Below are 71387 nucleotides of genomic sequence, written 5' to 3'. Positions count from 1 at the left end.
AGAGGCAAATGAAATTAAGCACCCAGTGGTGATCTCTGTATACTCAAAGCATATATGTCAGTATATGCTCTGTATATGTCAAAGCATTATTGGCAGTAACCGAGATACAACTTAAGAGTCCACTGATGGGTGGTATGTTACTTTGTTTTCCTGTTGCTGTGATTAAAAACGATGACAAAGCAGTTGACAGTAGGGAAGCGTTTGTTTGGCTTACATGTCCAGATCAGTCTGTCACTGAGGTAAGTCAGGGCAGGAACCTGGAGTCATAAGCTGGGGTACAGACAATTGAGGGGTTCTGCTTCCTGGCTTGCTCCCATGGCTTGCTCAGCTTGCCTTCTTATATTACCCAGAATCCCCTGCCTAGCAGTGGCGCTGCCGACAGAGGCTGAAACTTCCCACTCAATTATTAATCAGGAAAATGCCCCACAGACTTGCCTGGAGGTGATCCTGTGGAGTCGATCCCTCAGCTAAGGTCCTTTTCCCCTGATGACTCTGCGTGTGTTAAATTGACAATAAGACAAAACAAACAAAAACCTAACCAGCAAGTGTGTGTGTGTGTGTGTGTGTGTGTGTGTGTGTGTGTGTGTGTGTAGCGTCAGGGTTGGGGGGAACACTGGTATATATACAACATGCAGTATTACTTAGCACTAGGTGAGGAGATATTGCCATGTGCAGCAACCGGTGTGAAGCTGGACACGGAGCTAAATGCACACAAAAAGACAAATGCTTTATAACATTACTTACATACAGATTTTTTTTTTGTTGTTCCAAAAGTCAAACAGAAATACTGAGAAGGGCAGTAGCTGGCAAGAGCAGGGGAGAGGGAAGAGATGGAAAGATAGGGGTCAAAGGGCACAGATCGACAGTTGGGTAAAATGAATAAGTCTATAGAGTTAACGCAGAGCATGAAGTCTAGAGGTGTATGCATTAGACGCAATATAGGAAAGTTTCTAAGAAGGCAGAATGTAGGTGCTTTCTGTTCTTGCTGTTCTGATCATTAAACCAAGGGAGTCGTCCACACTAAGCAAGTGCTATAACTGCAGCCTTCTTTTTTATTCTGTTGATTGAGACAGTGTCTCACTACAGGGTTCAGGCTGCCTTTGAACTCACTTTGTATCTCAAGACCTTGAACTTGTGAACTCCCTGCCTTAGCTTCCTGAGTAGCTGGGATGACAGCTTAGCTTCTTGTGCGATTAGGTGCTCTTGTTATACAGCAAAAGGGAGAGGGTAGCTATGAAACAAGTTATGTGAGTTTTTGTTTTGTTTCATTAAAAAAAAAAGTGGAAAATCTAGGTATGATGGTATATGCCCTTACTACCAGCACTCAAGAGGCTGGAGTAGGATTGTAGGTTTTAAGCCAGCCTGGGTTATACAAAGCACACCACCACCACCAGGGACAAACACCAGCAATAACAACAACAGCAACAACAAGCCAGCCAAAAACAGTGGAGAGGAAAGTGTGGAAAAAGTAATTGACTAAACTGCAAACTGTAGGGACTTTTTGCAACATTGAATCTTTCAAAATATAGAAGCCCTCAGAACAAAGAGAAATACCAAAAGTGCCCATGGCAAAGGACTGGAGTCAACCAGTGGTCGCACTTTACAGCTAATTGGAAACCAGGACAATACGACATGTCTGGGCCATGGGGCAGACTAGCCGCAGTCGTGGGTAGAGGTAGGCGGAAGGGGTGGACAGAGGAACCTCGGCTTCCTAGACCATTGCTCCCTGGACTTTACACGGTAGTATTCTCAGTGCCCCCACCTCCACCCCCGAAGCTGTTTGAGTTTCTGATCTTCCCAACATCATTAGATGGTACAGAGAAAAACAAGACAGAAGGAGGGGCCCTGAGGCTGCCCAGTAACAGGAGAAACTGGAGGCCTGTGGCATCCACCACTCAAACAGCAATCACATCAAGTTCCAGGCAAAGCACCTCCAGCCAGACCATCCTCCACAGAGGGGCATCAGAAGGTCAGCAGCCTCTGTTGCCGCCTTTAGATCCCTGTCCCTTAACTGGGCTGCCTTGCCTAGCTGCATAGGAGAAGATGAGCCTAGTCCTACTGCTACTTGATATGCATGGGAAGCCTCCCTTTTTCTGAGCCTTTTCTGAGGAGAAAAGGAGGACAGGAGGATGTTGGGGAGGGGAGGGGAGGAAAGGGGAGGGGAGGGGAGGGGAGGAAAGAGGAGGGGAGGGGAGGGGAGGGGAGGAAAGAGGAGGGGAGGGGAGGGGAGGGGAGGAAAGAGGAGGGGAGGGGAGGGGAGAGGGACTGTGAGGAAAGGCGGGAGGGGAAACTAAGATCAAAGAAAGACCAAAGGACAGCAGCTCCTCAGGCTTAGGGTAGCAGATTACCCCTCCCCTTCGAGCACAAGGAAACTTGCAGTTTGGTAGAAAGTTGGAGAAACAAAGGGAAATGGAGCAGAAAGATTGCTCACACACTGAGGGCCACACTTGCCCTTGAGATTATCCTGTCCTCTGTAATGCAGATGCCTGTCTCCATAACTGCAGGGTTAGGATAAACACACACCGTTTTTTCTGTCCTGGATGAACCTGTGAGTAGAGTTACCACAGGAGGATTACCAAGAGGGGCAGCCCCAAACTTTCTTAAAACTGGCTCAGTTGGGATCTCAAAGGAAGACTGAATGCGGGGTGAGGGAGGAGTCCAAAGCATTCATCCAGGGGCCATCTTGCAGAAGGGCTGCAGAGCATTCCGAAAAGCGTGCTGATGAGAGGCAGCCACAGCCGAGGAATCTGGACCTGGAGCAGGTAAGATTAGGCCTTAGATTTGGTGCAAGGTCAGGGCTGGTTTCTTTGAAATGCATTTATCAATGCCTGGGAATGTTCCAAGTATGGGACAAAAACACAGTGCTAGGTCACAGCGCTGTCATGATGCTCTCTACAGGGAAAAAATCAGCAGGAACTGAGGGATCCTAGTGTTTATTCCAGTTCTGGAATTGCACACACACACACACAGACACAGACACACACACACACACAGACACACACTCCTCATAACTCTCTAAGCAGATACTATTATTTTCTCATTGTATAGGTGGAGAAATGGAACAGAAAGAGGTAAGCAACCTCAGGTCCCGTCTAGCCCACCGGCTCTCAACCTTCCTAGGGCTGCAACCCTTTCATACAGGTCCTCGTGCTGTAGTGACCCCCAACCATGAGATTATTTTCATTGCTACTTTATACTGTAAATTTGGTGCTGTTATGAATCATAATGTAAATATCTGATATGCAGGACCTTTGTGAAAGGGTCATTCAATCCATAAAGGGGTCTTGGCTCATAGCTTGAGAACTACTGGTCTAGCCTATGCCATTGGGTGCTCTTAACCACCATGGTAAGCAATGAACATCCTCTACTGAAATGTATCATTTTCCTGGCCATCTCTGTATATTCTTAAAAGTCACGATGTGTGCTGTCTACTCTCCTCTGCTTTGCTGGGTGTCTGTGTCAGTGTCTATGTATCTGTGTGTGTGTCCATGTGTATCTCTGTGTGTCTGTGTCAGTGTCTATGTATCTGTGTGTGTGTGTCCATGTGTATCTCTGTGTGTCTGTGTCTGTGTCAGTGTCTATGTATGTGTGTGTGTGTTCTGAATGAGAATGAGCTTGTTTTAGATCAGATCTATCAGGAAGTTACTCACTCCAGCAAAGCAGACTAAATAGATTGGGTCGGAACAAAGCCAGGCTGCCAACTGCTCAGAGAACTGCAGAGGGCTGCTGAAGCTGCATCTCCTTATAATTGAAGAGGGGAGATGCCTCAGAATAATAATCAGGCCATGCAGACAGAGCGTTGCATAGCTTTCTAGTCAATTATTCATTAGCTAAATATTTGAGTTCTTGCTACACGCCAGACACCTTGCTAGACACTAAAGATAGAACACTCGGGAAGGCAGATCAAGGTCACTGTCCTTGAGCAGTTTGGTGTGGGGATCCTGCAAGTACAGATTTTAAATGTGGAAGTCATATGGGATGCCAGGTGTAGGATACTATGTTCGCTGGAAGATCTAATCTCTTTTCCCACCACACCATACAGGCTGCCCATGTGACCAACATGACCTGAAGCTTCTGCTGGTTTCAGATTGCTCACCCAGAGGGAAGATAGCTATTCCATGTATATTCAACTTTCCAGGGAGAGCCCCACAGAGGGAGGAATGGAGGGTTCTTGCCAACAACAGCCACACCAATAATCTGTCTTGTGAGCAGATCCTCGGGCACCAGTCAAGCCATCAGCACCCACCCAGCACTGACTGACTCAACTGTAACTGAGGAGGAAATCCCAAGCCAGGGCCACCCTAGGTAAAGCCCTCCCTAAACCACACTTACTATGGAGGAACAAAGTGTCATGTAAAGAAACTAAGCTAGGGGCAACTTGTCACACAGCCATAGTGAACTCATGCATGCCGAAGGGGACCTAGAAGTGACAGCAAAGTTGAGTGTGGCTGCTTTTTAAGTACACTGGTTGGGACAGGTCTTGCTTGCAAAGGAGACACTGAGCAGAGACTAAAGAGTTCTGGGGGTGGGGGCAGGTGTGGTGGGCACTCCTTTAATCCCAGCACTCAGGAGGTAGAGTCATGTGCATCTCTGAGTGTGAGGCCAGGATGGTCTACAGAGTGAGTTCCAGGACAGCCAGGAACTCACAGAGAAACCTTGTCTTGAGAGAGAAAATAAATGGGGGATGGGGGAGTCCTGGGAGCCAAGAAAGCACACATCTAGGGCAAGTACGCCATTCTGAGGCTAGGGCTAAGGTCTGAGGAAAGGGTGTACTGAGAAGTCTGATGGACAGCAGAGGCAGTGTGGCTGGATAGTGAGGGTGGAGAGCAGGGAAAGGTGACTGCAGGGGATGGGGGGGAGGGAGAGGGAACAGTGGGTAGTAACTGCAAGGGAGAAGTGTGCTCGCGCACTCCAAGAATCACCACGGTCTTCCATGGTCCTCCATCGGGCAGTTTCAGTTTGGGTGCCCTGCAGGGGTTGATGGGAGAAAGGGAGTGGAGAAAAACACCATAGCTTTGTCACAGCGAGTAAGAGAAACTACCCACAGAAAGCAACTAGCACCAAGAAGTGGTGTGCAGTTTGGAGGGGACACACCTGCACGTGGGCAAACTGGCGAACCTTTTCTGGGACAGTGGAGATGAAGGTTGGAGAAGTTGCTGAAGTCGGTATTGAAGCGGGGGTGGGGGGGGTGAGGGTGGGGTCAAAGATAAAGTGAAGAGCTGGTCTTCAGAAGGGCTGGGGGTTCAACTGTGATAAAAGGGACGGGTAGCAGTGACCCACATGTAGATGTGGGGTCCCTGGCAGCCTCTGCTGTTCATCTCACCATTTTCAGTGGAAGAAGGGAAAGGTTTGCTTGTAATGCACTGCTGGAAGTGAAGAACACCAAATGAAGCCACCATCAGTATGTAAGGAAGACAGAGGCAGAAAGCCACAGAAGAAGACACACCTCACACAGCTTGTTTAGAAAGGAAACTGGCAGAACGCCTAGAAGAGAGTCCTAAAGCCCAAAATAAACAGGATTGTGAATTGTACCCGATTCCTGATGCTGGGTGTGTTTTCTAGGGGAGATGTGAAAGCAGGTGTATTAACCCCAGGTAAGACACTGATGGCAGACCAAAGAAATGCTCCACTCAAGTCCAGGGATCCTGAGTTTATTTGCATTACTTACACAAGCCTGGGTGGGAATGTCCTTACCGATGCAGCCACTCAAAGGCAGCTGCACCACTGAAAATCCCAGCCCCAGCCTGGGGGCTGCATCCCTGAAGCTCCCTGCCCTACCAGCAGGCAGCTTCCTAGGAAGAGACTTCTCTGCCAGCATTAGCTACTGGATTTTTATAACCTTAGGGAGAGGGCTTGCGAGTCCTGTAACTTTGAGACACTTGAGTCTAATAAGTTCCAGTAACTTCCTGAGCCTTGGAAGTTTCTTTGGTTTCCTTATGAAGTTTTATGGAGTCTTATGAGCATGCCCTACACCCTTTCAGGAGAGAATGTACTAATTTGGAAGAAAGAGCTGCATAGCAGGTGACTGTCAGTTGATCTTTGTCAACTGTGGCTCTGTGTATATTCATGCATGAGTGAGCAATGTGGTAAGAATATTCCAGAATATGGGCTCATTCTGACTTAACCAAATTCTACCATCTTCACGTGTTCAAGGCTTAAAAAAAAAAAATCCTTGTTTTAGAGAGGTATCTGGATTGGGTGGACCTCACTCAAATTTTGAAGAGAATGTGAAGGTATGTAAAGGGGCTAGAACCAAGTAGAATCCTCTGCCGTCTTACCAGGCAGGGCACATAGCCTACCGTCATCAGTAGATACCGAAAATTCCCCCTCTACTTACACCCAAGCAATGTTCCTGTGCTCAGCTGGCACACTCTCCTGCCCCTTTCCTCCAGGAGAAATGTTTCAGGGTGGGACTCTACGGGGTATCCCCCATTACTAGCTGTGAGTATTAAAGTGGGTAATCATTAGCTCTACCTGGCATGGGCTCCCCCGAGACTCATTAAGTCCACACTCACAGAGAACCAGTGCCTGCCGCCCTGAGTGTTCTGTTATGCTTTGAGCTGGCATGCTTGAGTTCCCTAATGACAGGCTGACTTCTCTCTCAACCTTGGGGACCCTTTTGTCCCTTTATTTCTCAAACTGAAGAGAGAGACATTATCTTATTAAGGTCCATATTGGTAAAGTTAAATAGTGTACTGAATTTTCATAAATACCATAACTAATAAGTCTGGGGTGCAATGGGTTGGGGGCAAAAAACCAACGAAACAAACAAAAAGCATGTTTGACTCTTGTGATAATTGCTCTACAATCAAGATAAATAATATATAGATGATAGATAGATAGGTAGATAGATACATGATAGACGAATTGATAGATGGATAGATTGGTTCCTTCAGTGTCTGCCTTTCATCAATACACTAAACTTCTCTTTAAGGAAAGAAATCTTTACTGTACTAGCAGTGTTACCAAAAAAAGTCTCAAGTTAAATTTTAAGAGAATGAACGAAGGCGGGGGGGGGGGGGGGACGACTCTTAAAGTACTTATTTACTAAAGTTCAGTAAATAGAGAATAAAAGGGTGTTGCTTCTACTTCCTAGGGTCTACTTGATTTTTTTTTCCCCCGTTTCTCTGGAATAAGCTAACAGAGAAACAGGCTTTAAAGACTGCTCTATAGTGTCCTTGGAAACACAGTCTTACCCATGGCTTTACCTGATTGCCACATGGACCTCAGAAGGGCTGCAGCGTTCATTGGCCACCTTGTTGTGCTCTACTGCCCAAGCATCCAGAGCTCCTGTTGTGCCCAACCCAGAAGAATCTGCTCTTGGGAAAGAGGGCACCCTTAAAGAATTGAAAGACATAGTTTCTTCAGAATGAAAATCCATATGTGACATAAGTACAGCACCTGATTTAACAGGTCTAGAAACCATGACATATGTGCAGCCCCTTTTAGAACTAAGGACAGTGAGGCTTAGGAAGGCCCAGAAACTCCCTCCAATCATACCATGGTAATGAAGGAGAGTGGAGGAATAGGATAAAATTCTAAGGATTGATCAAGGAGGGGCCGAACCTGAAATCACAGGACTCTGACCGCCATCAGCAACAGGAAACCTGGCAGCCAGGCCTCAGGCAATGAAGTCAGAAGTAACCTACCATTGTGAGGGGGAGTCCTTTGGTTACTAGGAAACCAGAATAACTCACTACTTCTAAACTTCAGGGCAGCACAGCATCGGGAACTGCCCACAAGGGAACTGTCTCTATTGACCTTCCACAAGTGATGTAGTAGGCTCTAGGGTGAAGGTCAACAGATGTAGAAAGATTTTGGTTTCAAAGAATATAAATCTTTTCTGGTTTTAGAAGACTTGGTTGTTACGCTTGTTTTTACCACATGACCTCCGTGACTTGGGTAGTCAATGGGTTCTTGTGTTTCACTGAGCCCAGCAAGGTAACCAAGAGCTAGAATACTGTAGTACCTAATTTTACATTTATTCCCCATCCGTTTTCTTTTTAACATTTATTTATCTATTTGTAATTTAATCTTGACTAATAATATCTTTATAAGTACCTTAAAAAGAAAAAAAGGAGGGCTGAAGAGATGCCTCAGCATTAGGAGCACTGACTGCTCTTCCAGAGGTCCTGAGTTCAATTCCCAGTGAATCACAGTCATCTGTAATGGGATATGATGCCCTCTTCTGGCTTGTAGAGGTACATGCAAATAGAGTACTCATTTACATAAGATAAATAAACAAATCTTTAAAAGAAAAAAAGGAAGAAAGAGAAAGTTAGGAAGAACAGAAAGCCAGAGAGTGCCAGAAGTTTGAGGGAACCTTGAGATCCTAATGAATATTGGATGGGCAGTTCTTCATAATCAAAGGGCAATGGACAAGTCAGGCATAGAAACTGAAACAGAGCAGTTCATCAGGGCTGGTGAGCTACAGGAGCCATGAAGCAAGGAGTGCTGAGAGAGGACTTGGGGGCTCCAGAGAGCAGAGTCCTGTATGAATGATGGCCAAGGGTGTTTGACATCACTCAGATTCTCAGATTCCTTGAGGGAAGACCAGGTGGAGGATGGAGAGCACACACCCTTCCTGTGTGGCTGTTCATTGCCAAGGTTTGGAAATCCCAGGATCCTAGTGCTATACTAGGACTGGGCTTCTGATCTTGATACTTGAAGTGAGTTTTTAGGTTTGTGTTATTAACATGTATAGATTTATATAGCACAGAAGTGATGGTTTAAATAAGAATAGCCCCATAGGCTCATATATTTTAATGCTTAGTTCCCATTTGGTAAAGCTGTTTGGAAAGGATGAGGAGGCGTGGCCTTGTTGGAAGAGGTGTGTCATTGAGGGTGGGTTTTGAGGTCTCAATTGATACTCACCCACCCCCTCTTGTTGCTGTCTCAATATATAAGCTACTGCGCCAGCACTGCTTGATTGCCTGCTGCTGCCATGCTTCCCACCATGATGGTTATGGACTCTATTACCCTCTGGAATAATGATCCCCAATTAAATGCTTTTTTCAATAAGTTGTCTTGACCGTGGTGTCTTGCCAGGGAGCCAGCCCTGGAGATTCTTCTTTCTTGTTGGTTCTTCTTTAGGCAGTGGAGGGGGAGGATCTCTCTCTTTTTTTTTTTTTTAAGGTATTCAAATTTTATTATTAGCTTCAATTACTAAAACATTTAAACAAAGCATTTACTCAAAGTGTGCAAATAAATAGAACTTCAAAATATAAATTTGACGCAGTGACCTCAAATAGCACTTTACTCAGATTTTTTTTTTGAGCATTAGAAATAGACCAATTTATTTACATAGCACTTTATAATTTCTTTTTTTTTTTGCATAGGGATATTCAGTTTTTATAGTAGTGTTTACTGAAGGGTCATCATTTCTCCAGTGCTATTTTTTTTAATTTTTAATATTTTTATTACATATTTTCCTCAATTACATTTCCAATGCTATCCCAAAAGTCCCCCATAGCGCCCCCCACTTCCCTACCCACCCATTCCCATTCTTTTGGCCCTGGCATTCCCCTATATTGGGGCATATAAAGTTTGCAAGTCCAATGGGCCTCTCTTTCCAGTGATGGCCGACTAGGTCATCTTTCGATACATATGCAGCTAGAGACAAGAGCTCCGGGGTTCTGGTTAGTACATCCTGTTGTTCCAACAATAGGGTTGCAGATCCCTTTAGCTCCTTGGGTACTTTCTCTAGCTTCTCCATTGGGGGGAGGATCTCTCTTATGAGATATTAGGGTTACTGTATAATAATAAAATGTTTATTTACCTTAAATCTAAGTCTCTTTGCTACTGCAGCTGAACTGCCTGAGTTTCCTTGAGGCTAGTAACTGTTTTACTTAAAACAGCTGGGATTAAGTAAAGTAGCCTTTGTTCTATCTCTAGAGTAACTGCAGCTCTAAATCCCAGCCTGCTAGTTGAGGTCTCAGGCAGGAAAGGGGACATGTTGAAAAGTGATTTTAGCCTTTATTTCTAAGTTCTTCAGTTCTCCAAGAAATTTCTATAAAAGTTCTCCTCCAAAATGTTCTCTTTAAAAAATTCTCTCTACTCTCTTCTAATCTTGCTTTTTCCTCCTGCTCTGATGTCACAGTAATGCTCTTACTCTCCATGCCTTTATTCCCATGCTTTCTCTCCCAATGCCTTCACTTATAAGTTCTTCTTCAGTTCAGTTCTGTCTTTAAAAGTTTCTTCCCTCTCTCTCTTTTATCCTCAGCACCTATAGATCTTTTCAGAATATATGGTCATGTGGTAAAAAGTTCACCACAAGTTTACACATAAATTCAAAACATAAATCAAGTAAGAAATTTACAACAGAGAATGTTAACATGCACATCCACTAGGAGTAATTACCTGGCTAAACACTCATCATCTGCTACCAGCTCTACAGGTTCATGGAGAGTTAAAAACCATAACTTTTGTGAATAAGTATTAGTGAAGTTTTGTATAGATAAACCCAGTCAATATTTTATCTTCTCTCCTTACACCTGTAGGAAATTGTTAGTTCCCATTTTACGATCTTTGGCTAATGGTTTTACAACTTCTTGGAATGTACTTTAAGTTGTAGATGCCTGCTTGCTATCTCAGAAGCAATTAACCCATGACACTTGAAGACTGACGGAGTTCTCATTGCAGTTTTGATTATCAGAGAGGACTTAATAGCAGTCCTATTATAAAAGAGCTTAGTAATTACTAATATAATTTTAGGAATTCTTATAGGATGATCATTAAGAATTAAGAAGTCATTTATCTGTCTATATAACATCATTACAAGTCAGTACATCTTTGTTGTTCTGTAGAAATCTGCTCAAAAAGGTGGGCTAATACCTCGTGATTGTTATATATATATTTAATAATAACAGGAAAAGCATATTAATAGCAGGAATCTTTCCTAAAATTAAATTCTCTTAGGTCTTGCCTAAAGGATCAAATCTGTTGCAGATTTTAATCCATTGTGGACCCATCTCAAGAAGATCATCTGCTGGTTTTTAGCTTCTCCTAGATGGCTCCTGGCAGTGTCTCTCACAACAGTAAAAAAGTAACTCAGACAAGAGCTCAGATTTTCTGACCTTTTAATTCTGAAAAATAAAAGATGAAGCCTCCAGTTGACCTCTATGGCTGCATGAAGTCTAGCCTTTTACTGGAATTCACATCTCAGTTTCCCCTAGTAGCCCATGAGAAAGCCCACTTGATCCAAAAATCCTCTTTTTGTCACATGTTATCTTGTTTAGAATTCTTGACCAGAATGTCTTAGTTAGAATTTCTATTGCTGTGAAGAGACACCATGACCAAGGTAACTCATAAAAGTAAACATTTAATTGAGATGGCTTATAGTTTCAGAAGTCCATTATCATCATGGCAGAAAACATGGCAGCATGCAGGGAGACATGGTACTAGAGAAGTAACCGAGAGTTCTACATCTTGATCTACAGTCAGCAGAAGGAGTCTTTGCATAGGAGACTTCAAAGCCTGCCCCCACTGTGATACACTTCCTCTAACAAAGCCACACCTTCTGGAATAACAAAAAACCTAGGATAGCAAAAAACGATTCTCAAGGATAAAAGAACCTCTGATGGAATCACCATGCCTGACCTAAAGCAGTACTACAGAGCAATAGTGATAAAAACTGCATGGTACTGGTATAGCGACAGACAAGTAGACCAATGGAATAGAACTGAAGACCCAGAAATGAACCCACACACCTATGGTCACTTGATCTTTGACAAGGGAGCTAAAACCATTCAGTGGAAAAAAAGACAGCATTTCCAACAAATGGTGCTGGCACAACTGGCGGTTAACATGTAGAAGAATGCGAATTGATCCATTCCTCCTCTCATCCTCTCTCCTCTCAAGGCCTCTCATCCTAATAATGCCACTCCCTATTTGCCAAGCAATCAAACGCGTGGGTCTATGGGGGCCATTCCTATTCAAACCACCACACAGAATATCAAAGTTCAACCTCTTATTGTCATCCTTTGTCCTCTTCTAATTCAATTCCCCATGTAGCATCTCTCTCCATACACTTCCTTAAATATGCAGATGACCATACTGCCAAGCATGACCAACACCAGTCAGAAGGAGCAATAAATGGCCCTGCAGCAAAGGAGCATAGTGGTGGTTGTGGTAGCGTAATGTAACCCAGCCCTGTGAAAGAATAGCTAAGGAAGCTCATTGGGAGAAGGAAGACGTATTTGGAATCCTCACTTCAGACATTTCAGTCCATGGTTATTTGACTTCGTTTGGGGGCGAGTCTGATGAGGGAGAGCACCTTTATAGAGAATGATGGAGTATGGCTGCTGTGCTTAGTTCATGGTGACTGGGCAGGGGAAGGAGAGGGAGAGAAAGAGAGAATATTAATGAGAATGTGTTGGAAGCCACAAGGTCCAGTCCTTTAGGGCCCTCTCCATTCACTAAAGCCCCACTTTTTCAGTTTCTATCACCTTCCAAAATAGCCCATCAGATTATGAGCCCATCAATGGATGAGTCCTTTGGGGACCATTTCAGATTCAAATCCTAACACTGACAAGTGACTCAGGTATGTCTGGCCCTACTTCCAGCAGACATTGAATGCTTCTCTCCATGCCAGAGACACCTTGTTTCTCTGGTTCTAGAGATGAGCACACCTATATATTGACTTCCTTTCTCTGACTGGGTACATTGTGGCCCTGATTTTGTAATTAGAATGATGTGTTTATTCTGTACTGGGTAAAGCCACGTGGTACATCAAATCCACCCAGACTGCATTCTCTGCAGTCTGTTCTCTGGTGTTTAGTGAAGGACAGTCAAGATGATGACACCTGTCATAACCTTGCCTCCTTTTCTCAGTAAACAAAAGCTTGAACAACAGCTGTGTGCCTTTGTAATGTTTCAGGTAGTCAGTCATATTCACTCCAGAGAAGTGATCTGAATGAAACCTTACTGCCAGGGGCAGGCCTCCCTGAGGACAAAGAATGAACACATGTTGCTTTTGCCCAACCCAAAGACCACCAAGAAGACTGGCTCCACACAAAATGCAGGTCCTACCTCCCACATCTCCTCTTCCCCGGTAGAGTTGTTTAAAGGTCCTCACGGGGCAGTTTTCCGCTCTAGGCCTATTGATAACCCACGAAATGGCAATCTACTAACTACCTCTCCATGACTCCTTCACAGCATCTATTTCTGATTCTAATCCTCACACTCTGCCAAGCAGCAAAAAGTCTCACACAGAAAAAGCAAATATATGAAAATGCCTAACTGGCAAGTTATCAAGTTATTGTCAGCGTATTACAGGTATGTCTGCATTTTCCTCAATGAGAATTTGATGGGTTATAGCTGAAGGTTGCTGTCTCTATATGTAGTTGTATTGAGAATGATGATGAATAATCATTTTATAACCGTCATGTCAGGCAATGGAGTGAGTACTAGGCTGATTCCAGACAAAGCTAGTCATCCCATTTATTGTAAGGACTGAATTAACCATGGGAGCTATGTTGACTAAGTCAGCTTTCTGAAGTTTGGGAAGACAAGTTCCCAAACACAGTACTCAAGAACCTTCCTGAGCCTCTCTCTCTCTCTCTCTCTCTGCTCTTGCTGTTGTTTCTGGCTTACTAAGTCACTGCTAATCTCTGTGCTATTCTCACCTCTATTTGTGTGTATTGCCTCCAATCTTTAAGAAAATTCTGTGTGGTAGACATGATTTTCATATTGTATAGATAATGTTCAAGTTTAGAAAGGTCGTGCCTAAGCCCACAAAGAAGTGACAGAGCTGAGATCCAAATGGACATCATCTTATTTAAAGCTTTCTCCTTTTTAATTCTGTCCTAGCTATTTCCCAAGAAAAGGAATATTAGTCACTCCTATATAAATCATAATCAAATTGAGATAATGCAGCAATTTGGACAGGGAAAGTTTGTTTAAGGTGTTATTATCTGCAACAGGTGTGATGGTTGCTACTGATGTCAGCCTGACAGGATCTAGAAAGCAGGGAGTGAATCACGACCATGTCTAAGACAGAGTTTCTCAACTGGGTCAGCCAGTGTGGGAAGACTCACCCTAGATGTGCGTGGCACTAGCTGGGGGGTTTGAACAGAGGGAATAGAGGAAGGCAAGCAGAGCACAGGCGTTCCTCTCTCTCTCAGCTTCCTGCCTGCGAGTACAACGGGCCAGCAGCCACATCTCCCATTGCAGTGCCTTCCCCACCATGCTGGACAGAACCCCAAATGGTAGGCCAAAATTAGCCCTCCTTTCTGTTTGTTTGTTTTTGTTTTGTTTTGTTTTTATGTTTTGCCTGTCATAGAAACAAGGTAACTAAGGCATCTGTGGACAGAGACATAAAGAAATGTGAAAACAAACAAGCTAAGACCATTTATGGCCACTAATTCAGAGCTAGAGAAGATATTGAGAGGAAACAGGAGGAAAGAATTCTTGATAATGAGAGCACAGGAATAAATTTAAGGAGCGATTCGACAAGCAAAGGCGAAGCGGAGGCAGGAAGTAACCCGTCATGTCCAGTGTGGTAAGCCGAGAACTCAGGACTAATATGGGAGACAGGAAGGAACGTACGTAATTCAAGCCAGAATAACAACTATTGAAACTATATGGAGTAGTAACATCTCTCAATAATAACTCTAACTGTAAGTTACTTCAATTCACCAATAACTATAGATACAGGCTAACTGCATTAAAAAGTAACAACAAAAACCAAAACAAACAAATAAATAAAACAAAGCAAAAAACAACTATCTTCTATCTCCAAGAAACACATCTTACAGGCAAAGACTCCCACAGACTTAGAATCTAAGGATGGAAGTCAATCTATCAAGTGCGCAAACATAAAACACAAGCTGGCACTGCTACTATGATATGTGATAAGCTAGATTTTAAACAAAAATTTATCAGAAGTGATAACGGAAGACTACAGCTGGCTGGAGAGATGGTTCAGTGGTTAAGAGCACTGCCTGCTCTTCCAGGGGTCCTGAGTTCAATTCCTAGAAACCACATGGTGGTTCACAACCATCTGTAATAGAATTGTATGTCCTCTCCTGGTGTGTCTGAAGACAGCTACAGTATATTCACATACAGAAAATAAGTAAATAAATATTTTTTTAAAAAGAAGACCACAGCATATTAATAAGTAAAACAATTAATCAGGACATATAATACTTTAAATACATGCACAAAATATTGGGCACATAATTTCATAACCATGGACATGAAGGTCAGATAGATCCTGAATAATAACAATGAATGGTATCAATATCCAATTCTCATCTTTGCATGGGTCATCCAAACTAAAAATCAGTGAAGAAACTTCAACTACACCATAGACCGGGGCCTTAACAGGCATATGTCGGTTATTCCATCCAATAGGTATGGTACACACACTCTTATCAGCCACCCATGAAACCACCTCTAGAGAACACAAAGCAAACCTTAACAAATACAAAAGAAGCAAAGACAAGCCCTTGGGTCTTCACAGATTGTACAGTATACCTAAACAGCATATCAAGACTTAAACCACGGGAGATAAACAAAATCCAAGAACTCTCGAGTAAAGAGTGGGTGGGTGACTGAAGAAATCAGCGTGAGCTGAAAAGGTCCCAGAATTCAGTGCAAGCGAAAGCACAACTCCTGAGAAGCTTTGGGATGAAGCGTGGGGAGCCCTAAGAGGGAAGCTCACAGCTGAGATTGCTCACATGAAACAACCAGAAAACTCTCACAAGAGAGCTCAGGTGCTAGGAAAGCAAGGCAGAGCTGAATGAAAAGGTGGATGCAAGAATCAAGAAAGGCTGGTGCAGAAACCCTTGAAGGAGCCCCAAGAAACAACACGCAGAGACAATCAAACAGAAAGGTAATTCTCTGAAAGAGAAACAAGACTGACAAACCCTTAGCCAGATTAGCAAAAAAGAGAGAGAGAGAGCAAAAACCCAAATTAACAGAATTGGGATGAAAGGGGGTTGTTTCAACATATTCCAATAAAACCAAGAGGATTGTTACAGAATAGTTTTTAACAGATCTATCAAAGAGATGAAAAAATAAATGAATAAAATTACTAAGTTCATATGATCCTTATTTTATTTTATTTTATTTTATGGGGGGGGGTGTCTTTTTATAGCCCTGGAACTTATCCCGTAGACAAGGCTGGCCTTGAACTCACAGATCTGCCTGCCTCTACCTCCTAGTGCTAGGATTACCACCACACACCTAGCTCAAGATCCACCAATTTTCTTTTTTTTTTTTTTTTTTTTTTTTTTTTTGGTTTTTCGAGACAGGGTTTCTCTGTATAGCCCTGGCTGTCCTGGAACTCACTTTGTAGACCAGAAATCTGCCTGCCTCTGCCTCCTGAGTGCTGGGATTAAAGGCGTGTGCCACCACACCCGGCTAAGATCTACCAATTTTAAATTGAGAAGATATAAATAACTTAAGCAGACACAAAACATTCAACAAAACTGAAGCAGTAATTGAAACCCCCCAAACCCTCCCTGTCAAAAAAGAAAAACCTAAGAGTGGACAAATTTGCTGCTGAATTCTACCAAACCTTCAAGTCTGGCCTAACATGAGTCACACAGTCAGTAAAGTAGAAAGAGAAAACAAACAACCAAACTCAGTCTATGAAGCCAGCATTGCCCTGATACCAACCTGGGTGAGGCCATGGCAAAGAAAGAAACTAGATCATTGCCCTAGATGTAAAAATTCTCAGCAAAGACAGTATTCAAGAATATATTAAGGGGCTCAAACATCATGACCACGTTGGTTTCATTCCAGGTTGAAAATGGACAAATCAGGCTGAGTGTGGTGGGACAAGTCTTTAATCCCAGCACTCAGAGGCAAAGGCAGGCAGGTTTCTGAGTTTGAGACCAGCATGGTCTACACAGCACAGTTCAAGACAGCCAGGACTGCAAAGAGAATCCTTATCTTGAAAAAACAAGTGCAAATCTATAAATGTCATACGCTAGATAAACAGACTTGAGGACTTAAGAAAACCACATGATATTTACAGACAACAGGATCTTATACTTCAAAAGACCCCAAAGAGACTACCAGAAAGCTTTTTAGACCTGATACACATTTCAACAAAGTAGTAAGATACTGTCTCAGTCAGGGTTTCTAGTCCCACAAAACATCATGACCAAGATGCAAGTTGGGGAAGAAAGGGTTTATTCAGCTTACACTTCCACATTGCTGTTCATCACCAAAGGAAGTCAGGACTGGAACTCAAGCAGGTCAGGAAGCAGGAGCTGATGAAGAGGCCATGGAGGGTTGTTTCTTACTGGCTTGCTTCCCCTGGCTTGCTCAGCCTGCTCTCTTATAGAACCTAAGACTACCAGCCCAGGGATGGCACCAACCACAATGGGCCCTCGTCCCCTTGATCACTAATGGAGAAAATGCCTTACAGATGGATCTCATGGAGGTATTTCCTCACCTAAAGCTCCTTTCTCTGTGATAACTCCAGCTTGTGTCAAGTTGACACACAAAACCAGCCAGTACAGATAAATTAATATACAAAAATTCTACAATTATAAACTTGCCAAGATAGAAATCAGAAAAAAAAAAAAACCCACTCACAAGAGCATCAGAAAAAATACCAGAACAAACCCTAAGAAAGGAGATGAAACTCATAAGATTCCAGAAAAAGAAACTAGAAGTTGGAGAGATCTCCCACACTCAGAGATTGGCAGAATAAATATTGTAAAAATACTGTATTACTAAAAGTGATCTACAGGTTCAACGTAATCTCCATCAACTTCTCAATGATATCCTTTACAGAAATAGAAAAGACAGTCCTAAGGTTTATAGGAATCACAGCCCCTGAATAGCCCCAGCATCCTGAGCAGCAAGAGCAGTGGGAGAGACATCACAACACTTGATCTTAAACTCTCTCTCTTTCTCTCTCTCTCTCTCTCTTTCTCTCTCTCTCTCTCTCTCTCTCTCTCTCTCTCTCTCTCTCTCTCTCTCTCTCTCTCTCTCTCTCTCTCTCTCTCTCGGTTTTCAAGTCAGGGTTTTTTACAGCCCTGGCTGTCCTGGAACTCACTCTGTAGACCAGGCTTACCTCGAACTCAGAGGTCTGCCTGGCTCTGCCACCCAAGTGCTGGGATCACCTAGTGATCTCAAATTTTATTACAGAGCCAGAGTTGGAAAACTAAAAGGTAATGATTTAAAAAAAAAAAAAAAAAGAAATCAGACATATAGAGCAGTAGAATAGACCGCAAACTCGCATGGCTATAGTATGACAACCATGTCAAAAATGTGTCAGGAAGAAAAAGTCAGCTTCTTCAACAAACAGTGCTGGGAAGAGAAAATATGTAGACACTAGATCCATATCTCTCACCCTGCATGAAAGTCAGTTTAAAAATGTATCAGAAGAGTCAGTTCAAGACTGGAAACTTTGAAAGCTCTAGGGAGAAACAGGTTAGAACACTTAAAGATACAGGCACAGGCAGGGACTTTGTAAAACGGACTTTAATGGCTCAAGGGTTAACCCCAACTGTCAGATGGGACCACATCACACATAACAGCTTCTGCACAGCTAAGGAAGCAATCTCCAGTGCAGAGAAGCAGCCCACACAATGGGCAAAAACTGTTGCCAGCTATACACAAGCAGAGGGTTAATGTGTAGAATGTATAAAGAACTGCAAAAGCTCTAAGAAAGCATCCAGTCAACATACAGGGCTAATGATCTGAGTGGACTGCTCTCAAGAGAAGACATACAAATGGCCAGTATTTGAGGAAGTGTTCAACATCCTTATCGGTCAGGGAAATGCAAGTTAAACTGTTCAGGATTCCATCTCAGAAGTCCATGTCAGCCAAAATTCCAACCACCAAGGAAATAAAAAACAACCAATGTTGGATAAGGATGTAAGGGATGAAGCCCGCAATGGTGCTCACGGGACTGTAACTGATGCTACCACTAACCATGGGAGTTAGTGTGGACGTCCCTTGGAAAGCTAAGACATAAAACTACTGTAAAAGCCTGGCCACATCCACTCCTTGTTGTGTAGCTAAAGTACTCTAAGAACAGCAGACACTGGAGCCTGCTGCTTTTTTGGGGCCAGCCTCTAAGCAACCTGGCCATCCTCCTGGAGAGAGACAGGGAATGAGACAAGAGAGGAGCATTTGCAAAGCACCCCCATGAACACGTTTGCAGAGACTTCTCCAGCCAGAGCCATGAAGACTTGATTGCTAGACGCAGTGTGCTCTTGTTGTATTTTAAGTATTCCACTTGTTTGGTTTCCAATTTCCTTCTCTTACATGAGCCCTTCTCCTCACAAATCTTCGTGTCTCGGCTTTCTGCTCTTTTCTCTGTGTATGGGGGACTTCTCACAAGTCCTCCAGGGCGAGTATGAGAACCACCACAGGCTTCAAGCCTCACTGTGCACAGCCCCTGCTCACGAAGGCAGGTACCACCCTTGACCTTCACCTTCTGGACGATGGGCTACTTGGAAGGATCAGTCAAGGGATAGCAGAGCGAAGAAATGAGTCCAGGGAGAATAAAGAGAGCTGGGGCACAGATGTCTCCTAATCCTCGCCTCCTCTCCCAGCTGCCAGAAGAAACATGCTTCTGGCTGGTTTTGGGTTTCCTGGAACAAACTAACCAAGCTTCGGAAGAGTTTTCGTTCTGTGTTCTGTTTTGTATGTGTGTGATAATTTAGTTACAACCAGTTTCCCCACCCGCCGCCACACACACACCCCAACCCCACTCCCGTCTCCCTTCTCCGAAGCGGACCTAATGCAGATCGGGAGCAAGCGCCCTCTATTGGAGGTCAGAGGCACCGGGTAATTCCTCAAGTCCTTAGCGGATACCAAAGGGGGTAGGGGGAGGGCGGGGAGTGGCGCCTTCATCACTAACACCTAGAAGAAAAGGCTTCCTCAGGTGCACAGAGGAATGTGTGCAGTCCCCTCCATGGGTAGCTTTGGCCAAGTGCGCTGCAGACCAGAACGGCCCGCCCACATTGCGCACAATGGCCTGACCTCTCCGGATCATGAAGTGAGAGCTTCACGCCTTGCTGAAATGGCTTTCTGTGCCGATTATTCTCCTCAGCAAAGAAGAGTCGTGGTATGTTTCTATATCTGCCACTTCCCTCTTAGGTCCAGTACTTATTCTCAGCAAACATGTTAAAAATATTACAGCCGGGCGGTGGCGCACGCCTTTAATCCCAGCACTCGGGAGGCAGAGGCAGGCGGATTTCTGAGTTCGAGGCCAGCCTGGTCTATAAAGTGAGTTTCTGGACAGCTAGGGCTATACAGAGAAATCCTGTCTCGAAAAACAAAAAACAAACAAACAAATAAACAAGCTTTATGTAGCTTTTATAACACATTGTCATATAGTACTGCATGCCCTCCTCATTTATAATGCTGAACCAGAAGACAGGAGTATTTTCTAAAATATACCACAGAGCCTTTCCATGGCTGGGGATATCACCATGCTCCCATGAGACCGGTCCACCTATTCAATGGTAATTGAAATTGTGACGTCAGTGACATGTGTGCTTCTCCTTGGACATCATCCGTCCCTCCACTTCCTTATGAAATGGACATGGCTCAAATGTTGGTAAAAGTCCTTTTGCTCTTTGTAGCAGCCTCCCCCAGACTCCTTCAGGTACCCTCCCCCTCGCTCTTTTTTCTATATTTAGGCTTCAACTAGATAAAGACAGAATGACCAATACATATGTAGTCTGTGAATGGCCAATACATATGTAGTCTGTGAATGGCCAATACATATGTAGTCTGTGGCTAACAAGATATTATTTGCCCAAATACACCCTTTGCATTTCAAAAGCAATTTCTAGATGTAACACCAAAAAGATATACAACAAAAAGAAAAAGTGGACGTGTTGAATTTTATACAGATTAAATTTTTTTAAGTTAAAGGGCACTATTCAATGTACTGAAATGGCAATGATCGTGATAGCAAAATTCTTTGAAAATTATATATTTGATAAAGAATTGATTGATATCAAACATATGTAAAGAACACCCACAATTCAACAATACAAACAGCAAACAGTCCCAATTTAAAAATGGTGAAGGACTCACACACATATTTATCCAAAGAAGAAACACAACCCACACCAAAAGCACATGATAAAAAGATGTTCAATACCACTAACCACTAATGAAACTGAGTAGACCGCTAATGAGATGTCACAATGCTCCCACAAGGATGGGTGCTGTAAAACAAACAAGTACAGACACAGATGTTGAATAAATGGAGTCCAGCGGCTCTTCAGAAAGTGGAACAGAATAACCAATTCACTAACCCTGTGTACGGGCACAAACCCAGAGCACTGAACACCAAGACTGAGGAGGGATTTGCTCATCTGTGTTCACAGCAATGCTATTCACGGTACTAGGAGGTGAAAACAACCCAAGAGACAGCGGGTCATGGTGCTTGTCTCAGGGTTTCTGGTGCTGTGAAGAGACACCGACCATGGCAACTCTTATAAAGAGAACATTTAATGGTAGCTGGTGTATAGTTCAGAGATTTAGACCCTTACCATCATGTGGGAAACATGGTGGTATGCAGACAGCCATGAAGTAGCTGAGAGCTGTAGACTGAATTGGAACTGCATCCAGATCAGCAGGCAGCAGGAACAGAGAGTAACCCTGGGCCTGGCTTGAGCATCTGAAACCTCAACGCCCACCCTCACAGTGACACACCTCCTTCCTCTAAAGCCACACCTACTCCAACAAGGTCACACCTCCTAATAGTACCACTCCCTATGGGCCCATGAGGGCCATTTTTATTCAAACCACCACAATGTGCTAATCCATATGACAAAACATCACTTGACTTTTTTTTTTAAATTAGGTAATTTCCTCAATTACATTTCCAATGCTATCCAAAAAGTCCCCAATACACTCCCCCCCCCCATCACTTGACTTTTAAAGCAAGGAACATTTTACTACCTGCTATGATGAACTTTTAGGACATTATGCTTAAGTAAGACAGACATGAAAGATCAAATATTGTTATCCCATTTTTATGAAGTCTCTAGAAGAGTCAACCTTAGAGAGCTGGACAGTCGGCCTTCCCAGGCCCTGCTGGAGGAGGAGGCCTTGAGGATTATTTTAACAGCTATGGATTTCAGTTTGGGATGGTGAACATTTTCTAGAGATGGATAGTGATGGCATTGTGAATGTCACTGAGCTGCAGCTGGTTAAGATGCTAATGTCTGTGTACTGCTATTTTACAGTACACAGTAAAACGAAATGATCCTTTCTGGCTGGCCAAGTGTTAAGGCTGTGACCGATGAAGTGCAAGCTCTGTAAGAGTGTGGCGTCCCTGACACCCCTAGAATTAGAGATCAGATATGTGTGAGGCCTAGTCTTTGCTCACAGGGCCTTGAAAAATACAAGCTAACTTTTGAGCTAGAATTTCATTGTCTCTAAATGGGAGTTCAAGATATCTATTGTAATTTCTCCTTCACGTAGGAAGATATCAAGTTTCCTTAGTCCCTAAAGTTTTGCTGAGTCCACTCCCTGGATACTGGAGGTGGGGGTGGGGCATGGTTCATGTCTGAGCACTCAGTTTTTCTTCTTCCTCTGAGCAAATGGATTTAAGATACAAGAAAGTTCAAGATAATTAATAGAAAAAAATCTTACTAGAACTAAATAATTTCTTCTTTTGAGTGGGCTGCCAACTGGATAGAATGTGAGAGTTGCTGACAGCCATTTGTGACTGAGGAGAAAGCTTACCAGAGAATAGAGAAGACATGGAAAAAATTGCTCTGAGGAATGGAAAGTATGAAATTACATCAAGATAATGTGATCTAGGGGCTGCGGGGATGGCTTCGTGGGTGAATGTGCCTGATACCCAGCTTCAGAGTCTGGGTTCAGATTTGCAGCACCTGTGTGAAAGCAGGCAGGGCTGTGCGCTTCTGTAGTCCAAGTACTGGAGCAGGTTGGAGGAGGCCGATGCAGGTAGATTCCTGGAACTCAGTGAGCACCCAGGCCAGATGAATTGATATGTTCTAGGTCCAGTGAGAGAGCCTGCCTCAAAACCACAAGGTGGAGCACCAACAGGGAAGACAGACAAAGTTGACCTCTGACCTCTACACCATACATACATACATACATACATACACATGCACACACACATGCACATATACACACACATGCACATACACACCACACACAAACACACACACAAACACACATGCAATCATTCCATCTAATTCCTGGGCTCAGAAGTACCTGAGGGCCATATCCCCATGAATCTTTTGGTTACATGAGCCATTGTTTTATTTCTGTTGTTTAAAACATTGAATAACCTTATTTTTTTTCTTATAACTAAAAAAAATCTTGACACAGGCATTTGCCTTAGTGTGTTATGGGAGGAAGTAAATGCAATGATTACCTAAGGCCTACAGTTTGTACTCTGTCATATCCTTTAATCCCACCCAGAAAATGTAAGTGTAACAACCTTATTATATGTATGCATAGTCACAGAAGCGCAAAACTGGGAATTCTGGGTATGACCCATATTGTACAGGCTCGGAATATAAACTCAGAAGCTTTAAGTTGCCCTGGGTGAGTCCTCTCCCTCATGAAGCTGGGTCAGGTATGGTGTAGGAGCGGAGACTCCATCAGTTAGATGTTGTCATTCAGGCTAATTAAGAAGTTGAAGCTTGACACTGTCATTTGGATGGAGATGGCATTTGACTTGTGTATTTAAACGAGGACTGCCTGTGAACATAGGTGAACCGTCCCGTTCAGGACAGAAGGCAACATAAAGTATCCTGTCTCATCTCAGACAGCAGCCTTTACGTCGTTTCTCTAGATAACTTAGTCCGTGGGAAAGTGCGCTGTATGTATGTGTGATTCTTTCCGGTTGGGGTTTTGTTTGTTGTTTGTATTGTCAACTCTGCCTGCCCCATAGCCTTCGTCTTCTTCTGGGGCAAACAGCATATTCTTAGTTCAAAAACCATCAAGTCAAAATACAACACTTGTGATTATCTGAGCAATGATTAATCAGTTAAGCTCAGAAGCTGGAGGAGGAAGTGAAATCAGGAACAGACCTCTGATAATACAGCTGTCTCTAAGCCAGGATCCCACTGTTTTGTTATGTCCAAAGTTGTTCTGGGCTTGTCCATAGAGCAGTGCCTATGTGTGGATGCGGAACAATGCTGACGCTTACAGTCACTGTTGCTTACCACAAATGGGCCAAGGCTGATGGCGAGCATCTCATCAAGGAAGGAGCCATAACTCCTACCCAAGGGGAAGGGACCCTCAAGGACTTAAAAATCCTAAGATCCTAGAATGATACCACAGGTAAGAAGAGCTCCTGAAATGAGTGGCTACCGTGTCTGAGAGTCAGGATGAAATAATGATCTAGAATATTCTTTTTTATTAGCCTAGTTCCTATCAAACTATGAACTCTTAAAAAAAAAAAAAAAGTCGGGCATGGTGGCACACGCCTTTAATCCCAGCACTTGGGAGGCAGAGGCAGGTGGATTTCTGAGTTCGAGGCCAGCCTGGTCTACAAAGTGAGTTCCAGGACTGCCAGGGCTACACAGAGAAACCCTGTCTCGAAAAAATAAAAACTAAAAAAATAAAAGAGATTCAGTACAAGACCTAGTAATTCCACTAGGTACAGACTCAAGAAAATGCAAATATATTCCCACAAAAGTTTGTAGATGACTGCTCACAACAGCATTATGCACAGCAGGGAAGGTGCAAGAACAATCTAAATGTCTATCAACTGATAAATGGATAAACACAATGCATATAATAGTCACTTCAGAGTGTGAGCAGACCTCAGCTGATGTAGGCAGCCGGCACCTAAAAGATGGCGCAACCGCTGCCATTAACAACACTTCTGCACAGGTGCTAGCCTGAATCTGGCGCCAACCCCTCCTGAGCGGGTGCATGTAAATTAAAGTGCCAGCAGACTGACCAATCCCAGGAGGACACATAGCCCTCCCCAGTGCTGGAGTGTATATAAGCAGTCCTCCCTGGGTTCCCAGGGTTCCCGTAGCATGGAGGCATTCCAGGAATAAAGCTGATGAGAAGAATCCGACCGACCGTGTTGCATTTTTCCTTGCCGGACGAGGTGAGCACAACAAATTGGTGGCCTGCACGGGGACCCGAGGATCTCGTGGATTCAGAACTCTTCAGCTGAGGAACGGCAGTACCAGTAAGTCTCCTAAATTGATCTCCGGTTAAAAGGAGGGATATGTTTTTCTCGCCCATGGACCCAGTGTGGGTAGCTCTTAGCGTTTTTGTTTCATTTTTTGTAATTTCTGGCCTCTGCTTTTGTTTGATAGAAGCAGTTAAGGCAGGTCAGAAAATTCTCACAGAACAACAAGAAAGTATATCAGAGGAAGATAGGAAATGCATAAGCAAAAGAAAGAAAAGGGGCGAAAAAGAGAGAGAAAAGGAAAAGGGAGAAAAGGCAAATTCAAAAGGAAAAGGAAATAGCGAGAAAGAAAAAGGAAAAGAAAAGGGAGGAAAAATAAAAGTAATTAGTGATAAAGAAAAGGAAATAGTGAAGATATATCCCTGTCTAGAGGATTTAAATTTATCAAGCTCTGCTTCCAGTGACTCGGAGCTTAGTAAAGATGATGAAGCTGACCTAGAAGAAGAGGCAGCTCAATATGAGAGGGATAGGTATGATCTGGATTGGCCATATAGAGCCAACCCGATGAAAAAGGGAGTATCGGTCAACAAAAGGACAAAAAAAAAAAAAAAAGAAAGAAAGAAAGAAAAGAAAAGAAAAGAAAAGAAAAGAAAAGAAAAGAAAAGAAAAGAAAAAAATTAGAAAAGAAACGATTGTTTGTAGCACCTGACAAAGTTGAGATGGGAAATTTAGGAGAGTTTTTGGGTACCCTAGTTACTTCACATTATGTAACACCTTAAAAGATAGAATTACATAAAGATCATTTGAAAACATTAAATTATTTCCAGAAATTGCTAGGTAATATAAATTGGATTCGTCCATATATGAGGCTATCAAATTTTGAATTAATCCCTCTTTTTGATATATTGAAGGGCGATCCACAGCTTTCGTCACCTCATGCTCTCACCCCTGAGGCCCGAGTAGCATTAGAAAAGGTAGAAAGGTGTTTAGAAAAGGCCAAGCTGTATAGATGGAAGGAAGGAGAGGACATCCTCCTATGTGTCTTGAAGACATTCCATCAACGAACAGGAGTGTTGTGGCAGTCAGGTCCCCTATTGTGGATTTATCCTCATGTGTCTCCCAATAAAACCCTTGAATATTATCCCATTGCTGTAGCTCAATTAGCAATTTTGGGCATTAAATCGTGTATTCAACATTTTGGAGCACCCCCTCAGAAAATCATTACACCTTATAATGCTAATCAAATACAGATCCTAAGTTCTTTGATAGATGATTGGGCCCTATTGCGCTGTAGTTTTGATGGGGAATTAGATAATCATTATCCCAAAGATCCTTTGCTACAATTTTTTAGTGAACATCCAGTGATTTTCCCCAAAGTCACAGCATCTAAACCCATATCGGGTGCATTGGATATTTATACAGATGGTTCTAAAACAGGTGTTGGTGCCTATGTAGTTAATTCTCAAAAACCCATTCTTTTTCAATACAATCCTGGCACCCCACAACTTACTGAATGTAAAATTGTGTTGGAAGTATTCAAAGCTTTTAAGGAATCTTTTAATCTAGTCTCTGATTTGGCTTATGTAGTAAATGCAGTGCGTGCATTAGAAATTACAGGACTCATTAGACTTACCAGCCCTGTGTGTACCATCTTATTAGAGTTACAAAAATTGATTTGGAAAAGAACACATAAATTCTTTATTCAACATATTCGAGCTCACTCTACCTTGCCAAGCCCTATGGCTGAAAGAAATGCCTTACTGGACGCTAGCACTCACATGGAATTTATTTTTCACGCCACCCCACTGGAGCTTGCAAAAGATTTTCATCAATTGTATCATGTTCCTGCTGCCACACTTCAGCAGAAATTTGATATCTCTCGAGCCTCAGCACGAGATGTGGTGTTACAATGCCCACAGTGTGTACAATTTCACCACCCTCCTCATGTTGGTATTAACCCTCGTGGATTGCTTCCTTTAAAACTGTGGCAAATGGATGTTACTCATGTCTCAGCATTTGGAAGATTAAAATATGTTAATGTTTCAACTGTTCAGGTGTCATTTTTGCCTCCCCCATGTCCGGTGAGAAATCCTGCAACATGGTTGGCCATTGCCTAGAAGCCTGGGCAGCTTGGGGAAGGCCAGATAGTTTAAAAACTGATAATGGCCCCCCGCATATACATCAAAATCATTCCAAACCTTTTGCAAAATAATGCAGGTTAGTCACTCTACTGGCCTTCCCTACAATCCACAGGGCCAAGGTATTGTGGAAAGAGCACATCGAATCTTAAAAGAACTCTTACAAAAACAAAAAGGGGGAATCGCCGATGGCCGACCACCCAAAGAACAATTATCTTTAGCCCTCTTTACTTTAAATTTTTTAATTCTGGACGAACATGGTCGTTCGGCTGCCAGATAGGCATGCCATGACCTCACCTATCCTTAAAGAGGATGTCAAATGGAAAGATGTCCTAACTGGAAAATGGTATGGCCCAGATCCCGTTATTTCGAGATCCAGGGGAGCTGTTTCTGTTTTTCCACAGGGTCAAGAACACCCAATTTGGGTACCAGAGAGGCTGATGCGAAAATTGCTCCCCCTGACAGAGATATAGATTGTAATAGTTCCGGAAGGACATGTTTTTTAGCAGAATGTTGGCAGGGTATACTGCTGTAGTTGTGAAACTTCTCACCTTTGTGCCTATAGTAGATTTTAAAATGTTTGCCACCTATGCCCATTGATGCCCCTTGTATAAAGTTGTACAAGCTAATTTCTCTCAGTCTCTTGAACAGAGTCGCCTCTTATCTGAGTAGGAAATTGGTCGGCTAAAGCGGAGCAGTTGTCCAGAAAGCTGCTCCTCCAGATTGCCAAAATCAACAGCACTCGACTGGACCCTGTCACCTTGGGGACTTCACCTCCTGGATCACCAATGCCCTCTCATTTTTTAAGGAATAGGCGGGAATGTTAGCCTGGGGGGCAGTGGTCCTCCTGGGTTGTGTCTTTTGTATCTGGCTATTGTGTCGACTCAAACGAGAGCACACTCAGTATAAGGCAGTGGTGTACCAAGCATTGATGGTGATTAAAGATGGCGCATCTCCCAATGTTTGGCTGGCCTCTTTAAAAAATTAAGAGTTTGCCCTAGGTCGTCTGGCAGTTGTAGTCACACAGATCCACAGTATCCAGTGACAGGCAACTTTCCTTATGCACTGACCAACCTAAGACATGGGGCCTGACAGCCGGGCGTGGTGGCGCACGCCTTTAATCCCAGCACTCGGGAGGCAGAGGCAGGCGGATTTCTGAGTTCGAGGCCAGCCCGGTCTACAAAGTGAGTGCCAGGACAGCCAGGGCTACACAGAGAAACCCTGTCTCGAAAAACCAAAAAAAAAAAAAAAAAAAAGACATGGGGCCTGGAGGCAATAGGGTAACCCTAGGACGGGTAAGGCTGTGACATGAAAGGATCGACCTAAGACAGGAGCCGTGGCCGATGGACAGACTTGCCCAGACCTAGTCCAGCATCATATTATTAAACAAAAAAGGGGGAGATGTAGGCAGCCGGTGCCTACTTCTGTGCAGGTGCTAGCCCGAATCTGGCGCCAACCCCTCCCGAGCAGGTGCATGTAAATTAAAGTGCCAGCAGACTGACCAATCCCAGGAGGACACATAGCCCTCCCCAGTGCTGGGGTGTATATAAGCAGTCCTCCCTGGGTTCCCGGGGTTTCCGTAGCATCGAGGCATTCCAGGAATAAAGCTGTTGAGAAGAATCCGACCGTGTTGCATTTTTTCCTTGCTGGAAGAGGCAAGCGCAACAAGCTGACAGAATGGTACCACCAGGTTGGCCTGTGGGAAAGCCTGTGTCACGTTTTCCTGATTACGGTTGATGTAGGAGGGCCCAGTTGCTGTAGGTGATCCTACCCTCAGGAATAATAGTCTCGGGAGCTATAAAGAAGCAGACCCAACAAGCCAGGAGGGGCAAGCCAGACAGCATCGCCCCTCCATGGCTTCTACTTCACTTCCTGCCTGCAGGTTCCTCCCCAACTTGATTTCCTGCCCTGACTTCCTTCCATAATGGGTGGTGATGTGGAACTCTAAGCTGAAATAAACCCCTTCCTCCCCAAGTAGCTTTTGGTCTTGGTATTTTATAACAGTCATAGAAAGCTAAGACAATTTCTTAACAATGAATTCAAATTTTAGATTCAAATGAAGTTTTAATTCATACTCGATGGGTAATTCATAGCATATAGGTATTTCTTATAAACACAGTGACAGATGAAGGAAGCCAGATTCAGAAGGTCACGCATTATGATTTCGTTTATCTGAAATGTGAATTGGCAAATCCACAGACGCAGAAGGTAGGTTACTAAATGCCAAGGGCTCCAGGGAGGAAGAGGGACGATGAGTGGCTGTGGGTGAGTTTGGGTTTCTTTGGGGGATAATGGCTATTTTATGGAATTGGATAATGGAGACTGCAAAATTTTTTTGCTACTATAAAAAATATCAATGAATCTTTCATATAGACAGGTTGATTTTATAGTATATGAATTAATAAAAGAAAACTCTTTAGTTAGCTCCAACTCTGTGAAGACTCCCACAGCTTCTTGGTTAGAATCAACCTGTCCTTCTATGTACAAACTTCAGAGCACACTTTACTGTGAATGGATAACTTTTTATAATGCGCCAGTCTCCTCTGGTGATTATGAGATCTCCTAGGGAAGGACGATGTTATGTCTGTCCTAGTATCCTCAAATACACATGAAACTCATTTCCTACATATTCAGGAGATAGATCAAGTGAAGGGATTATTCACATCCCGAGCCTTAGTAAACCATAATATTGAGCAACATATATTAAATATAGCAAATGTTCTGAATATTCTGTATGCAAGACGTTGGTGATGTAAAAGTGGAAAAGGCAATCTCTAGCTCCAAAGGAGTATTTCCACACAGTAGTTACAGCACTTCCATGCTTACAATACACAGCTGTGACACCCACAGCTAATAGTTAAGGGATGTATAGATTACCACCTGAGGGCGATGACAGGAAAAATCTGCACAGGCAGCAAGGCAGAAGTGAGCCCTAGGGTTGTTAGGGCCATGGCTGAGGTGCATTCCAAAGCCAACAGGAAGCCCTACTGCTTTGCACAGTGCAGGGGACCGAGTCCCTGAAGAGAAATCAGCCCAGAAGATCAAGTGCAAGCATGATCTTCGACACAGTGCTAATCAACCCCAAGTTTTTCACTTCTGAAGATACTTCTGATTCCTCTGGGGTTGGGAGAAAGCAAAGGAGAGGGGGGGGAGGGGGAGGGGGAGGGGGAGGGGGAGGGGAAGGGGGAGGGGGAGGGGGAGGGAGAGGGAGAGGGAGAGGGGGAGGGGGAGGGGGAGGGAGAGGGAGAGGGAGAGGGAGAGGGAGAGGGAGAGGGAGAGGGAGAGGGAGAGGGAGAGGGAGAGGGAGAGGGAGAGGGAGAGGGAGAGGGAGAGGGAGAGGGAGAGGGAGAGGGAGAGGGAGAGGGAGAGGGAGAGGGAGAGGGAGAGGGAGAGAGACTGAGATTTCAGGCTTCAAGCCAGTGGCCAAAACAAGCTGGAGGAGAGGACAGGCATCAGCTTTAAACTGAGGTTGGAGTTAGAATTCTTACCTAGGCCTGACAGTTTATTCTCAGTTACCAGTTTGTTTTATGACTAAAAGCAACAAAGCTGGCCCGGGAGACTGAGCAGGAGGTAAGGGAGGGAGCATGAGGCCAGGCGTGTGTGGCCAGGCATGAGGACCTAACCAGATGCCTTCCCTGAGATGTAGAGAGAATCTGCTCTTGAAAGCTGTCCTCCGTGCTGAAGAGTAAGGGCTGCTCTTCCGGAGGACTCAGGCTCCATTTCCAGTGCCCGCCTAGTGTCTCACAACCATATATATATATATATATATATATATATATATATATATATATGTGTGTGTGTGTGTGTGTGTGTGTGTGTGTGTGTGTGTGTGTATAACATGATGCTCTGATCTGTGTATACATAGCAAAATAGCTAGGTCAAGTTATTAACAAGTGCCTTTGTGAAGTGGTAAGGAAACTTACTCAGCAGCAGACACAGCACAGGTCAGCTACGCTGTAAGGGATCAGTGGCTCCTTGAGTACTCTAGAGCCATGCTTACCTCTATGACAAGGACACTCAAAGTCTATTATCATTTTCCAATCTATATTATCATTCACTATAGGAACTACTGTGTACAACAGATTTCTTGGTAGACTATTCTCTTGCGCGTGCCTGACTTGTCAGCAAGAATAACACTGCAACAGGATCCTTCTGCACACCTTTATTGGGAGAGCTTGATTGCACAGGCAAAGAGACCCCAAGCCCAGAACTGGTGCTGCTTATATAGGCCTAGGAGAGGCGTGTCTCACACCCGGATTGGTTGTGCTTGGGTTATGCTTACCACCTCATTTGCATGCCTACATCTGATTGGTTAACTTGTCTCTCATCTGATTGGTTAACTTGTCTCTCATCTGATTGGTTAATTTTGGTTAATTTTCAAAACCTCATCTTGGCAAAAAAAAAAAAAAAAAAAAAAAACAACTTTACTGCCTATGTATGCGATGTGGCCAGTGGTAGCCAACGCCACCCTGCAACGGCACATGTGGCTTCCCACACTATTCCTCCTATGCAACTGAAGTCTTGAGTCCTTTGGCCATCAGTCTTCCTAATTCCTTCACACACACACCCCAGTTTATGACCACGGTTTTACTCTCTATGAGTCCAATGGTTTGGGGATTTTTGGTTTTGTTTTTGCTTGTCTTGAAGACAACATAAAAGTGGCACTGTGTAGTATTTGTCTATGTGTCTGGCTTGTTTTATTTAACATAGTCTCTCCAGTTCCATCCATGTTGTCACTAGTGACAGTGTACCCTCGTTTTTAAAAAGACTGAATAGTACTCTATTGTGCATACCCACAGTTTCTTCATTCAGATAGTCAGTAATAAACACAGGCTTATTTCTTAAATCTTGAACATTATGAACTATGTACCATGGTGTGGGATATGTCTCTGACATACTGCCCTGCTTCCCTTTGGATGCTGACCCAACAGCAGGGTGACTAAATCACATGCAATTCTTTTCAAATTTTGAAGCTTTTCATTTGGATATTTTAAAATGTACATTCCAATCATTATAATCATTTGGACAAAACAATGGCATTATGGCTAATGTGCGTTACAGCCTGCAGGATGCCTTGAATCATTTTGAATTTTACTCTAGATTTCACTGTCTCCACCCAGCTTTTCCCCTCACTAGACTAAAGGTTCTTTCCCTTCCCTGCCAGCCAGAGTAGCTGGCACGGCCTTTCTGGACAGTAGTTCTGATTCTTTGATGGGAAAGGGCAGAACAGCCATTTAAACCTTATCCAACCTCTTCACATCCTATAAAGTTAAACAGCTAGAGGAAGTAAATAAGAAGGCAGTGCTCGTGGGCTGTAGAGCGCGTGCTGGTACTCATTACGATACACCTGCTTGCTTTTCCTGGTCAATCGTTTCTTGGAAGGAAGATTTTTCTCTTGCCTTTCTGGCTTTTTAAATTTTGACTTACTATATTTCTTGATCTCAGCCATATCAGATTTGTCAGGCGTGGTTGTCCAAGGAGTGGAGCAAGGTGAGTGAATGAGAAGAATTGGATTTCAGTAGCCACCAAAGTTCCATTTTCAGATTTTTGAAGCTTCTTTATACTGTTTTCTGCACACAGTCATTTATATTCCCACTAACAATGGGCAAAAGAATTCTCTTCTCTCCCTCCTGGTCAGGACTTGGTGTCATTAATCTTTTTGGTAACAGCCATTCTCACATGTATGAAATGACCTCTCATGGCAATTTTGATTTGTGTTTCCCTGATAATTAAAAGTCCTGAACAGTTTTTATTCTTACTAGCTACTAATGTCTTCTTTTGAGAAATGTCTATGCAAGATAGAGAGATGCCTCTTAGAGAAAAGCACTAGCTCTGAAAATATGAGGACCTAAGTTCTGATCCCTAGCACCCAGAGAAAAAGCTGAACATGGCTACTCATATCTAGAAGCCCAGCATCGGAGGTTGCAGACAGATCAATCAGCAGAGCTGACTGGCCAGTCACCAGCCAGGGGAAACAGAAAGCTTCCAGCTCATTGAGAGAGCCTGTCTCTGGACAAGAAGACAGAGGGTGACATACGATCTGAGGCACCTCACATATACACACATAGGTGTCAGCATCCTTATGCCTCACAGGTATGCCTTAGAGGTAGGTGTCCCTGCCCCCATACAGAGCTTTTAGACAGCCTGCTGACAGTCAGAATTCCTGTCTCCTGCATGTGGGTGGCCGGTTTTCTCACTGCTGTTCAACGAAGACACTACCTTTGCCCCACTTTCTGTTCTCAGCATCTTTGTTGAAAAATCTGCCAACCCTGAGTAAACTTATTTCTAGGTTCTCCTGTTATGATTCATTGGTCTGCATACTGTTCTATGGCATTACCATGTGGGGTTTCTGTTGTTGCTCTGGTACAGTATCCAATCAGGTAATACACTGTCTCTAGCTTTACTCTTCTTGCTCAAGACTTCTTTGATATTTGGGGCCTTCTGTGACTCCATGCAAATTTTAGGATTCCTGTTCCACTTCTGTGAAGACTTCCATTGAAATTTCAGCAGGGATAATATCGAATTTGTAGATTTCTTTGAGCATTTTGGACATTTTTAACTCCAATTTTCCAATCCATGAACACAGAACATCTTCCTATTCATCTATATCTGTTCTGTTTCTTTCATTAATGCTTCAGTCTCCTCTGTAAATACTTTACACCCTTCTTTAAATGTATTCCTCTTTCACTGCTGTAGATGTGACTGTTTCCTTGAATCACTATCATTAGGGTATAGAAGTACACTGGTTTGGGGGTATTGGCCTTGTATATACTCTACTGGGTTCAGCTATTAGCTCAGGTGGTTTTTGGAGTCTTAAGAATTTTCTCTGTGCTTTCTCACTGTCTGTAAACAGACACTTCATCTTCTTCCTCTCCAAGTTAGATACCTTTTATTCTCTTCTCTTACCATATTGCTCTGGATTTCCAGTAGTGAATTTAATTGAAATGGCAACAGTGGACATTCATGCTTCATCTCTGATCTCAGTGGGAAAGCTCTTAACTTCTCACCACTGAGAATGGTGTTGGCTAGGGCTTGCTACGACTGTCTTTTACTGAATTGAGATATATTGCTTCTAAAGATAACTTGTTGAGAATTTTATCACGAAAGTCTGTTGACTTTGTTGTAAACCTTCTTTGAATATACTGAGTTGACTTCCTTCTGTGAGTCACATATCATGCTTATAGATTCATATATATGGAGTTATCCTTTTTGTCTTTCAGTGACAGACCCCACTTGATTGACGGATGAGCCTTGTAGAGACTATTGAAGCCAAGTTGCTAGCAGATTTGTATTTATGTCCGTCAGAGATACTGGCCAGAGATTTTCTTTCCTTCTGGTGGCTTTGTTGGACTCTGATGTTAGGCTAATGTTTGCTTTGTCAAATGATTTTGGAAGTTTTCCCTCGGTATCAGTCTATTATGGATGCTGCAGTAATTTCTGAATAATACGATCTCATTGCTCATAGTTCTCAGAGCGATGCACCTTCTTGCTGCGTCCTTACATGTGGGAAAGGCGGAAACACTCCTTTTAACTTGGATCAGTATTCCCATTCTGACGTTTTTTAAGATTCATTTGTTTTTATTTATATGAGTACACTGTCTTTAGACACACACCAGAAGAGTGCACCAGATCCCATTACAGATGGTTGTGAGCCACCATGTGGTTGCTGGGAATTGAACTAAGGACCTCTGAAAGAGCAGTCAATGCTCTTAACTGCTAATCCATCTCTCCAGCCCGCCCCCCCCACCCCCTGCCCCCCTAATTCTTACTTCTGGTGATCTTCTTACATAGGGACTAAATTCTAACATAATACCTTCCATCTTAGGGAGAGGGTTGGGAAGGTTTAACATTAGTTCTGATGTCAATATTTGGTAGGATTTAGAATAAAGCAAGCAAGCTCTGGGACTTCTTTGATGGAAGGCTTTTTATTACTAATTCAGTCTCCTCGTATTCATATTTTCTATTGTTTTATGGTTCAGTCTTGTTAGGAATATTTGAAATTTATCTTCTTTTCTAAGTTATCCTATTCATTAGCATGCAACTGTCCACAGACATCTTATTAACAGTTTATTTCTGAACCAAGGCTTCAATGTCCTTTCTTTCATTTCCAATTCTGAGTCTCTGGCCATCCCTGCATTTTCTTAGATAACAGAGTCTTGATGATTTTATCTTTTTTTTTTTCATTTTATTGGCCATTTTTAGTGTCTACTTTTATTTTTTACATTATTTTCTTCTGCCGGACGTGGTGGCACACGCCTTTAATCCCAGCACTCGGGAGGCAGAGGTAGGCGGATTTCTGAGTTCGTGGCCAGCCTGGTCTACAGAGTGAGTTCCAGGACAGCCAGGGCTATACAGAGAAACCCTGTCTGGGGGGGGGGGGGAAGAAAACAAACAAACATTATTTTCTTCTTTCTGCTAACTTTGGGCTTAGTTTGTTTCTCTTTTTCTGGTTTCACATTACCTTGTTTGATTGTCATTGCTTTGAGGAAGGCCTTAGTTCAAATACTTTGAATGAGTATTTCCTTCAGAACTGCCTCTGCTGTGTTTTGTAAGTCATGGCTTTTTCCACAGTGATTTCCAGCCTTGTGTTTTACTTCTTCTTTGACCTGTTGGTGGTGTCATTTAACATCCACACATCTGTGAATCTTCTGAAATTGCTTCTACTACTGATTTCTATCTTCACACGACTGTGGTCAGAAAAGATATATTACATAATTTCAACCCCTTTAAATATTTTAAGACTTGTTTTATGGCCTAACCTTTGACTCACTGTAACCTTCCCCCCCCCTCCCCCCCAGCCTGAAGCAGGCAGAGCCAGACCTTGACTTTGTTGTCACTAGGGAGATTACTTAGGGTGGAGCCTGCCTTCCTGGATCACTCTATTGTTCTGCCACTGCCACTGCTGCTATCTGCAGAGGGAGTCGGCCTAGGTGTTCCGGAGACTACACATGGTCACCTGCAGCTGGGCTCCAAGGATGATTTGGCGGGAATGGGCTTCCCCTCTCCTTTATAAAGCGTGTCCGCCATTAAAAATTTGAGCCTTGAGCAGACTAGTTGTCTTGGTTCCATTATTTCTCTCCCCGCCTAGATTCCCTCTTCTCTTCCAGTTCCAAGATGCCTTCCAGGCTCGAACCCGGACATGAGAGCCGCAAGCCGGCCTCATCAACTCACCCCAGAGAATGTCCCATGTACACTTTAGTAGAATATACTCAAAGTGTAGTCTAAGCCAATGTTTCTTTATTGACTATATGTCTGGGTTATTTATCCATTATTAAAAGAGGGTATTGAAGACTGATACTATTACTGTACTCTGTCTCTTTGTCTGTCTGTCTATCTGCCTCTGTCTGTCTCTTTGTCTCTGTCTGCCCACCCCCCTAAATTTCTAGATATCTTAGTACTTTCTTGACCTAGACCAGCAAGTTGTTCTTCAGTGACAATCTCCTAAAGGCAAGGACTAAGAAAATAAAGAAAATAGGAAAGCTGGAACCAGGAGGTCTTGCAGAGATTGATAGCTAATACCAAGCATATTTATTAAGAAGTGCAGCTAGGTTTGCAATGGGGAAATGGAATAGTTAGCAGGAAGTTAATTTAGCAATGTTAGCATTAAGGGAACACAGGATATCTTAAATGTACCAAAGACTGAGCACAAAGTGGCTTTGGGACTTACAACTCCAGTCTCAGGGGCAGGGGTTATTCAGGCTTGGGTTTGGGACTTATAACTCCAGTCTCAGGGGCAGGGGTTATTCAGGCTTCCACTAACTAAAACCTTAACATCTTACAGGCTCTGGCCCCAGCCTCAGGCCAGCCCTTGCCAGGTCTACCCCTAGGCAGAGACATAGAATTATTGTTCTCTTTGTTCTTTCATCAGGACCTCTAAGAAAGCCTTGGATCTACCTGGCTCCCTACATTTGCTTATCTGTTTAGGTACTTCAATGTGATGTGCACATATTTTTATAATGCTTTATTCTTAATGAATCAATTCTAATATCATTATATAGTGTGGGCCCCCACTTCCTCCCTCCCTTCCAGTTTTTGACTCAGAGACTTTTTTCCTGCTCTCTCAGTTTTCGGTTGCTTGGGTATCTTCCATCCTTTCATTTTCAGTTGGTGAGTTTCTGGTAGGCAGCATATTGTTGAGTGTTGCACTCTTACCCATTCAGTCACTCTACTTCTTCTGGCTGGAGAGTTAATCCATTTACGTTCAAGATAATTACTGACAGCTAAGGACTTCCTTTGTCTCTTTGTTAATTGTTTTCAGGTTATTTGTAAATCCTTTTTCCTTTCCTCTGTTGCTGTTCTCCATGATGACTTGATGCTTTTTCTATTGTGAATGCTTTGCTTTGATTCCTTACTGACTCTTATGTATCTCATTATAGCCTGGTTATCATAACATTTACATAAAGTAGGCTATTTTAAGATGGTAATATCAATTATAAAAGATAATAAACAGTTTAACCTCATAACACCCATTCTGATCTTGATTTGGGTGTGCAGATTTTCATGTTTTGTTTTATATCATTAACAAATTATTTTGGCTACTATCATGATAGTTTTATTTTTAAACTTCATACTAACAATGTATGTAATTTACTTAGATGCAGAGAATTTCCTACTTTCTCATCTTTTTTGTTTTGTTTTGGTTTGGTTTGGTTTTTGAGACAGAGTTTCTCTGTGTAGCCCTGGCTGTTCTGGAACTCAATTTATAGTCTAGGCTGGCCTTTGAACTCATAGAGATGTGCCCGCCTCTGTCTCATGAGTGCAGTGATTAAAGGCTTAAATCACCACAGCCCAGCTTTTTCTGATGTTTTCATGTTACCAATCCCTTTCTTTATCTTTCTGCTTGGAGAACTTCCCTTTAGCATTCCTGTAGAAACCCACGTGGTGATAAACTTCCTTGGCTTTTGTTGTTCTACTTTTAAGAGAGCAGCCAGCACTCTTAACTGCTGAACCATCTCTCCAGAATCCTCTTCTTCATTTTTAAAAATAGTTTATTCTCTTTATTTGCCTTACATCCCAATCACAGTCATTTCCCCCCTCCCAGTCCTACTCTTATAAATCTCTCCTCCTATTGTCCCCTCCCCTTCTTAGAGAAAGGGGGATGCCCTTGGTACTACCTGACCCTGGAACATCTAGTCCCAGCAGGCTAGGCACATATTCTCCCCGAGGTTCAACCAGCAGTCCAAGTATACAAAGGGGGCCTGAATTTGTTTCTTAGCACCCATAAAGGGCAGTTTACAACCACACGAGTGAGTAACTCCAACTCCAGGGAATCTATCATCTTTTAGCTTCTGGGAGCACCTGTTCTCATATGCATATACCCCAACATATAACATATGTAGCTAATAATCTTTTTTAAATCAGAAAACCCTGAAAATCCCAATAAGTCAACAGGTATATTGACCATAAAGAGACAGAAGACATTCCCTCTGGCTTTTCTTTTCAGAAATTATCATGGCACCTTGCCAAGTTCAAGAAGAGACCAGAACAAAGGTTCTCAAATATCAGTGGACCTAAATATCAGTCAGTCTTAGAAAGTGGCCACGACTGGATGGCTTAAATTCTCACTACTGGATATAAGGAACTTGCACACTTAATGAGGTCCTTATCAATATAACCTGAGTTATATGGTGCAGTTCAAGCTCACCACTACTGGTGAAAAGCAGACTTGTGGCAGCTGTAAGTCCATTGGACTGAGGCTCTCTTTGGGGGTCTCAAGTTCCATAGGGCTACAATGGACACCACATGTGGTAGAAATAGCTTCAACAAGGAATTGAATCTTCAGGGAATGATTCTGCAAGTCACTGGGGTTTTGTTGTTCACTGCCCCCTAAAAACTCTGCTTGTGTGGGATCAGTTTCTGGGATGTCTCTGCTGTTAGGGACTTTTCTCATGTAACAGGGTCTCTTCTTCTTAAACTCCAATTATACAAACATTTTCTCTTTGGATGCTGTTGGTCCCACAAATCTCATGAAGTTTTATTCATTTTTCCCCTTTCATCTTCTCTGACTATATTTTAAGTGATTTGTCTTCTAGCTCATGACCTTTTTCTTTTTTTACATGATAACTTTTGTTGATGTTTTCAGTTGCATTTTCTTCACTTAACTTATTGCCTTTCAGCTCTAGAATTTGAGTTTTTCTTTTTTAATAATTTCAATCTGCCCATGGGAACGACATTAACTGAAATACCACACAAAGGGGAGGGAGAACCTGTTGAGACTATATCCAGAGGTTAGGTATGCCCCAGTTGAGGGATGGGGCTACCCACCCATCTCCAAAATTTTAACCCAGAATTGCTCCTGTTTAAAGGGAATACAGGGACAAAGAGTGGAACAGACTGAAGGAACGGCTATTCAGAAACTGCCCAACTTGGAATCCATCACACATGCAGACACCAAACCCAGACAACTATTGCTGATGCCAAGAAGTGCTTGCTGTCAGGAGCCTGATACAGCTGTCACTTGAGAGGCTCTGCCATATCCTGATGAATACAGATGTGGATACTCACAGCCAACCATCCAACTAAGCACAGGGACCCCAATGGAGGAGTTAGGGGAAGGACTGAAGGAGCTGAAGGAGCCTTATCTGGCATCAATAGGAGGGGAGGCCCTTGGTCCAGTGAAGGCTTGATGCCCCAGTGTAGAGGAATGCTAGGGCGGTGAGGCAGGAGTGGGTGGGTGGGTTAGGGAACACCCTCATAGAAGCAGGGTAAGGGGTGGGATGGAATAGGGGATTAACAGAGGGGAACTGGGAAAGGGGATAACATTTGAAATGTAAACAAATAAAATATCCAATTAAAAATGATAATTTCTGTAACCTCCCCCCCCCCCCAGCCTGAAGCAGGCTGAGCCAGGCTTTGTCACTAGGAGATCACCTGGGGTGGAGCCTGACTCCCTGGATCACCCTATTGTTCTGCCACTGCTGCTACCTGCTGCCTAGCTGTTCTGGAGCCTACACGTAGTCACCTGCAGCTGGACTCCAAGGATGATTCGGTGGGAATGGGCACCCCCCTTCTTTTTAAGGAGTGTTCCCTAATATTAAAATTGAGCTTTGATCAGAAGGTCTACTTAGCTCCATCCTTCTCTCATCGCCTAGATTCCCTCTTTTCTTCCAGATTCCAAGGTGCCTTCCAGGCTTGAACCCGGACATGTGAGTCGCTGGGCAGCCTCAACAAATTTCAATCTGTTAAGACATCCTGTTTGGGCCATTGTTTTCTTGATTTGGGTGAGCTTTTTCTCTGTGATTTCTTGAGGTTCATTGAGCTTCCTTATATTATTTAAAATATTTGTCAGGCATACTGGGCGTGGTGGCGCATGCCTTTAATCCCAGCACTCAGGAGGCAGAGGCAGGCAGATTTCTGAGTTCGAAGCCAGCCTGGTCTACAAAATGAGTCCCAGGACAGTCAGGGCTATACAGAGAAACCCTGTCTTGAACCCCCCCCCCCCAAAAAAAAAGAAACCAAAAAAACCACAAATTTGTCAGGCAATTTGTATATATTTAGTTGGGGAGTTTATTGCTGGTACTGTGTTTTGTTCTCTCAATAGTGATGTATTTCTCTGGTCATTATTTGCAGTCATGAATTGTTCCGGTTTTTTTTGTTTTTTTTTTGTTTTTTTTTTTTTAACCAAGGACCAAACCCAGAACCTTGGGCTGGCTAGGCAAGTACTCTACACCAAGCTTAACCCCAAAGCCTAGGCATTTTTTCTTAAGTAGCATATGTAGTAATAGACAACATTCTAGTGTTCATACATCCCTGGGTTTGCTGTTCTTGCTCTCCCATTTCCTTCCTCAGGCTCCCCGCCCCTCCCTTTCCTTCCTTAGTAGCTCCCCTTATGTTACCAAGTGACACACATCTCTATTACTGTCTTCTTAACTGAGAGGCACAGCATGCTGCATGAAGTCCCGTGTCATCCTTGCACGGGGGCCATGCTGACCTTCTCTGTCGCATTCCAGGTTTAGTATCTGCACTGTGGATGTGAGCAGTGTCAGGTGGGAATGTGTTCCAATCTGCAGACTGACTTTACTTGGGAAACTCCATCATCAGGTAGCCTGTCCAGACAGCTCATTGCTAATGAAGCAAGTATAGTTTAAAGATAATTATAACCCTGCATTCTTTTGTTTATGGTAACCCTGGAGGTTGAACCCAGGATCCAGCACCCGGCAGACAAGTGTTCTACCACTGACAGATATCTCTAGTACTTTCATTTCCTTTTTTTTTTTTTTCATTTTCAACTTGAATTAAACTCTACAGTGTATTTAAGTAATATTTCATTTTTTATTAATACACACACATACATCTCCTTATGTTTACAGAATTTCATGTTTGAGTAGTGTCTTAATTAGGGTTTCTATTGCTGTGACTAGATACCATGACCATGGCAACTTTTATAAAGGAAAACATTTAATCGTTTCAGAGGTTTAGTCCATTATCATCATGGTGGACAGCATACAGACAGACGTGGTTCTGGATAACGAGCAGACAGTTCTACATCTTGACCCACAGGCAGCGGAAGAAGACTGTCCCACTAGGCCTAGCTTGAGCATCTGAGACTTCAAAGCCTGCCTCCACAATGACAGACTTCCTCCAACAAGGTCACACCCCCTCCAACAAGGCCACACCTCCTCCAACAAGGCCACACCCCTCCAACAAGGCCACACCTCCTCCAACAAGGCCACACCTCCTCCAACAAGGCCACACCTCCTCCAACAAGGCCACACCTCCTCCAACAAGGCCACACCTCCTCCAACAAGGTCACACCCCCTCCAACAAGGCCACACCTCCTAATAGTGCCACTCCCTATGAGTCAGCATTCAATGCTGTGAGTCTATGGGGAGGCCCCTGTCAAACCACCACAAGTAATATTAAATGTCTTCCTCAGCAGGAAGACAGTATAGAGCTTCTCAAGGTGCATTTCCTCACAGAAATAATAATTCAAACTATCTACGTGGGGAAATACCTCCTCAAGAACCAAGGAAAGTAGATGGGAGGTCACATCTGAGCACAGCACAGACCAAGAAACACCAGGCAGGATAGGAGTTACAGGTTTATACACTTTCTCCCACCCCAGCCCCAGAGAGCACAGCTGGGAGAAATTCCTTCCACTAGGAAAGGGTCACACTGTCAGCAGAGAAAGTCTTTTGCATGTGGACACTGAGCCTGTCTCAGTAAATGCTGGTCTGGTCCCCACATCCTGAGCCTCCTAGCTCACCTTATTACCAGGCTGATTCTATTGCAAACTCTGGGCCCCTCCAGGGCCAGACCAGCCTCTGCAGACTCAGTCTCCAAGCTCAGGCTGGCAGATTATGCCCAGGTTTTCTATGTCCCTACCACTGCACCAGGTTGAACTCCATGGCCCCTGACTTCAGAACTAGATTAACCCATGCATTAGCCAGGTCCAGCCTCAAGCTGATGAACTGTGTATTGCTGAAGACTTTTCTGAGTCTCTGCTAAGGAAAATAAAAGGAAATAGTTTCACATATTTTCTCTACTCCATTGCTTTGGTTTGAAAGGATCACAATGTCGACAGAGAACTAGGACTTTCCCCCAAAAGCTTATGCGTCTAAAATTCAGCTCCAAGGGCTGGAGAGAAGGCTCAGTGGTTAAGAGAACTGGCAGTTCTACAGAGAATCCAGGTTTGGTTCCCAGCTGCCACATGGTGGCTCACAACCATCTGTAACTCCAGTCTCAGGGAATCCATTACCTTCTCCTGGCCTCCGTGGGCACCAGGCATGTGTAGGGTGCATGAACAGACATTCAGGCAAAATACGCAAACACACAGAAATAAAACTAAGGACGTTTCCAAAAAATATTTAGTTTCTAATCAACACTGTTAAGAGGGGGACCTTGAAGAGGAAACTAAGCCTTCTAATGGATGGAGTACAGGAGTAGAGACTTATGGAAGAGTAGTTTGGCCTCATTCCCACCCCCCACCCCCCCAGTGTTGTGATAAGAGAGCTCTTACTGGATGTTACACCTTCTTGGATTTCTTGGCCTCTGGACCACAATATACTTCTCTTCACTGTGTTACAAAGTTTCAGCTATTTTGTTGCACAGAACAAACTTAGAGTGTCTCTTATCCCTGAATCACCCTGTCCCCTGTCTTCCAGCTGTTAGCTTTGACAGGTGGGGAAGGGCACTACTTCCTTGAGACAGCAGTGCTCTTACTGACAACTGAAATGAATACTCCTGCTTATCTAAAATTCATGCTGAATTTAACCCACAAGGCAACAATTTTAAGTTTTAAGAAAACGGGCCTGTAAGGGGGTAATCAGGACATGAGTTCTCCGGGGTACAGTATGCCCTTACCCCACCCCACCCCACCCACACCCCATGACTTTTGGGAAGGAGCCAGCCGTGAATCAGAAAGAGAGGTCCCTCAGTGTGACATCTGTTGGTGACTTGAGGTTGAGCTCTCCAACATCTAGAACTACCAGAAACGAGTTTATAATATTTTTTAGTTTTTTATTTTTTAATTTTTAAAAGATTTATTTTATATATGTGAGTACACTGTCACTGTCTTCAGACACACCAAAAGAGGACATCGGATCCCACTACAGATGGTTGTGAGCTACCATGTGGTTGCTGGGAATTGAACTCAGGACCTCTGGAAGAGCAGTCAGTGCTCTTAACCACTGAGCCCTCTCTCCAGCCCCAGGTTTATAATATTTTTAAGGTAATCAGTCCTAGATATTTTGTTATAGCACCTAAACAGGCTGATAGCAGCAAACTGCCATTTTTCTCTGTCTCAAAGAAATGATTTCTGATTGCCTTCATTTTCCTTCATCTTGTATGAACAAAAAGTCTAAGGAGAACACCACATTACCTGGGTGTGGCCGCTCAAGCCTTTAATCCTAGCACTCCACTCAGGAGGCAGAGGCAGACAAGGCCAGCCTGATCTACATAGCAAGTTCTAGGATAGCCAGGGCTACATAGAAAGACCTTGTCTCAAACAACAACAAAAACATCCCATTGTCACCAGACACCATCATCATCATCAACAACTACAAAAAAGTGTGTTCACAGTCTGTTAGAGAAGTGGTTTGGATAAGGAGAATTTTTTTTTTTATGAGAGTTTGTTTCGTTAGCTATTATTCTTTTCCTTGAAGATAAGGGGAATATAGAAGATGGCTTTTGTTGTATGTTTTAATTTTCATGATGTTAGAGACTGGATCCAGGGCTCAAGTGTGATAGGCAAGAACTCTATCCCTGGGCTATCCCCTTTGCTCAAAGATGGCTTTTAAACAGGTCCATGTATATTAAGTGCAAGGTTACAGTCATTTTTGCTTTATTTGTTTTCTGATTGCAGGATCTCACTATGCTGCCTGGAATGATTTCAAAACCCTGGCCTCTAGTGACCCACCCAATATCTTGATTCCAAATTTTAATGAGGTATACTCTGTAGGCTTAGATTTTTTTTAAACCTACTTTTAAGAAGGGTTCTCAACTTCTTCAAACCTCCTTCTAGCCCACCATCTAAAGGGAGGGGAGAAAAGATGGGAAATAGGACAAGGGATGGGGACCTGTTTAGAAGTAGTTCCTTGAATCGATCCCAATCTCTGTCATCAGGATACCGGCAATCCTGGTCAGTAGTGTCAAGACAGCAAACACAAATCAGCAGCAGTAGCTGCGTGATCCAGCAGAAACAGCCAGGCCTCCGCTGAATCTGCACTAGTTAGCTCCAGTAACCAGGACCAGCCAGGATGCCAGCAGTTCTCTGGCACGCCTCCTTCAATGAAGCAAAGATCAGGTAAGATGAAGACTCGAGACCAATGAAGCTTTGCAAAGCTAGCTATCTATACAAGAGCATTGTGACTGTCCCTTGAGTCCTATTTATACTCTCTCCAAACATCACAAGTCCTCCCACAGGTCTTGCCTCAGCAAAATACCACGTGAGTGTCCCTGACATATCCCAAAACTTCCACTTCAACACTCCTTGTATGTCTCAAGACATAGATGGTTCAAATTCTAGATTGTTCAAAATCATAAAATAACAGAATCATACCTACAGAAATATAAATATTTCTTGCCTCCCTCACCCACCGTGTGTGTGTGTGTGTGTGTGTGTGTGTGTGTGTGTGTGTGCGCGCGCGCACATTTGCATACTTGCATGCAGAGGCCAGAGCAGGCTATGAGGTGTCTTCTTCTAACACTCTCTACACTATTGCCTTTAGATAAGGCCTCTCACTAAATCTGAGAGCCTTCTGGACAGACTGAGTGGCCAGGGAACGCTTGGGATCTACCTGTGTCTGCTCCTAGTGCTGGGGCTACAGCCATGCACAGCCATGCTTGACTTTTGCATGGGTGCTGGGGATTCAAACACAGGTCCTCAGGATTGCAGAGCAAGCTCTTTTACTTTCTGAGCCATCTCCCAGTCCAGTACTCCAGTAATTTCAAACAGCATGATATACCCAAGAGGTGAAGCACTAGAAGCATTGTGTCTCACTCTTTTGTGAATAATGAGGAGTCAATAAGGGTGATTAAACAAGGAAATGGCAAAGATCTATATAGAGACATAGACATGCCCTGCTGTAACTGTGAGAGTTATGCAAACGGCTAAGCTCTCTTCCCTTTGTTTAAAGGTCAGCACTTCAGCGTGAGCCACCAACAAGGCACACGGGAAGCTGACTAATGCAGGGGTGGAGTGAGGTAGGGAAGATGGCAGAAAAACACTGAGACATCTGTTGTTTTCTCCTGTGCTCCTGATTTGTACTAAAGAATGGCCTGACTCCATTATTTGTGATGTGGCCAGATTCAACTTCCCCTCCCGCTCCAGAGATGATTGGCAGTGGGTCTGGACTTCATCTGGCAAGCGACTTTGAAGCCCAGGGTTTCTGCTGTACGGAGGGGAATGCTCCTCCTATCTAGCTAGATGGAGGTCAAGAAAGCAAAACTGCTTGGAGCCATTGTGTGACACACAGAGGGTGGGGGTGAGGGGAGTCAATGGTTACTACACAGCTTGAGAATAAAAGGAGCAGGGCAGAGCTGAATCTAGAAATCACCAAAGAAATCAGAACCCAGATTCACCCAGGCCTGTATCCAGCTAAGCACGGGGGCAGTTCTCCTGAAGCCTCCAGGATGCAGGCTAATCACGGCTCTCTTTGCTTGGTGAGTTCGTTTGAGTGAATCTGGTTTTCGGTGACTTGTAGCAGAAAGTCCCAAGTGATTTTCAGTGGCAACAATAATCAGTGAGGAATGTGTCTGGGGGGATGGAAGTGGAGGTAGGCAGGAAGAGGCTCCTGAGGTAAGGGCATGAGAGAGAAATCTCACATATAAGACAGACTGTTCCTGTCCGAGAGTGTATGTGCTGGAACTCTGACCCCAGGGTGGCCATATTTGAGAGGTCATAAAGGTGAAATCCATTCACGGATTAAGCTGATTCTGTGGGAACGGCTTAGCTCCAGCAGGAGTGGCTTTGTTTTAAAAGTGCCATCTCTAGCTACATTTCTGTATCTTTCTCTGTTAACTCTCTATTGCTGTCTTACCTTCTGACCTGTGTGATCACTCTGCCGTACTGCAATGCGGCAAGGAGGGCTTCACCAGATGCCAAGAGGATGCCTGTGTCACGCTCCTGAACTTAGCCTCCAGAACCATAAGTCAAATATATCTCTATTCTTTTTATATATTATCTGGCCTCAGGTGTTTTTCCATAGCAACAGAAAAGGCAAAGGTATTAACCATGGTAACTTTCATTTAACCTACCAGCCCTTCCTAAGTTCATTAGTAAAATGTATACAACTGGTAGTGTAAACTCCACAGGGCTGAAATTTGGATTACTTAAGTCAGTATCACATCTGTGCATCCTTGGGCAAGCTATTTGTCTATTGTCTAAGCTCAGGCTCTTTATGCAATGGCGGTAGGATAGATCTGCCACCTGAGCTGCAATAAGAGATAATTAAGTAACACACTGAACGTCACACAGATGGTAATATCATTCAGTTATTATTACTGCTTTTCAACACTTTTCCAAGTTGGTTAGACACATTTTTGCGAGGGAAAAATTAAATTACCAATGCCACCAGCTTTCCTATATATCCCTCTCTCCTTTCTATCCTGCGAGGAGTGACCTTTAATGAAAGACATAATCCTCCTACTGTCCAAAGCTTTCCTTTCCTCCTTTCTTTCTTTACCAGACTTTGTTCCAGACCCTTGATCTAAGTCTTCAGCGTTCTGTCAGTCACTCCTTGTGTCTTTATCGTTGCCTCTTGACTGACAATCACTCCCATTTTGTTAAAAGTCTCCAAACTGAAACCCTGTCCCAGCTCTGGATTCATGGATTGCACTGTAGCTGTCAGTTTTCTGTCACTATTACAAAATGCCTGAGGTAATTAGCTTATAAAGAGGAAAGGTTTACTTTGGCTCACAGTCCTGGAAGGCTGCAGACCACGGTCAGGTAGCTCTGTGAGTTTGGGCCTCTGGCAGGTGAACATGACAGAGGAAAACATTCACCTCACATCCTAAGGAACAAGAACAAGGGGAAAGCAGTCAATCCCATGTTCCTCTGCAAGGGGATGTCTCGAGTCACCTAAAGACTCACCGCCAACGATGTCATACTTCTCAAGGTCTTTACTACTTCCCACTTTTAATACATGGATCTCTGGAGAGCAGTCATCCAAAATAGCTTGTGCCTAATGATTCAATCAACTATGGATCAAAATACTCTGAAAAAAAAAAAAAAAAACCAAGCAAATAAACAAAGAAGACTAAACCCAAAACCAGAATAAAACAAAACAAAAATAACAACAAAATCTACAGTCAGATATTCTGACCTTTTCTTGTCATTGTTTCTTAAGGAGTCCGGTGTAACATCTACCTTCAGTACATTCTCACTGTAGTTGGTGTTATCATTAAGCTAGAGATGTTCTCAAATGAGGAGAGGACATACATCCATTGTTTGCAAATACCACCTGTAACCTCTTGGTTTTCCTCCTGGCCCCAAGCTCCAGAAATAATGACTTAAATATATCTACAAATGCCTAGGCCAACGTTTTACATGTTCTTCAACTGACTCATAACTTAATATCTGGTTTACTGCCACGTGACTGGATATCTCTGCCCTACTTTCATGCCTCTGTCTCCATCAGCGTTCCCGGGCCAAATCCCCCATGCCTCATTAGTTACCCGAATTCTCTGTCTACAGGATGTCCCATCTTCTAATCCTGCCTCAGCTCACTGGCCAAAGGGTTGTTTTTTATCAACAGGTGAATGTTTTTACAAAACGCACAAGAGATTATCTCTACAACTACCCCATTGTATGGAAGGGGCTTCAAAGTCTGAGGATTGTGGCATCAATGGAAGGATCCTTGTCTCCCCATCAGTAGCTCTCAGAGTGAGATCTGAAGAACTACCCTACCTTAAACAACTGGGTGCCCTTGGCTTCGTAAGATCTAGAGTAGCACTGACACGCTTGAACCCCAAATATCCTTAGGCATACTGTGTGCGTGTAGTATGTAGTCAACAGTTCTGGCTACATACTTCACATCATTAATAACACCAATGACCCTCCCACCAATCCACTATGGATTTGCAGAGTAAAGAAATTCCCAGTCTCATTAAGTCTCATTATCAATGTACCCTGTGGTGCCTGTTCTTTCTCTTTTCTGTGTAGAGGACTTGCAATCTCTCTGTTTGATGCTTATGATGTGGCCTAAAGTCATTTCTCATCTTGTTCTACCTTAAGAGCTTTCTAGGTCCTTTATCCCCTCTCGTCTTCAGCCTTTCCCTCACTGTCCATTGATCAGCATTTAAACACAAACTTCTCTTCAAAAGACAAGAAGTCTCCCCTTAGTGTCAGGGACCAAGGACTCCCAGTGCCATTTTGGGCTGAACTCTTCACCCAATGTGCTCACCTCCCTGATGGTGTCGACACTCACTCCCCACGCACTCCCACTTGCATTGAACCTCTGCCCACTGCTTGCCCAGGCTGTTCCTCTCCATCGGCCACAGACGACCAGTGTTCGCTCCCAGGGCCTTCCATCCCAGGGGTCTCCCACTATTATCACTGTATTCTCGGTTCCCTCTGACACTACTGCTCCATCCTTCTTTTATGTTTTGATTGCTTTTGTTCTAGAAAGGGTCTTACCTTCCAGGCATTCTCCATTTAGTCCAGGCTGGCCTCAAACTCAGAGATCCATCTGCTTCTGACTCTGAGTGCTGGGACTACACATGTCAGGCATTCATTCCTTCTTAACTTTTCTTGGTTCCCTTCATACTTAGGTCTTGGAGAGCTCCTCAGAGACATATCTCAGGCCTCATTATGTCTCCTTATCCTCCTGCAACAAGACTGTATCCATACAAACTCTTGCAGCAATGAGCCTTGAACAGAAAAGCCCTCTGTATACACTCCTAGGCTGCTCTTACTCTGATATCCAGCCTATGTTATCAGCCCTACAGAGGGCATTTCTACACGGATGCCTCACAAGTACAAGTACCTACCTCATCTGACCACGTACTCAAGGGCTATCCTTGACCCTTCCCTTCTCTCCCTCCTCCCTTGAATTTCCATTGTTAACAGCTTGCCATGTTCCCTGCCTGGACTGCAGCCACAGCTACCGGACTTTGCTCTGTTTCTGCTCCCTTTCAATCCACAGTGTCTCACACTATGGAGGAAAAACACCACATCTACATTATATTTAGATTGCAAATTATGTTCCTGGCTTCCAGACCATCAAGGTTAAAAAAAAAGTCAAAGGAAAGTAATCCTCACATCTCTTGATATTTGTTCTACTATTAATACCATGCTCAAAATTAAACTTCTCGGGAGATTTTTGTAGGAAGCAACGGTGAAGTAAGAGTCACCGACCTCTCCACTTCTCCTATGCCATGGTCTATTATCTTTTAAACCAGTCCTTACCAAGTACTCACAATGAATCAGACACCATGCTCACCACTGGAAATAAAACAGTGAATGTGTGTGTATGTGTGTTTGTGTTTGTATGTGTTAATCTCATGGCTAACACTGAGTTTCAAACAATATTAAGTGAAATTCTCATGAAAATTTACTGGAGGGAAATTTACTTGTTTCTCAAACTAGCCCTATTTTATAGTAAAACCATGGTCAAAATAAGCTTGTCTCAGAGTCCCCTCCTTGGCTGTCCCCAGAGCATGATTTCAAGACTTCTTCTTCTTCTTCTTTTTTTTTTTTTTTTCAAGACAGGGTTTCTCTGTGTAGCCCTGGCTGTCCTGGAACTCACTCTGTAGACCAGACTGGCCTGGAACTCAGAAATCCGCCTGCCTCTGCCTCCCAAGTGCTGGGATTAAAGGTGTGCGCCACCACGCCGGGCTGATTTCAAGACTTCTTACTTTTTTTTTTCTCTTTCAGCTTACTACCACCACTGTACATATTGTCAGGACTCACGGGTGCTAACAGGTAGTGCTTTCCTTTGCCAGCCTCACCAGCTGTGGCGCCCCCTCCCCCACTCCCCGATGGCACTGCTATTGCTCTCTTGGGTCAAAGGTACTCATGAGGTTCACCTGGTGAGTGCCAACGATGCCAGAGAGGAGCAGGGTGTGGACCAGCCTTGCTTTGTCCACCACGGCAGGAAGTAGGGCAGCCAGATATATCAACCTTCCATTGCCTTGAAGGCTCTCCAGCGTCCTAAGAATGCCAAAGAGGCTGAAGCTGCTGCAGTTCTAGGATCTGTTTATACTGAAACTGTACTATGCTTTCCCTCACCTGTCCGAGGGCCATGCTCCCCAGCTGGAGGAGTTCCAAGGCACTACTCAGGTTCCAATGTCGTATTTCCCGGGGCTCCTGAAGGTCTCAGTTTGTCTTGTGTTTTATTTTGGATCTTAAGTGTTTACCCAAAAGCTCATGTACTGAAGGTTCAGTCTCAAATGCAGCAGTGTCCACAGTGGGTCTCTCGTGGGGAGGCAGTGACTCTATCACAAAGGTTCTCTCTCACCTACTACCTTGACTGTATCTTAAAGAGGTAAGACCTAGTTGAAGGAGTGGGTCTGAGCTAGGTTAGAAGGGCAAGGAAAACTATTGGGACACAAGAAGACAAGGGGGCTGTAAATCCACAATCTAAGACTCTCACTAGAAACCGCAGGGGCTCCTGGTTTTACCTTAACAGACTCTAATCTACCCGAGGTTCCCTGAAGTTGTCCTGTAGTTGCACCAAAAACCAGAAAGGGGGGGGGGGCAGGGTGAGGTGTAGCAACCCTTCCAGATGTGAAGGGGGTGGGTGGGGTGTGCCTCTCTCTCTCTCTCTCTCTCTCTCTCTCTCTCTCTCTCTCTCTCTCTCTCTCTCTCTTTTCCCCCCAGACATGGCTTCTTTGTGTAGCCTTGGATATCCTGGAACTCAACTGTAGAGCAGGTTAGCCTTGAACTCACAAAGATCTGCCTGCTTCCTGAATGCTGAGATTAAAGGCCTGCACCACCACGCAGGGCCAAGATGTATCTTGAGATTCACTCAAAGAATGTATCTGGTGACTGCTAAGACATTTTGCTGTGAATCTCTATGGGAAGCCCAGAGCCATCCGCAGGTGTCTTGTTCTCTCACTAAGCATCTCTCTGTCATAGCTCTTTTGCCTAAAATCTGTTACAAATGGCTTCTAATAAACTGAGACTATTCTGTGAGAAGCCCATAGCCATGTAAGGTGTGTTATGTTCTTTCCCCGCCCCCCCCCCCCCTTGTTGCTTTTCTTTCCATTCCAAACAGACTTCAAGTCTATTTCTTACTGGTTTGCTTCCCGCAGTTAAAAGATTAGGAGAATGCCTCCGGATGTTAGCAACATTGCCGCCATTCCTCCAAGCCTCCCCTGACACGCTTTGGTGGCTCCAATCCAGTCTACTACTTTCCCTCTCAAGACTCTGTCTCTCGACTTCCCTGGTGGTCTAGTGGTTAGGATTCGGCGCTCTCACCGCCGCGGCCCGGGTTCGATTCCCGGTCAGGGAAATACAGTTTTTTTTTCCTCTCAATTTTCTAAAAAAGTACTTAATAATCACTTGAGAAAAAAAAACAAAAAACAAAAAAGAAAACGCTGGCTCTAATGCTTTGCGCATGCCCCGAGAGTGCTCTACCGCTGAACTACATCCCTAGCTCAATTTTCTTAAACAAAATGGGGAAAGGGAATTTCACAAATAGTAAGCACTCAGCTGATAGATGTTTCAGGTCTTGACTTTAGTAATCTTGCTTTGGGGACTTCAGGGAATTCTTCCACATTCAAACTACTCCCCTCTGGCCCCCAATCCTAACACTGCCTCCCCTTACCCTCATTTCCTCCCTACTCACCCCAGGCAAAGCCTCAAGGAAAAAAAAAAAAAAAAAAAACAGACGAAATCCCTTAATTACCCGGAGCTTCTCGGCAGCCTTAAATTGAAGACTGGCGGGACGGGGAGTGGAACTTGGGAGGCATGGGGGGGCGGGACCTTAAGCGTGGCGGGGGGCCGACGGAACTGCCCTCCCTGGGGACCTCGGCCGCGCATAGCATTGTGGAAGTTGTAGTTTTTACGGGTCTGAGTTTCCAGATCGGACGAAGTCTCAGGACTCACTTTCCCGTGCTCCTGTGCGCAGACTTAATTGGAGCAGGTCCTTGGGAGGTCAGGAGATTGCGTGGGGAGCTTGGTTATAAAATGTGGACCCGAATCCCGGGTGTCCGTAGGACTTCTGCTTTTGCGGCCTCCCCTTCACACGGTTTGAAGTGCAAGTTTCAGGTCCAAGTAACTGCCCTGACTGAGCCTGCATGCAGTAGGGGCGGCCGGCGGACGCTAGGCTAAACTACTAGACAATCTTTCTGCTCCCACCCCTTTCTCTCCACCTCCGGCCTGACTGTCGCCGGGTCGCCTCGCTAGAGTCGCTTGTTCTGAGAGCTTGGATGCATTTGCCCTCCAGTTCCCGCGAACTTCTGAGTAGCTGCTGAGCCCCGTTGCCTGCGGAGCCCTCAGCTTCCACAGCCTCCATCATGCGCGTGTGGGTCCCCGTGGGCGTCCTGACCTCGCTGGCTTACTGCTTCCACCAGCGCCGGGTGGCCCTGGCCGAGCAGCGGGCTCCCAATGGCCAGCGTCCGGTGGACCGCAAACTACTGGAGCTGAAAATGGTGCAGGTGGTGTTTCGACACGGGGCACGGAGTCCGCTCAAGCCTCTCCCACTGGAGGAGCAGGTGAGAGGCGGCCCACAGAGGGGTTCTTGGGGACACACTTTAGCGTCCCCCACTGGGGCTCGGGCTGGGTCCAGACCAGAGGGAAACAGCAGTAGACTGGCCCTCAGGCTGTGGCCTGGAGCCATCACCCACCCCATGCTCATCCCAAAACCACCGGTGTGGTGTGTAAGCCTTCCTGGCTAGGGCAGCCCCTGCCCCCCAAACTTTCAGTTTCTTGGTGTAGTGTAACTTTTCAAAGATGCCTAAGAATGTCCCAGGCGGGGGTTCTTATTTAAATGCAGATTCTGATTCTGCGGATGTGGAGTTGGGTCACGTTTAGTAGTAGTTCTGTGGTTGAACTTGAGTTCAAGGATTCAGAGGACCTTGTAAGTGCCTGGTTGTTAATAACAGAAATCTTTGTACCAGGAGATACCTTTAGTGCTTCCACAGTACAGAGCAAGCCGGCGCCTTTGGAACCAGATCTTAATACAGATTTTTCTTGTGGGCTTGCCAGAGACCATTTGAGATCTTGTGAAGTCTTATTGCGGACAAGGACCGTATCTTGGGGTTCTTTAAGGTCAGGTTTAGAAATCTGGAAAGGATTTGTGGTAAGAAGGGGGAAAGTTAATTAACTAGTCTTGTGGCTATAAGTCAGGATAATTATGATTAAAGCACAAATAATTAGCTTTTTGTTTTAAAAAATGACCCCTAACAGTATACAAGAAAAGGGCACCAGAAGTCCCTAACACCCCGGGTTGGATTTACCCATGGAGTGTGTATTTGTTCAGTTGCAAATACTCTTAATGTTCATTTCTGTTTTCCTGAAGTGCTGTGAGTTATAGTTTCAACCCAAGATCTGGTCTTTAAAGAGGGTCACACATGAAAAAGCCAAGCAACCAGGGCAGCTCTCACATAATAAATATATTTTAGCAGGTGTTTGTTTACCAGGTCTCCAGTTAGCCTGTTCCTATGGCTGTACTACTTTCTGTCTGGCACTGCAACCCACTCCACGCCTTTCACATTAGATCTCTCAGGTTGTCTTATCATTTTGTCTACACATGCCCACCTCTTTGCACCCCTCTTCTCTATCTATTCTTATTAAAGAGTGTTAGAGAGATATATTTATGTTTTAGACAAAGTTACCAGTAATAGCAGAGAATAAAAGTTTGTCTGGATCTAGACCCAGTGTATATAGACAGTGCAAATACCTATCAATACCAGTCTGTACTGGTGGATTCCAGTATAGAACTGGCTTCACTGACAAGATGTCCCCATTCTATGTTGAGGGGACTGGGAAGAAAACCAATCCCACTCAGTTCATTACTGGAAAGATATTCATTACATTACTCCTGCCTCTTTGAATTGGAAAAAGGTTTAAATCCTTCCAGGGAGTGTACGTGTACGTGTGTGTGAACCAGTTGGTGTGTGATGGGAATCTTACACCTTTATGGTGGAAGCTCCCAATAATCCCAGCTTCGTTAGCTTTTCTTCGTGTAGCTCCAAACTGTGGAGAATGTAGTTCTATGGCCTTGCTTTGTAGAATGAGCAGGACCATTGCTTTAACGTCCCACTCATACACGGCAGACTGTAGGCTGCTACCTTAAATTTAAAAAAGACTTAGGGGTGTGTGGGTGTGTAGGCCAGAGAAGCTAGAAGAGGCCATTGGCTCTCCTGGAACTGGAGTTACAGGTGGTTCTGCTCCTCATGACGGTGCTTTGGATGCTGAGAACAGACTGCTGTCCCCAGAGCAAGCACGCTTAGCTGCTGAGTTCTCTCTCCAGCCCTAGGCAGAAAGCACGTCTGGTTTCCTTGGATAAAGTTCTGTGAATAAAAAGCCTGGGATGGAGCCAGCTCTGGCTGTGAGGAAATGCCATCAGCCACCTGTGACTGACTCTAATATGATAGGATATATGATTATACATATATATATATATATCAATATCATATCTGAACCTGTTTCTGGATATTGTCTCTCAAGGTTTCTTTTCAAAATCCATGGTTATTGAGGTGTCTAGCCTGCCTTATTCTGCTGTTGTCAGAACAGACCACACAGCTACAATGATAAGACTAGAGTTACCTTTGCTACAATTTCTGATTTCTGACTGGTTTATAGACAGGTGTGCTGTCATCAGGTCAGTCTTCTCGCGGGTCCTTACAAAGAGGCATTGTTTGAAACGATACAAGTTTGGCTGAATTGCTTTCTTACTGGTTTGGGTAACAGTTGATCCGTTCTGCCAAAGGCTGTGCTTTGGAAATAAAATCATGGAACTTAGTTGAACATGTTTCTGACCTTCAGAGTAGCTCCAAATTCACTTTCAAGCAAACTTTTGAACTCTGCTTTAAACTTTCCCCAGGGCTTCTTCCAGACAGCAGCAAGGTGACCCCCGGTAGGGAGGTCTTTCAACTCTTATGAAGTTGAGCCTAGCCCAGTCCCTTGTTAAGTTCCTGTCTGCCTTTGACAGTGTGGATGAGCTGGGAGGCCTGCTGTGTTGCTTAATTCCTGCCCAAAGCTCAGCCGAGATGGATCTATGAAGGATGTGCCAGTTCCTTCACTCCACTGGGTTCTAAACCCTGGCAGGATATTGAATTCTTCAGAGATAGTGTGGGGTCTTGGAGCAATGGCTCAGCAGTTAAGAGCATTTACTGCTCTTGTAGAGGATGCTGCTTCAGTTCCCAGCACCTGCCTGGCTTCTCAGAATGGAGCCCTTCAGTTCTAGGGGCTCCGCTGTACTCTGGGCTCTGCGGGCACCAGACACATGTGTGCTCACATAGATGTGCATGCTGGCAAAACGTTCATACATGTTAAAAAAACAATTCATGCCTGGGTCTTCCTCCTAGAGATTCAGATTTAATTGGTACAGGGTATCTGAGCATTGCGAGAACACTTCTCCTCTGGTGCTTTAGAAGTATCTGGGCTCTATAGCACTGAAAAGTGGACACCGCACCCCATAAAAACCCAGATGCGATTAGCCTGGAATGAGGCTCAGACTTCGGCAACTTAAAAATTTCTGTGATGCCTTATGTACAAGCCATTCATTGCTTGATTCCTGAGACCTTATCCTGGAAGGTCAGGAGATATATATCTCTCTGTGTGTATGTGTGTGTGTGTGTGTGTGTATGTGTGTGTGTATATATATATATATATATATATGTATACATATACATATATATATATATATATATATATATATATATATATATATATATATATAACATGGGATGTAACTGATCCATCCCACTGTGGCGTTGCCTTCCTAGGGTTGTGATATGGTGGGATTTTTGTACTAAATTGCATGAACAGGGACAAACAGTCCCCCAGAACCCATTGCTCTGACTACCGGAAACACGTCCACTTCATTCCGCTATCCCCTTATGAGGCCCCGAGGGAGAAAATTTTCACTTTAGGGGTGGTATACTTCTCTTGAGCTTTGTCTTGCTTGTATCTTTGAACTTGTCTAAGCAAGTTCTAAACGCCAGAGAGTGTGGTCCAGAATCTGTACCCCTTCACAATAGGCATGCGCTGTTGGCCGTATGCAGCTTTTGTTAGCTTTCCATTCCTTTTGTCCTTTCATTTGCTTCTTACTGTCTTTCCCCTTGCTGTGAATCAGTCACATTAAGTTATATTCTATGTATTGCTATCACCCAATTTTCTTTTAAGAGTTATTATTTTTCTTTTGTTGATGGTTGTGTGTGTGTTTGCCTTTGTGTATATCTGTGCACCACAAGAGGTCCTGGTGATCTTGGCGGCCAGACCATTAGATCCCCTGGAACTGGAGTTACAGGAGGTTGTCAGCGTCCTTGTAGATGCTGGGAACTGAGTCCTTGTCCTCTGGAAGATCAGTAAGTGCTCTTAACCACCGAGCCATCTCCCTAGCCCCCTAATTTTCTCGTTAAAGATGATGTGTATATGTTTATGTGACTGTATGAGGTAAAGTTATCAAGTTGTCGCTCCCCTAACCCCAGCCTCTGAAACAAGATCTTGATTTGAAGCCTGGACTTGGTATTGAACTCTTCTGGGGTGATATTCATGCCCAGGGGGCTGGAGCAGTGGCCCAGCAGTCAAGAGCATTTACTGTTCTTGGAGAAGACTCTGGGTAAGTCCCCAGCACCTGCGTGGCTGCATTGGCCACTGGACTCAGAGTCCTCTTCCCTCAGCCTCCTGTCATTGTGCCTGGTCCGAGTTCCTCTTTACCACTCACAGACTGGACAGCATGTATGAATGGATATGTCATCCATGCTTGAAACTGTGAATCATGTGCTTAGACTCAACATGACCTGGTCATCAGGAGTTGCCCCTGGGAAGCACCATAGGTCCTCTGTTGGTAAATGTGCTTAGAGGTTGCATCTACTGTGTCTGAGTGGCCCTGTGGACCTATATGTTGGGTTCTGTGGATTTAACCAGAATGGAGCTATGGTCTGAGCTCTAAAAGGATTTACACTACAGTGAAGGAGAGAGATGGAACAGATCCAGATCAGACTTAGGGGAATGTGCGGAGAGTGAGAACAAAAAGGAGGTACCTTACCCTAACCTGATCTGAAGCAATCACAGCTTTCCTGCTGCTGCCCTGTCAGTAGCCACACAAGCTCAACACCAAAGCCATTTTCATCCTTCTTCCTTCCTGCCTACCTCCCAATCCCACCCCCAAATGGAGCTGTGTTCACTCACACGCCACATCTTACTGGGGTGTCTTAGAGCTGCCTCCTCTATTCCTGTAGCCTTGGAAGGAAGCTTGTAAGTCTTGCTGACATGGCAAACCCAGCTCTCCTATATCCATTGTAATTGTGACATGCGCTACTGGCATTTAGACTATTCTGTGGGGCCAAGGCCCTTTCACAATCCTGGTTGTGTGCTCTGGTTGTGTGCCCTACTTCACCTGGAAGAACTGTTATGTTAGCCTTTATGTTACTGTCCTGAAGTTCACCAATTACAAGTTCAGGTGCTTGCTTATCTGCTTCCCTGTGATTACATCAAATGTCATTCCTTTTGAGACTTCCTGAAGAAGAGCTGCGTCTGGCTTTGAGCTGTGGCAGCTGTGTCTGGTGTCTTGGAAGGCACACCTACTTCTGCTGTGTCTGTGCTATCAATTAAGTTCGTGGCTTGTCTCCTCTTAGCTGAAAACCCAGGAAAGGCCAGATCTGGTTATCTGACAGTTGGTGCCTTCTATAGAATCTGGGAGATCTTCTGAGCCTAAAACCAATAGATGGCTCACTTTCTATTCTGTGGAAGCTGTGTATTGAACAGGACAGACGAGTAAAGGAACTTGCCTGGTGCAGTTTGATTAAGGTTTTTAAAGAGCCAGTGAACCTGCTGTGTAAGCCCTGGGCCATGGCCACAGCTCCTTGAGTTGGTTACATGCCATGAATGAGAGCTTCCTTCAGGGACCCGGACAGGAGAGAGCCAGAGGTTGGTTTTAGAGTGTGTAGTTGTGTTCACACTGAAAGAATTAATAGGTCGGGAAGAGGAGCTGGTTACAGATTAGAACCGGAGTTCTCAACCTGGGGGCCGTGACCCTTTGGGGGTCAAATGACCCTTCCACAGGAGTTGCCTAAGACTATCAGAAATGCACATATTTACATTATTATTCATAACAGCAAAACTACAATTATGACATAGCAATGAAAATGATTTTATGGTTGGGGGTCACCACAACACAAGGAAAGGTATTAAAGGGTAGGAAGCTTAAGAGACACCGGATTAGAACATCACGTCTGACTCTGAAGGAGTAAGAGTCTCATGGGTCATTTGAGATGTGAGACCTGTGATGTTTTGAAAGTCATCCGGTTGAGGCAGGAACCAGATTAGGAGGACTGTAGATTATAGCCACTTGTTTCAGAAACTAGAGAAAAGAACAGGAAGTAGGCGGTAGTAACTCGAGCCTTATGCAGAGTCCTAGGTGTGGATTTGAGGCATAGAAACTACACATCGATTCCTTAGAAACTGTTAATAACGTGGCAGTCACTGAGATCAGGTTTAATTCACTTGCCCACTCATTCATTCATCCAACTCCCTCACTAAGTAGCTGCCTGCCAAGCAGCCTGGCGTCTTCTTCCTGATAGTCAAGTGGGACAGGAGTGCTGTAACTGAGTCTTAGGGTGAGTCAGGGCACCAGGGATAATAAGCCACGGTCGTATCTTCCTTCAGTTGGAGGGAGAGTTCAGGTTTCTTTCCTTCCTTTCCAAGGAGAGAGTGCAGGCCTGGTGCCAGATGCTTCCGTTCACGTATCCCAGAGGCCACAGGGTGTCATCACCGTGAGCGGCAAGAACTTTTATTCAACTCTACGTCATTTTTTTATGGTCACAACAGGTGGAGTGGAACCCCAAGCTTTTAGAGATCCCACCTCAAACTCGGTTTGATTACACGGTCACCAATCTAGCCGGGGGCCCGAAACCTCATTCTCATTACGACTCTGAATACCGCAAGACCACCTTGAGGGTGAGTGGCACTGGGAAGCCCACGGCAGAGCTGCAGGGATTCTCCTCTGGGCTGAGCTGAGCCGCCGAGTGAGCGTCCAATCTTCTCTTTGTCTGTGCCCCACTTTAGGGTGGCATGTTTGCTGGGCAGCTGACCAAGGTGGGCATGCAACAGATGTTTGCCCTGGGAGAGAAACTGAGGAAGAATTACGTGGAGGATATTCCCTTCCTTTCACCAGTCTACAACCCCCAAGAGGTCTTGTGAGTCATAGACAAGGGCACACATATTCATTTAAGGTCTTAGCCATGAATAACTCGTCTGGACCGACCCCCCACCACTCTCATCCAAGATTTGGGGGCACCAGATCACCACTAAGCGATTACCCTTGGGTCATAATCTTCTGTGAACAGGTAGTCACTGAAGGCCATAGCCATTGCCTTTCAGGTCCTTGGGGGGCAGCTAGTCTGTAGAGAGGAAAGGCTTTCTCCCCCTGGGACCCAGTGTGTGGTTTTGAGAGGCGAACAGCTGCTCTGTTCCCAGCTGTTCTGTTCTCCGTTCCTGTGTGAGCATCTCTGCCTCTGCATGTTCATGTCTCTCCAGTATTCGCTCCACCAACATGTTTCGGAATCTGGAATCTACTCGGTGCTTGCTGGCTGGACTTTTCCAACGTCAGAAAGGTTTGTGTTGTATTCTGAAAGTCACCCCTGTGCCAGGGGAGCTCGCTTCTCCTCACTTCCGAAGCCTCCCTTTCTCTTCCTCCATGCCTGTTCTCCTGACCCCTCCTGCACTTATGGCTTCTAGTTGGTCCAGTTGTCAAGGGTCCTTCAGCATCACCATCCCCCCAGTACCACCATCCAGCCTTCCGTTGCCCTCGCCAACCTGACCTCCACAGTGAGGAGTTAGATGTCCCTCTGCTTCCCAACGCCTCGGGCTTCTAACCGAGTTGTAGAGGGTGGCCCTGCCCACTCTTGTGAACAGTAGTGAGGCACTACTGAAAAACGGGTAAGGAGCACGGTCAGCGGAACCCGAGAGTGCTGCCGTTGCTCTGATCTTAGTGATAACCCCCAGCCTAGTCTACTCGCTGTCAGCATGCTCGGCTCGGCCTCTCTTAGTTGAGCAAGGTGTCAAGTTTGAGTCTTCATGTAATCAGGGAATGATTGTTGTAGTCGTCAGTTTCAAAACTTTTCACTAGTGAGGACTGCATTTCTTATTTCCTTCCTGGATCCTATGGGAGGCCTGTGTTAGTCACCATCACATCCCTGTGACCAAACACCTGACCGAAACATCTCAAGGGAAGAAAGGTTTATTTTGGCTTGAGAGTAAAGGGAGGCTGCTGTGGAGAGGAAGCTGTGGCAGAAGCAGGGCAGCAGGAGCCTGCTCAGCTCCTCGGTCCCCATCTGTGGCTTACCGGAGTGGGAGGCGGTGAGTGACACATTGTGACGGGCTAGGCTGAGCCTGAGGCAGGCGTAGCCTCCCCTCCCAAAGCAAAGCTCACTCCCTCTGATAATGTAACTGCCAGCCAGGCTCACCTTGTGAGTGCTCTGTGTTCCCACACCCCTTCCCCCGTCTAGGGAACAGATGTTCAAAACAGGAGCATGTGACTCAAGCCCTAACAATTCAAACCCACCAAGTGAGGCCACTTTTTTTGACATTTGTAATTGATTCGAATCCGCATGAAATCACTCTTGTGAACATCAGATAATCGTGACCTAACTGGTAGTAGGACCTTAGGTGCTGCTGCATAGCAGAAATCCTTGTTTGGCTTTTGGAAGTATCTTAAATGGAAATAAAGTTTCTATCAAATTTTGAATGACAGTAGGCCCTTCAGGGCTGAGGAGGTTGACCCTACCTCTCAACTGGTTTGGGTGCTGCTACGAACTCTGGCTGAAGCCAGCCACTTCACACACTGTGTATCTAGCAAGCCAAGCACACAGGGCAGGCTGCCCCTTTGAGGGACCCCTCAGACTAGGGAATGATCCGTGAGGCCCGATCTTCTGAAAGTTCCTCCCTGGCACACCACCAAAAAAACAAATGTCCCCTTCCCAGAGACACTGTTGGTGACTCGGGAGGAGGCCTCTGAGCAGAGAGTAGCCTGTGATAAGTCACTGTCTTGACCTATGGAAGTGAATTGGGGGAAACAACCAAATAACCCAAATCTGATGAAGCGGGGACCAGCTAGTGTTAGGATACCCACATGCCAGTCCTGGTTGTGCCTGGGGTAGGCCATCTTTGGAACAAGTCAGAAGAGCACCGATCTGATCCAGGTCTGTGGCCCAGTAGGAGGGTGTGTGTGCTAGGCAGAGCAAAGCTGTTAACTTTCTTCAGTGCTTGGAGGAGAGCCGTGGGCAGAGCTGGGGCAGGAACTGATGCTAAAGTTGACCTTGACATCTTCAGCCTGGGTTGTCTCTGTAGACAAAGGGAAGTAGAACGCAGAAGTGGGGGTCTTGGAAAGTGAGCTGAGCCCCCTACCACCTGTGTTTCCTCTTTCCTTCAGGGTCTGCCATCATCCATACCGATGAAGCAAGCTCTGAAGTCCTGTACCCCAACTATCAGAGCTGCTGGGTCCTGAAAGAGAAGACCAGGTAACTCAAGCATTGCTGGGGATACTCAGGCCCTTCTGGGCTATGCTAAGACTGTAATCCAGACCAGAAAGAATACGGTTTCCAGACAGATCTGAGCTGTGCATTGGTTTCAGTAAAACAGGTAAAAACCTCCAAGGGTTAGGATTTGGAAACTTTAGCCTTTTGTTCTAGCACCCTAGCTCTTGGTAACTTGCATTACAAGTCTTTTAGTTTCTTAATGTGTTCATCTATAAAATAGGAATAATATTGCTAACCATACCAGATTGTTGTAAGGATTACACGAGATTGTAAACGCTGAACAAAATTACATTGTGTAAATTACTGATCGCTGTGCAATAATAACACAAGAACCTGTGGGTTTTGGCAGGGACCGGAAGAAGGCTGCCATTTCGCAGCCAGGCATCTCAGAGGATTTGGAAAAGGTGAAGACCGGGGTGGGCATCAACAACGGTGATGGCGTGGACTTCTTTGTTCTCCTGGACAACTTGGCTGCTGAGCAGGTAGAACTGTTTCCCCAGGGTCCTGGGTTTTGGGAGCCATGGGGATGGGCTGGCTCCTAACTTGGAACTGACTGGAAGCCCTTCTGGTCTGCAGGCTGCTGTAATGGGGTTTGTAAATGGGGTGCATGTGAAGACTGAAGAGCCCAGATCAACGGAGCAGGGATAAGAGCAGTTAGCTGACCCTCACACAGGACCCAGACAGTTCTTAATCAGTTTCTGGAAGTTCATTTCCCAGATTACCTGGCCTGTGTGTTTGGGAGTGGGGATAGGTAGGGCTTGGTTATGAGTAGAGAGTATGTTAAAGTATACCCATACCGTTTTTCTATGTGTATATGTGCATGTATGTTTAGAAGCCAGAGGACAACCTCAGAAGTCTTTCTGCAGGATACATCCACCTCAGATTTTTTAGACAGTCTCTAACTGAGCTAGATTAGCAAGCATGTTTGACTGTCTGGCCAGTAAGCTTCAGGGATCTGCCTGTCCCTGTACCCCACGACTGGAATTGTAAGCTTGTGCCACCTCAGCTGGGGTCCAAATGCAGGCTCTTGAGCCTGTGCAGCAAGCAGTTTACGGAGTGATCTATCTTCCCAAGCTAAGTTTTGCTTTCTTCAAGACAGGATCTAGCTCTGCAGCTCAGAACTGCCTCAGATCTCTACTTCAGACCCCCAAGTGTGAGGGTTACAAATGTGGGATACCCCCATGCTCTCCTTGTAATTTTAGCATTTTTCAGGGTCCATAACCTTTGGGGCCCCTCTTTATTGTGTCACATCTTAGAGAGTCTGCATGAGTGCTAGCATATTTTAAACTCTGCACTGGGTGGGGTCCACAGGCCTGTAATCCCTGCATTTAACATGCAATGCAAGAACATCAAAAGTTGGAAGCTAGCCTGGCCTACACAGTGAGATTCTTCCTCAAATAACTATATTAACATGTTTATATTTAAATATTGGACTGATGACATGGCTCATTGGATAAGATGCTCACCTCCAAGCTGGACAACCTGCGTTTGATCCCCAGAGCCCACATGGTAGGAGAGAACTGATGGTCATGAGTTGTCCTCTGACTGTCACATGCTCACTGGGGCAGTGCATTCTCTACCTCCTACACTTGCACACACTTCCATGTATCCACACATGTGCTCTTACATGTATACACACAGTTATATGCTTACACATGTACACATGCATGCACACACACATGCTTACATGTATACACACATACATATATACACATAGTTACATGCTTGCGCACACATGTATATACCCACTTACATGTATATATACAGTTACATGCTTACACATGTGCACACACATGCTTACATGTATACACACAGTTACATGTATGTACACACATGTATATGCACATATATACACATGTGTGCATATGTACACACAATTGAACAACCAATTAATATAAATTTTTGAGATATCTGTAATCTGGTTAATCCTTTAGATTATTTTCCTCAATTTGGTTTTGTTGGGTTATGAGGTGCCCTGCATATACTCGAGGCTCCAGCTGCTCAGGAGGTGGGATGTGTGAAGTTTGACCATGCTGTTGTGGGTGTCCGACTATGTGAAGCCTCAATTCCCCGCTCTGGGGTGGGGGAGCACAGTCTGAGGTTCCTGGGGGCAGCCAGAGCTGGCTTGGGTCTAGGCCGAACGGGGAAAGAGAAGAGAGCTCTGGCTGGGTCCGGCGGGGAGGATCGTCCTTGGTTTGTCAGTAGCTGGCTTGGCTTGGTGGAGGCCTTGGCTGGGAGTGTTGAGAGGCCTCCTGTGGGAGATTAGACGGGGCTCTTGAAACAAAGATCTTCTCCATTGCTCCCCACTGAGGATCCCGATGAAAAGAGACAGTCTGTGGTTTTAAGACATTTATTGTCATGGCGGAGAGTGGCGATGAGTAAAACCGTACCCCACTTCTCAGGGTGGTCCTGAGGTAAATACCTTTTGCAGGGAGGAGTGTCTGGGAAGGGGAGTTTATTGGTTAAGCCTCTAGGCCTTTAGGTACCTCATTAAAATGGAGATCTATCTTGAGGCTATGTGACCTGTCCTCACGTCTGCTACCTGTGGAAGGGCTTGGGGCATTGCCCTTATGTGACTGATGACCACAAACTATGGAGAGCTGTGGCCTAGTGCCAGGAGCCTGGTGTCCAGGAGTGTGGCAAAACGCCTACTGTCCCTTGTAGGGTTATCCCCTGCAGGGTCACCGGGGTTTCAAACCTTAGCTCAGCCAGAGACCAGGCTGCCTTTCACATTCCTATGTGATTTATCCATAAAATCCTCCTATGTACTAAAAATATATTATACATATTACATTTTATGAATGCATATAACATTTTATGTAATATAAACATGTTATTAAAATGCATTGAAATGTGTATTACATTCCATGCAGTAATAGCATCACACCGTGGGAGGGCTTCTGTGAACTGAAGTGCTGATGCCCAAAGACAGTATGCGGGCTTTATCCTTCTCTTACAGAAAGGACACTGCCCCCAAGCATCAGCGTGCCTAGTGCTCATGTTTATTAGTAAATGTGGGCTTATATGGCAAGGGTTCGTGAAAAGTATTTATATGGCATGCAGTTGCTAAAATCATTTTAAGAAAAATAAAAATCAAATGAAATTTGTCAATTCCTTGACTTATATTTTATTCTTCATTAAAAATTGTTAGTTTTTTAAAACTTGGAGTGCATGGGAGCCATCATGGGGTATGAAACAGTTTTTACAATTCTGTGCCTATATGGAGCTAGAGAGATGGTTCAGCTATTAAGAGCACTAGCTGGTCTTCCAGAGGACCAGGTTCAATTCCCAGCACACACAATGTCTATAACTCCAATTCCAGGGGATATGTGCCTATAGATCTGTAGATCTACAGGGCCTGAGGACATAGGCTTCCCAGGAAGAAACCCGCCCCTACGGTTTAATGGAAGCTAATTGGCATCCTTAGTAGGCAAGAAGTGTTGTCTTGTGACATCACCAGTGACTCTTACAGGTACACAGCCTTCTAAACTGCCCGGCCCTGGAGAGATTCGCCCAGCTGATTGAGCAGAGAGCTGTGGACATGGCCCTGTACATGGTGGAACAAGAAGACAGGTGAGGGGTCAGGTCAGGTCAGGTCAGGTCGTGCTTAGTCAGTGGCAGAGGTGCATGCTTTTGTGCTTGCATGCCTTGGGGCAGGGCAGTTTCAGCTCTCAGCTGGCACCTCTGTGTGAAGAGGGGAAACCCTCTCTGCTAGCGTACCCTCAGACCTCTGCTCTTACTGGGGTGGTAACCTGTACCTCTGTTCCTGTTACCCAGAGTCCAGAGTGTCAGACTCTTGTTTTACCTTTCAAAAGACAGAGGTGGAGGGAGTGGAAGGAGGAGGAGCCATGCTACAGTCTTGTTGGTCTTGATTCAGTTTACAAGTAATTCCCTGTTCTCACTGCCTGGGAGGCATCTTTTGCTGCTGGACAGGGTTTACAGAGCCCTCCTTTAATCCCTGTCACTGCTTGAGAGGGAGAAGCACTGGGCTGAGAGAGACTGGCTACTTTTCCTGGGCTCATTTGGCAGATGCCAGAGAGAAGACTTGGTCCCAGATCCTCTGACCAGTTTGCTGCATCTTGCTGGTCCTTGTGATTCCATTCTGGAACACCCATTGCTTTTCTTTTTCTGATTAAGAACATCCAGTTTGCACTAAGAATAGGTGGAAACAGTTAGGCCAGAGTGAAGGGATAATCCAGGACTGTTGGCGGGAGGGGAACAGTTAATGTTTCAAGAATTTGGAGGGTCGGTTGTGTAAGAAAAGAGCCCCTGGTCAAGTTGGCTTGGAGTCAGCATGCCTGCCTGTGTGCTAGCCTTGGGCATGCAGAAGTGCTCCAGCCAAACCACTCACTGTCCTCCCTCCTGCCAGTCCACACATAAACGTGCTCAGTAAATACCTCAGGCTCTGTGGGCCATGCCTGGTCTGTCGCGGCTTCATTCCTAGGCATCGTGCAGCAGCTATGGGTAACATGCACACGAACTGGCCAGTGTATGTTCTAGTAAAACTTCATGAGGCCAGGCAGGCAGCTTGTATCTGGCCACCGCAGCACTCTTCCTTCTGCTCCGCTGGTCGTTCTACTTATATCAGTTTCACAAAACTGATGTGTTCTTCAAGGACAAACGGTACAACGTCACAGTGCAGCCTGGGTTGTCTGGCCTGTGTACCTGGCAGGCACTGGCCACATGCAGTGGCTGCCCCTGCCCCCTTCGGCCATTGCTTACCATTCCTTCAGCTATGAAGGTGGCAATTTCCACAACAGACTCACACCAGTCACGCCAGCCTCCTTCTCCCTTGTACAATTAAGTATTTAGCATCCTAAGAGTAGTAGGTTGTGTTTTAGTTGGGGGGGGGGGTCTCCCTCCCCCGGTAGAAGTGTGAGGCACAGCTACAATACATCTTTTGTCACTTGGCAGCCTTTCTCTGCTATGCTCCTTACCCTGCGAGTTGAGTTACCGTCACTGCGACGAGATGACCCAGATGAAAAGGGATGGGAGCTGGACAGGCCTGAAGAAGAGTCCTTATGGCTCAGCTCCAGAAGTTAGAGGTGGCTGGAGGCTCAGGCAGCGGGCGCGCCTCCTTCCCACTGCTTTGTCTTTGTGGACTTCTGAGTCTTGTTCCCTCTACCCTTCCCAGCTCTGCTCTTTGATTCCTCAAGGTGTAGTTTGTTTTTGTTTGTTTGTTTGTTTGTTTACATTTATTTATTGTGCATGTTCACATGCATGTGTAAGCTGTGTGCACAAAGCTATGTATGATGTGTGCACATGCATGCATATGATGTATACAGATGTGGATGGGCTTCCTTCCACTGCATAGATTCCCCATTTCTAACAGGCTTAGAAGTAAGTGACTTTACTCTCTGGGCCATATCTCCAGCCCAGGGCCCACTCCCTTATAACTCCCTGAGTGTCTCCATCTCGGCTGCATTCATGGTAGGGGTATATATATCCTGATGTTTTTGTTGGAAGTTCTTGTTTACAGAGAACCCTCAAACTTAATACCATTTCTCCCCCTGCCCTTGCTGTGCCCCCTGCATTACTTGTCTTTTCTTCGCCTCCTCTGACTGGGCTCCTGAGGTCCTAGGAGGCAGAGCTGACCCCTCTCCTGAGCGCTGAGTTCCTGCTGGGTACTTGAATGTTATTCCCGCTTCACAGGGAAAGCATCCAGATGGCAGTGGGCCCATTCCTACACATCCTGGAGGGAAACCTGCTCAAAACTGTGGACCCTACCACCGCACCCAGCAAGACCAGGTACCTGGCACAGTGAATGCTTATGAGAGCTGTGGGGGCCTCTGGCTGTAGGGAGGGACCAAGGGTAAGCGTCAAGAACCAGGCTGTGGGTGGCTGGTGCTTACAAGGCCATACACTCCCAAGCAGGTCACAACCTTTTACCTTTCTTCCTGCTGTGGCTTTCCTTGAATGTTTTTATTTTAATGTCTCAAAGTTATTTTTCTTTTCCTTTTTAAAAACTAACTGGATGTATGGCAAGTACATTAGCATCACACTGGTCTGATACTTTGATGGTCCAAAACAATGATGACTCGGCTTGAGTCTTTCATTTGGTGTACAGAAAGTATGATCACTGTACCTTTTAAAACATTGGAAACAGCTTATGGGCTTATATCCCCACTTTCACAGGCTAGGACCCTGGATTTGGAATGCCATGTGTCCTGGGAACTAGCTTCACAAATTGTGGTTTGCCAACAGTGTCGTAGCCTGGAGACTTGTTTAAGTCTTAGGCTCCTCTCTGTCCTGTCCAAGCAGAACCTGCATTTTAATTAGATGTTCCTTAATATTCAGTACTGCCAGGGCGTGAAGAGAGGGGAGGGCTCGAGATAATACAGCTAAAAGCCTGCAGTGGGTGCGAGAGGTGCAGGGAGCTGAGTTCCTAGGGGTGAAACAGGCCTGGAACTTGGAGCAGCATTTCCTTTTTTCCTTTTTTTAAAAAGAATATTTATTTATTTATTTATTTATTTTGTGCATGTGAGTACACTGTAGCTGTCTTCAGACACACCAGAAGAGGGCATCAGATCCCATTATAGATAGTTGCAAGCTACCATGTGGTTGCTGGGAATTGAACTCAGAACCTCTAGAAGAGCAGTCAGTGCTCTTACCCACTGAGTCATCTTTCCAACCCCAGCATTTCTAACAGTGAAACCGTGCCTGTCCGTCTCTGGCCATCACACACACCTGCATGGCATCTCCTGTCCGTCTCTGGCCATCACACATGCCTGCATGGCATCTCCTATACCTTTTGCTCCTTGCCGCTCTCCCCCTTGTGCTGGTCTCCTAGCTTGAGAGTCAGTAAAGTCCTGGACCATGCTGAGGAGAGAAATGTTGGCATCAAACAGATACCATAAAATGGCTTCTTAAATTACTGGCTAAGGCTGCCTGGGACATGTGTTGAAGACCAAGCAGCTTAATATATGTTTGAAACTAATTAAAATTTCCAAACCTGCAAGGAGCAGGAGTGACCCTCCTACACTCACGTAGCCAAGAGTAGGAAGAACATCAGTCATGGGATGGCAGGACCCAGAGGAAGGAGAGAGGTAGGCCACACGTTTCTCACCAGGGGAGGAGTGAGTGAGTGGGCAGGAAGGCAGAAGCGAAGAGATTTGCTCCAGGGGTCGTTCTTCTCCGTGAGACGTGAGAGTGGGAACAGGCTGTTCACCATCTGCTCCAGAGGAGTTTTTAACCAGCTCAGCTGACTGCTAGCTGCCCCTTGCTTCTGAGGCACCTGCTGTTATTCTCTCAGAGGAGACAGGCAATGCCTTGGCCTCCTGGTATCCTGATCCCAAGGCCAGCAATTGTAGAGAATCATTTCCCTTTTGCAGAAAGATGTACCTCTATGCAACACATGATGTAACCCTCCTGCCCATGCTATTGGCCTTGGGGATTTTTGACCAAAAATGGCCCCCATTTGCTGTTGACCTGACCATGGAACTCTACCAGCACCAAGAATCTAAGGAGTGGTTTGTGCAACTCTTTTACAATGGGAAGGTAAGATCTCTGAGGCGGGAGTGGGTGGTTTAGTGTCAGATGTCTCTTCTCAAGCCCAATGGAGTTCCGAGTGGTAGCTTTGGCTGTCTGAATTCTATGAGCATAGGGCAGTGTTGGCCTGTGGTAACAAAGTACAACATGGCCACATCTCAGTTCTATTATAGATCTCTTAGAAATAGGGCTACTCTCCAGCTCTCCTGAGTGTGTCTGCCAAGCTGTACCTTCTCACTGTGAGGCCTGTTTCAGGAAGTCACAGAGGTGTCTTGGTGCCCTGGCTGACCCAGCATTGTTGATGTCTAGGAGAGGAACTGTGTGCTCTGCAGGGATGGGACTATTCGCTCTTTCAGCTCAAGGCCAGGACTCTGCTGAGGCCTCTCGTCTAGTCAGTCAGGATGCAATGCTTTTTTTAGTCTGGAAACTTGGGTCTTCCTGGCTGTTACATGTGTGCTCATCCATACTGTGTGGCTGAGCCTCTGGGCTCAACTGAGGGCAGAGGGTGGAGCTCTCTGCAGACCTGCTGACTTCTGTTTCTTTTCCAGGAGCAGGTACCAAGAGGCTGCCCCGACAAGCTCTGTCCACTGGACAAGTTCTTGAACACCATGTCAGTTTACTCTGTAAGCCCAGAAAAATACCGAACACTCTGCTCCAAAACACGAATAATAGAACTTGGAGAGTGACTTGTTTACACAGACAAGTTGATTTTTAAATAAAGTGCCTTTATATAAAAGAACATCATGTTGAGATCAAAGTGGGGGGGGGTCTCTACTCTGTGACTTGATTTTTAATTTTATGTCTATGAATGTTTTGCCTGTATGTAAATCTGTGTACCGCTTACGTGATGCCCTACAGAATCCAGAAGAGGGTATTAGATTCCCTGGAACAGGAATTAGTTAGAGATGGTAGTGAGCTACTTTGTGTAGGATGCTGGAAGCCAAACTTCCCCTGGAACAATAGCCAGTGCTGGTAACCACTGAGCCACTTCTCCAGCCTCATGACATGATTTCTAAGGTCAAAGCATTGGTGTGAGCCTAGGGAATTGTGACACTTTGGGACTCCAAGAACTTTTCTTCTTGTGTTACTCAGGCCCTGTTAAGTCCTGATTATCAGAAAAGTGGTGGGTTCTACCTTCAAGTTACTGCAGTTCAGTGGAGAGAAACATAAGTAGTCAGTGGCTTATAGGGCAGTGTCTTAAGCTAGGACAGTGTATTATGTGCAGTGTTCTGAACATAGGAACAGGCTTGCTCCTTCTGGTAGGGGTTACACAGACAAGCTAAGGAGCCTTCTGGGGAAATGCTGTCTTGGTCAAAGTTGACACCGGAGTAGTAGTTAGGGTTAAATTCAGCATTCATGAGTAAATACAATACAGAATGTATATAGACTTAAGGACGGGATTCGCATGATCATCTCAGTAAACAGAAAAGCCTTCTGGCAAAGTCCAGCATCCCTTCATGATTAAGGCCCTGAAGAAACTGGGAATAGAAGAAACATACCTCAACACAATAAAGGCTGCGTATGACAGACTTATAGCCAACATACAGTAAAGGAAAAACTAAAAAGTCAGAAATAAGACAACCACGTCCACTCCATTTACTCAATATGGT

The 71387-nt window shown here is 44.8% G+C and overlaps 1 protein-coding gene, 1 long non-coding RNA gene, 2 other non-coding genes and 1 pseudogene across 5 annotated transcripts; 2 read left to right on the top strand and 3 right to left on the bottom strand.

The window, feature by feature from the left end:
- Window positions 1-32537: 32537 nt before the first annotated feature.
- On the bottom strand, window positions 32538-32656 carry LOC110291883 (thymosin beta-4-like; annotated as a pseudogene).
- An 8417-nt stretch (window positions 32657-41073) lies between these two features.
- LOC115030690 (U6 spliceosomal RNA) lies at window positions 41074-41178 on the bottom strand. Its single transcript, XR_003836293.1, has one exon. It is a non-coding gene; the product is annotated as a U6 spliceosomal RNA (small nuclear RNA).
- Window positions 41179-43550: 2372 nt separating this feature from the next.
- LOC110291983 (uncharacterized) lies at window positions 43551-52553 on the bottom strand. 2 transcript variants are annotated; one of them, XR_002377627.3, is made up of 5 exons: window positions 52491-52553; window positions 49277-49477; window positions 47732-47855; window positions 47549-47651; window positions 43551-44923 (listed from the first exon to the last, which is right to left on the bottom strand). It is a non-coding gene; the product is annotated as an uncharacterized LOC110291983 (long non-coding RNA). The 2 variants fall into 2 exon arrangements; XR_002377626.3 differs by lacking the exon at window positions 43551-44923 and having other exon boundaries at window positions 47121-47651.
- On the top strand, window positions 52023-52094 carry Trnae-cuc (transfer RNA glutamic acid (anticodon CUC)). Its single transcript has one exon. It is a non-coding gene; the product is annotated as a tRNA-Glu (tRNA).
- A 159-nt stretch (window positions 52554-52712) lies between the features above and the next one.
- Acp6 (acid phosphatase 6, lysophosphatidic) lies at window positions 52713-70516 on the top strand. The gene is made up of 10 exons (XM_021157977.3): window positions 52713-53298; window positions 59582-59710; window positions 59819-59949; window positions 60290-60366; window positions 62184-62271; window positions 62639-62771; window positions 65762-65862; window positions 67942-68037; window positions 69621-69786; window positions 70326-70516. The coding sequence occupies exons 1-10, from the start codon at window positions 53101-53103 to the stop codon at window positions 70461-70463; spliced, it is 1257 nt and encodes a 418-aa protein (XP_021013636.1). The 5' UTR covers window positions 52713-53100; the 3' UTR covers window positions 70464-70516.
- Window positions 70517-71387: the final 871 nt, after the last annotated feature.

Source organism: Mus caroli, unplaced genomic scaffold (genome assembly GCF_978045245.1).
Source record: "Mus caroli unplaced genomic scaffold, Mus_caroli_1 scaffold_3, whole genome shotgun sequence".
Taxonomy (NCBI): Eukaryota; Metazoa; Chordata; class Mammalia; order Rodentia; family Muridae; genus Mus; species Mus caroli.
Note: the sequence above shows the minus strand (reverse complement) of the source record. Positions and strands in the feature narration are given on the sequence as shown.

Excerpts from the sequence above, each read along its gene's own strand:
- Acp6 (XM_021157977.3), top strand. The coding sequence starts at position 53,101 with ATGCGCGTGTGGGTCCCCGTGGGCGTCCTGACCTCGCTGGCTTACTGC. Across the intron at positions 53,299-59,581 it reads CTCTCCCACTGGAGGAGCAG|GTGGAGTGGAACCCCAAGCT; the intron begins GTGAGAGGCGGC and ends TGGTCACAACAG. Across the intron at positions 65,863-67,941 it reads ATGGTGGAACAAGAAGACAG|GGAAAGCATCCAGATGGCAG; the intron begins GTGAGGGGTCAG and ends CCCGCTTCACAG.